General features: G+C 38.7%; 1 long non-coding RNA gene across 1 annotated transcript; it reads left to right on the top strand.

Annotated features, from left to right (window-relative positions):
* Nucleotides 1-23,835: 23,835 nt before the first annotated feature.
* LOC122802040 lies at nucleotides 23,836-71,299 on the top strand. Its single transcript, XR_006364852.1, has 3 exons — nucleotides 23,836-23,943; nucleotides 70,102-70,253; nucleotides 71,217-71,299. It is a non-coding gene; the product is annotated as an uncharacterized LOC122802040 (long non-coding RNA).
* Nucleotides 71,300-72,089: the final 790 nt, after the last annotated feature.

Raw genomic sequence — 72,089 nt, 5'->3', positions numbered from 1 at the left:
ACTACCTTTACGTCTTATAGAAACCTGGCTAAAAAACATATGCCTGCTCCTTAATCCTAATAAAACAAAATTTTGCAACCAAAAGTAATCTTTCTAATTAAAAAAAATGAAAAAGTCAAATAAGATGCTGCTTCACAGGTAAACGCCCCTGCTCAGAAAAAATATAAAGAGAAGTATAAATGAAGAACTTGTACTGAGCAGGAGTGAAAGTGAGAAAATAACAAAAATTGATAAATCCAAGATATAAAATCCACGTATTTATTGCAGACAGAAACAAACGGATAAGCGCTTTCACTGTATTAGCTTCTTCAGATCCATGAAACAAACACCTAATGCAGACTTATATATTGAAAGCACACAGATACAATTAAACAATTAACCTATCAAAAGTTGATTCAATACAGGATTCTATTTAAAGGCATAGCAGATTGCAGAAAACTAAAGATACACACTACAGAAGTATAAATACATAAAATAACTGAAACATATCATACAATATATATAGAAAATATATATATAAAAAATAATGAATAGTGCATGTGGAAAATTCCATATATTAAAAACATAAAAACTCTGAGGCATAAGGGCATAAACATAGGCATACTCATATTAAAAATAAACTACATATAATCACTTGACATGCCGACGCTGCCTCAGCCTGGGTTTAATGGATGCCCTTTCATTTAAACCTAATTCCCTATCAGCCCTCAGTAGTGTTATCCAATCACTCTCTTTCCCTTCAGTGCAAGTCCTGATATCACCACCCCTCTGAGTTGGGGTGATAACACTCTCTAAACAGAAACTTATGGTCATGGCCATGCACGGCCACATGTTTAGCTAAAGCATTATGCAGCGTGCCTTTCCTGATGTGATAGTTGTGCTCCCTCATCCTATCTCTAAGTGGGTGGTTGGTCTTACCAAAGTAGAAAGAGGAACACAACTGACACACTGCTAAGTAAACAACATGTACAGTCATACAATTCGCCTCCACTTTAGTATAGAAAACTCTTCGCAAATCAGGATGAAAGAACTCCACATTGCTGTCTATAAAAGAGCAAAAATTGCAGTGACCACAAGGTCTAGTATATCCTGCCTTCATAAGATGTTTATCCGGTCTGGGATAACACAACATCCTTTTCAAATTGTTCTTATTCCTAAAAAGGAAACGTGGAGCTTCACCTACAATCTGCCTAAGGTCATCATCGACCTGCAGGACTCCCCAGAACTTACTAACTATCTCCTTAATTTCAAATTGATCAGACGAAAAAGTAGTAGAAAACTTAACACAGTGATCAGTCTTTTTATCCCCAGTGACACTGGGATAAGTAGGTTCAAAGTAAGGGCTGGCTACAGTTAAACGTAGATTGTGTACTTCATCTAGGTGTTGATTGAACTCGTTCACATTATACCTCCTATCTATCAACCTCCTAGTCAAGCTGTCTAATTCATCAATGAACCCTGTATCCATAGGGTTTAACCTGGAGGCTCTAATTGCTTGTCCTCTCATAATATTCCTAAATATGAATGGTGGATGCATGCTTGTTCTCATGAGTAATGAATTACAGTGACAGGCCTTGCGAAATACCCCTGTATTAATGATGTCATTAGGTAACCTTTCAATAAACAGATCCAAAAACTCAATTTTATGCTCAGAGAAATGCATTGTAAACTTGAGGAAAGTAGTTCAACTATTCATCATTGTAAACATAGATTGTAATTGTGCTAATATCCCTTTCCATAAAATGAAGAGGTCATCCACAAATCGCCGATAAAATACTACATGCTCCATAAACAATGTTTTACTAAACAACACATGTTCCTCCCAATGGGCTAAAAATATATATGAGGAAACAAGGTGTGCCCATAGCCACGCCATCACACTGCCTGTAAATAACATCTTTGAACAAGAATAAATTATTTTCAAGGACTAATTCTAAAAAGTGTGTTATCAAGTCAATCTTAACATCTAAGTAGCCACTATGTTCCCTTAAATATTCTGAAACATAGGTAAGTCCTATTCCATTCGGTATAACTGTGAAAAGTGACTGCACATCGAAAGTTACAAATATACAGTCGGCAATTCGCTTCCCTGTTGTTTAATACATTCATAGAGGTCATAGACTGACAACTAATAAATAGTACTATCCCAACAGAATCCATCCATTAACTTGTATAACTTTACTCAAATAATTTAATCTCCCACTAGAATAGGGAAAAACTTCAGCCATCGGTCAACCTGAGATTGGGTGCTCACCAATAAACCAGGCAAAACAATTGTAGCTGGATGCCTACCTGACACCATAAGTGATTATCTGCCAACATATGCCATTAGAAGCTATAATAGACAGAGCAAAAAAATGATATACAACCAAGTATGAAATTCAACCAAGTTTAACAAAGATGCCTTTATTAAAATGCTATCTCAGTATACTTAGAATATACAAAAATATATGCCTGTACACTTTACAGTCTCCCATTTCAATGGCATTTCCCTAAAACTCCTTAATGACTTATCCCTAGTCCATAATAAAAGTGTCAAATCTGACTATACACTATGGCTAACTAAGGAAACAAAGCAACTAAAGTTAGAATGTGACAAAGCATGGAAAGAAAGTCATAAACATAAGACTCAAAACTCAATACAGGCATTTAGATACCTAAGAAACCTTAATAAACCCCATATCAAAGTAGATAAACAAACCTACTATAATAACCTTCAACACAAACATCAAAAACGTCTAAACCTTTCTGGTTGTCACTAAATCCAGCCAAGCTACCATCTCTTCCCCAACAACCAGTACCTGCACTGAATCAATCTCCACCCAGTTCAACAACTATTTTATACAGACCATGATGTCCTTGTTAACACTGACCCTGCCACATCTATCTCTCTCTTGTCAACAAATCCAAACACTTCCCATCATTTCAACCATGCCTCCATATCTATCTCTACTATAAAAAAAATCTACTTAAATTAAAACCAGCTACCTTGGCTGTTGACAAACTTCCATAAGAATATCTAAAAATAGCTGCTGATGCCATTATTTTTCCCATATCTATACTGCTAAATAGGTCTATATCTGAACATTATGTTCCCACCATCTGGAAACATTCATATTTTATTCCATTACACAGAGGGTTACATCAACTGACAATTCCACAGCTATCCTCTCCCCATTTTCAAAAATTATTAATAAGTGTATTCAAATGCAACTCACACAATATCTCATCTCCAATGACTTACTTTCCAAAATACAACATGGTTTCAGAACCCTATCACAATACAATCAATGCCTTACTGCATTTTGCTAACATTATAATTCAACTTATAAATAATGGCAAACTTGTTTAACAATATTTAGACTTATCTACTGTAAAGCATTTAACACAATATCAAATCAGCATTTAATCTCTGAATTTGCTGCCATTGGACTTTATCAATATTCATTTAAGTGGTTCCTTAGCTAACTGTCTGAAAGAAAAGCAATCAAATGGCAGGATTATTCCCCATTTCAACTTGTTAGGACAGGAGTCCCACAAGGCTCAATCCTAAGAAAACAAAATTTTGCAACCAAAAGTAATCTTTCTAATTAGATCAACAACCAACACTAAAATAGAAACAGTTACACACAGTAACTTCTAGAAGTTCACTGGTGAAAATCTCAAATCTGACTACCATATCTTACAAACCATAAAAAGACTAATCAGAAAATAGGCTCTATCTATGCAGCCAAACAATGCCTTACAGACACAGCACAGCAAATATTAGCCTCAGCTTACTTACACCCAGTACTCCTTTATGAATCACCTATCCCAACTAACCTAAAGTAGTGTCTTGTTTTTAATAAAATTGCTAAATCTGCCACTAACTCAACACATAGAACCCAACACAGCCCAGCCTTGAGACAACTTAACTGGCTCAAATTAAGCAATGTCCTAAAATATTCTTAATTAGTATCTTCATATAAACTTATTTAATACCCAGATAAATTCTCCACAATATAAAAATTATCTTGCTGCCTCAGGTCCCTTTAAGTGCCATCTGATCTGCCGACAAGTTCTTATTAAAAGCAATCAAGTCTAATAACTCAGCTGGAGAGTCGCTTTACTCCCACTACATCTCAAAAAATGTGGACTTGTTCATAAACTACCACACTTTAAAACCCTGCTCAAACTACACCAAAATAAATCTTGGGTTCACGCTCAGCACCAGGCTGACTATATTCTAGCATTTAATCATATTTCTTCCTCATCTTAACCTATTCCCTTTCCAGTCATACACACTTCTTTCTCTCTCTCCCTGTTCTTACTTCACCTAAATATTTTCTAATGTCTTATCTCCACTACCACACTGTAAACTCTAAACTCTAGCTATGGTCTTGAAATGTCTGTACCTCCTTACACTTACTTAGATACATCCTACATTAACAATGTTTTTCCTTTTAAAGTATAAATTCATTTAGTTCCTGAAAGAATTTAGAGTTACCAGCACTATATGCACTTAATATGGATCTATATAATTTAATCAAATGCATATTCATTAAATATGTATTAATTGAACACTAAACAGCGAAAATCATTTCAGTGAACCTTGGACTTTTTCTCAGGGTTAGGGAGACCTTGGCCATCACCACAACTTTGCGGTTTTCCCCACTGTAATGCTATCTTAAAGTTGGTATATGTGGTTGGGGTGGTCCAGCCACCGACTTGGGTGGGTTTGATTTAGTGTGGTGTGTGTTTCAGAGTGCTAGTGGGCAAGTGGTTCCTAACCCTGGAATAAAGTCTGAGGTTCGCTGAAATGATTTTTGCTGTTTAGTGTTTGGTGAATACATATTCGATGAATACACATTTCAATAAGTGACATAGACTCATTTAATACATATTGATTGATATAGCCATGGTGGTGCAGCGGTAGCATTGTTACCTCACAGCAAGAGGTTCTCCCATTTGATTCCCAGCTGGAGTGCGGGGAGTGCCTTCTGTGTAGAGTTTGCATGTTCTCCCCGTGGATCGAGTGGCATTCCGAAAGACATGCGTGAATGGGCGTGCCTTCGTTGAAGGTTGGATGTTGAGCTGGCAACTCGGCACCGTGAAAATCTACTGCCAATCATTAGCGGACCGGAGTTCCGCTGTGGCGACCCCTTACCGGGAAAAGCCGAAAGACAACAACACTGTATATAGCTGTCTTCTAACTATGTTTTTTTCTGCAAAATGTAACTTTTTTTTGAGAACTGTCTAAATTCACTTGTTAATATAAATGTACAGTGATGGAATTTTTCTCTCTAAATCTCCTCTAAAATGGGCTTTGCCCAATTTGACTTTCCCAGTGAATGAAAAATAAATAAAATAAAATAATTAAATAACATGTTCTTTTTGACAAATCATTTTCTTTTTTAAAATCAGATATTTCACTTTCAAGAAAATGTATCTTGTTTGTCTTGTAACCTTAGTCTACAATTCACTTAGTCATTCAGGTATTTGTTTAACTGAATTGATCACTAAATATAAACTATTTTATTAATTAAAGTGAGTGCCCAAGGGGGAGGTTGAAGGTGGTTATCAATCTCCCATCTGTTATTGCGTTTAATATTCCTTTAAACAGCTATTACATTTCCATCTAAGTTTGATAGGAAAGAAATAAAGTTCATATATTCCACTGAGTTATTTGAAGCCACCTTTTCATTCTTTGCATGATACATCTTCTGAATGAACTGCAACACTCACCCTAGTGGATAATATTTCACTTAGATAATGAGCAATCTGTTAAAGTGTTTTGTATTTGTTTTATTATATCTTTCAACTTTTGCTGTAAAATATTTTGCCTAATGTTTAAAGATGTTGTAGGATATGGAATTGCTATTGGAGGAAGTATTTTTTCATACAAAATATAAGTTATCTAAGTATTTAACAATTTCTACTCAAACATACACACATGCACACATATGTATATATGGATAGATAGATGCACATATACAAACAAAAACAGAAGCATGTGAAGTCGGAGACACAGTGTCTCATACATGCACATAAACTTAGGTAGACAAACGAAAGTCGCACACTCCACATCACACACAGAAACACACACATACATACATATACACACACACACACACACACACACACACACACACACACACACACACACACACACACACACAGAAACAGAAAGATGTGGAGTCAGAGACACAGTGTCTCACGCATACACATAAACTCAGGTAGACAAACGAAAGTCGCACACTCCACATCGCACACAAAAACACACACATACAAACACACACACACACACATACAGAAACAGAAAGATGTGGAGTCAGAGACACAGTGAATCATGCATACACATAAACTCAGGTAGACAAACGAAAGTTGCACACTCCACATCGCGCACAAAAACACACACACACATACAAACACACACACACACACACACACACACAGAAACAGAAAGATGTGGAGTCAGAGACACAGTGTCTCACGCATACACATAAACTCAGGTAGACAAACGAAAGTCGCACACTCCACATCACACACAAAAACACACACATACAAACACACACACACACACACACACACACACACACACATACAGAAACAGAAAGATGTGGAGTCAGAGACACAGTGTCTCACGCATACACATAAACTCAGGTAGACAAACGAAAGTTGCACACTCCACAACACACACAAAAACACTCACACACATACAAACACACACACACACACACATACAGAAACAGAAAAATGTGGAGTCAGAGACACAGTGTCTCACACATACACATAAACTCAGGTGGACAAACGAAAGTCACACACTCCAAATCGCATACAGAAACACACATACACACACACACACACACACACACACACACACACACACACACACACACACACACACACACACACACACACAGAAAGATGTGGAGTCAGAGACACAGCATCTCACACATACACATACACTTAGGTAGACAGGCACACAGAAAGTTACACACTCCACATCACAAACAGAAACACACACATACACACACATATTGACACACGTGCACATACACACACACACACACACATGAATACAGAAACAGAAGGATGTGGAGTCAGAGATATAGTATCACACACACACACACACACACACACACACACACACACACACACACACACAAACTTAGGTCAGACACTCCACATCACATACAGAAACACGCACATACATACATACATACATACATACACACGTACTCACACGCATGCATTTTTTTTTGTTCTTTTTGTGAGCAAAGCATTAGAACTCCCCCTACTTCCCACACAAAGACACACATGCAGACACACACACACACACACGCACAGACACATGCACACACACACGCACGGATTGATGGAAACACACACAAATTCACCTACATGTAAGCAGACATACAAATACACATATGCATTAAATGTACCTAGAATGTTGACTGTACACTTTTCATTTATTTAGGTCATTTTTTGGTCAGCAAAGCATTTGTACTCCCCCATGTCCCACACACATACATAGATACACTGCTTGTGAGTGTGAGCAAGCAGTTGAAAGGGAGAATGTTATTACATACCTCTCAACGTCTTTGTTCAAGAATTCAGTTAAAAAAAAAGAATTTTGGTCAGAAATAGAGCAAGAGACTATGCATCATCTGCACAATAAGAAGTAAATAATCAATTAATAAATAAAATAATGCCTGACTTTATTCATTGACTGCATTCCTCAGCGGTTTACCAGAAAATAAAAAGTTCTCATGGGACAGAGCATGAATATGAAGCAAATTCAGGGATATGATACAAAAACAGGGACAATTGAAAGACATTGGGGGTTTACAGTGCCAACCTCTGCATGATTTTTTTATAATTTAATTGATCAGAGTGAGCTACACGAGACACTGTATGTGTGTGCGTGTGTGTGCGTGTGTGTTTGGGTGTGTGTGTGAACGTATGTGTCCTGACATTTAAAATTCTTACATAGCTTATATTCTGGATGTGAAGTGCTTCCTCCTACAGCAATTACATAGGTTACAGTAATTCTGAAATCTTAGGCAGAGAAACTTCTTTACACCATTTAAAAAGAAATACATATACTAAATCAAAATATATATATATATATATATATATATATATATATATATATATATATATGAAACAATTTAACAAATAGCCCATTATCTAAGTGCAATAATACCCCCCAATGTCAGCATTATAGAAAAAATAAGGGACCTTTCATGGGTGTAGAGGTCCTCCAGCAGGTGGTCCATTATTTCCTAAATACTTTCCAGCCTGTCAGGTATCATTGCTTGCATATTTAACATCAGTAACTTAATAACTCCCAACAGAGATATGCTGTTAGACCAAAAGTCAAATCATGTAGAACCTATGCAGATCAATAAAAGCTACCGTATCACTTCTGTGCTCCACTGTTTTTGTGATTTCTCTTAGTGGAACAGCATGGCTTCTCTCAATTTTTTCAACTATGATAATGTAGAGGTTTAATGAAAATATGCCAATTTTGTACTATTTAATGTTGTTTCTTTTTTCCATTTGCCTTTAATGCAAATTAGTAATGAAAGAATCTTGATAATTCTCAGAAACCTGGTAACATTTGAGGTGTATGAATTCATTTTTAGGGGAAATATAGATAGAACATCCTGTGCTATTTTATTTCTGCCACAACAGCTAACATTATTATCCGTTATGATAGAATGCACGTGTCTTATAATGTTACTATTTGCTACTTGTGTTTTCTCATGTACGTGTCAGTACAATCTATTTATATATATATATATATATATATATATATATATATATATATATATATATATATATATATATATTTGACGGAACGTGTAACTGGACTGGCTTAACCTGTTAATGTCTGCCTTTAATTGTATTTCTTTTACTGCTTGTGTTTTGTATGATAGATTTCAGTTTACTATTTGCGTTCTATATAACCGTGTACTTTCATACAAACTGCCTTTGTGGAGCTTTTCTCCTCGGGTCTCAACTGAAAATGGGCTCTTCTTGGCCCAGTGGATTTTCCCAGTAAACAAATGCCAATAAATAAATAAATCAATAATAAATATTAGAAGGAACCATGGTTTACCATGGTTTAATTTCTTATCTGAATGACACAGTCCACCAGTACAGTTTCCACCAGTATGGTAACCCAGTTTTAGTTCGGAAGTGGATGTTCTACCTTTCTCCTTAACAAAGATATCTTCACCTAATCTAGTTCTCACACAGTGACTTTCTCTTATTATTTTTGTACTATTTGTGAGTTAGTTATTATTATCTTAGTTTGCTTTTGTGGGACAGGGTCATTGTCAGGAGGTCCCTGAGGAGAAAGCACCAGTAAAACATGGAAATGTATAGTAATCACGCTTATAAATACATGCAATGAATATGTTACATTATCCAACCACAAAAGGGAATTATGATACTTATTGCAAACAATTATGATCACCTATAGGTAAGTCTTTACAGGTGCTAATGATACTTAAGATGAAAGACCTAATATGGTACATAGAATTTTTGTAATACTGTAAACTGTAAACATATAAGATAGACAGGACTACTAATTCTTTACTTATAAATATATAAATTTGCTAAAACTGTAGTGCATCGCACATGTCTAATGCTTACTTAATGGATCAACTACAGGTGTTCTCCTGCTATTAATTGCAACAAACTTGCTGCTACTTGCTAGTGCTTGAACTTCCATTAGCCTGCTCTCCCATTTCTACCCAGCTCTGACAACACTTGACCCTATAAAGCTGTGTAGCCTTACCAGAACCTTAACTCTAACCGTAAAACTCCCTCTTGTTCTTAATGAGAATCCTTGTTCCCTTACCTAAAACTCCACTCTCTTTTCCTAACCCTAAAGTCCCTGATCGCTTGCTAAAGGTAAGACTCCAACCCCCCCCCCTCCCAAACCTAAATTCTCTGATTGCTCTCTACATACCTCTCAACTGTACAGATTTTTGCAGAATGCCCAGATTTTTGCATCATATTTTTGGTCTGTTTTTCATAAAATTGTGGTTTTCTGTCAAATTAATGGCAAATCATAAGTTAGAAAATAATGACAAACTTTTGAGTTTCAGACTTCATGCCCTTCAGAAAATTCATGCTAATGCAAAATAAGTTATTTTATCAGCTTTCTAAGTTTGTAAGAGCAATATTTAAAAATTGTCTCTATTTTTGGGCCTTCAACCTACTTTTATGTATAGCTTTGTACAGACTTCTTGCTCTAAGAGATTGAGAGGTACTAAGGTTACTAAGACAAAAACTCCCCTCCTGCTTCCTTACCCTAAAATCCCCCTCCCACTCCTTCCCCATGCCTGCCACACTTACCTTGCTTGAACTCAAATAATGTGTTCAAGTAAGATGTGACAACCTCTCCTTGAACTCGTATTTGAGTTTGAGCATGAGTGGCAGCCTGCATGAGCTACGAGATGCTCAAGTCTCTGACTTTGAAACAGTGTTTTTGAGTGTTTGGTACTTGAATGCTTGTAGTAGTCCTTAACCCATAGAGATATAAGTACTTCTATAACTAGTTGAGAGTTTCACATTTGCAACATTAAAAGAAAATTATACTACTGCCAGTCTTTTAGCATTTGAGCTGCTTAGACAAGTCAGTTTGTAATTCAGAGAAACAATTTTATTAGTAAACAAAAATAAGAAATGTGTAATTATCCATTGTGATTTAATCAGGTGAGATATGCCGCAGTGTTTACCTTGTCAAACTTTAAATGGCTGTGTTAATTACAATGCTTAAAATGGTGGTACACTGTGTGAAGTTATATTTGTAGACCCTGGGCAAAAAGAACTTAACATGTGGACTATGAAGTAAGATTGGGTACTGATAAGATTTATAATAAGGTTTATATTACTATGGCATTTAGTTTTAAATTTTTAACTTTAATCTATGTCTGAGACATATGTACTTGACAAGTATAGGCAAGCAAATGGGGTTAGGTTATTAAGCTTTAGTGGCATTACTAAACACTGTTGAATTGCTTGATTCTGAATTTGAATTGTTTTGAACTGAATCAGAAGGCTGTCCCATAGATGTTGGAATTGATATTTAATTTGAAGCTCTGACAAGGGTGAAAGTGCTCTTCTCTTGTTTTAACTTAATAAAACATGGTCTGCAGCTTGGATTTTTTTTCTTATTTTTAATAAAAATGCAAAGTGATCTTTGACACGAATCTTACATAAGAAGTTTTGATGACAACAAGGATGCAGTACTCAGCTTCAGTGCAGAGGAGATAAGAAGAAAGTTAAGGAGAGTGAACCCTAGGAAGGCTGTTGGCCCAGACAACATACTGGGCAAGGTGTTAAAAGGCTGTGCTGATCAACTATGCACAGTGCTCAAGGAAATATTTAACTCCTCTCTTGCCATGGCAAAAGTACCCTCATGCTACAAGGAAACTAACATCATCCCACTATCTAAGAAAATCACTCCCTCCAGCCCTAACAACTACAGACCAGTCACTGACATCCACTGTTATGAAATGTTTTGAGCAGCTGATCAAAAAGCATCTTTCATCATGCCTACCTCCTGATTTTGACCCTCTGCAGCAGTTTACATACAGAGCTAACCAATCCACAGCTGATGCCATATCAGTAGCACTACACATCTCCCTTGAACATTTAGAGACCAAAGACAACCTTGTGAGGATGCTGTTCATAGACTTCAGCTCTGCATTAAATACAGTGGTACAAATGCAGCTGACAGAAAAACTGGCATATTTATGAATCCATAAACATCTCTGTAACTGGATCTTAGACTTCCTGATTGAGAGACCACAGAGGGTGTGTTCGGGTAAGAACACATCAAAGTGCTTCAGGATTAACATTGGGGATCTACAGGGATGTGTTCTCAGCCCACTGTTACTCACCATCCTGACCCATGACTGCTATCATATCATCAAGTTTTCTGATGACACCACAGTCATGAGGCTTAGCACAAAGGAGGATGAAAGGGTGTACAGAGAGGAGGTGGCAACTCTGATCAGTTGAAGCGAAGGGAAAAACCTTGACCTGAATGCAAGCAAGACTAAAGAGATTATCATCGATTTCAGGAAAAGGAGAACAAACCACCCAGTGCTCAGGATCAATGGTGAGAGTGTGGAGAGTGTTAGGAGTATAAAATTTCTGGGTGTACACATATCAGAGGATCTCTCGTGGTCAGGAAACACCAGCCAACTGGTCAAGAAAGTGCACCGATGCCTCCACTTTTTAAGAAGGCTGAAAAAAGCTAAGCTTCCTCCTCATATTCTCTCCACCTTCTATAGAAGTGCAACAGAGAGCATCCTCACCTGCAACTTCACAGTGTGGTTTGGAAGCTGCATAGTTAGAGAAAGGAAGGCGCTACATTGAGTGGCGAGGGTTGCAGAGAAGGTAACAGGTTCCAGTCTTCCATTGATACAACATCATTATTCTCCAAGAAGCATCCAAAAGGCCACCAAAATAATACAGGACAAGATACATCCTGTGCATGGAATGTTTAAGCATCTGGCATTGGGCAGGAGATATTGCAGCATCCGCTGCAGGACTACAAGATTCAGTAACAGTTTCTACCCTACAGTGATTAGACTTCTGAACTCAGGCACCAGTCCCAGGGGTATAGGACACATAACAAGTCAATGTTTATTTATTTGTGCAATATATAGTTACGTATATTCCAAGTAAGTAAAATATTTATTATATCCATAGTCAGTATTATTTAACCGACTCAAGTGCAACATTAGGTTCATAGGTTCATAGGTTCATACTAGGCTATCTGCCCTGGGGCAATTATAAGCCTAGCCCGATTCTGTATGACTTACGCCACCCCTTGATTTGAGTATACTGTGCCCTTTTTAAGGTTTAGTTTACTGTGCCTCTGTCTAATAGTGACACGGGAGTAATCCCTGGGACAAACCTACGATCCTCCATCCACCTATCGAGATTCTTCTTGAAGAGATTCAGTGAGGTGCTCTGCCTCACATGAACTGGAATTCTATTCCAGAGCGAAGGGAGCCTCTGGGTTATGAACATGTCCCTCCAGCAAGTTCTATTTATTTCTGTGCTGAGGTTCAAGTCCCTCGAGTGTGTGGCTCTAAGGGATTTAGATTTACTGAGGTGGAGCATGTCCATTAATTCTGGATTTGACATAGCTTTGTATGTCAGGCATAGATCGCCTCAAAGTAGGCGGTATGCAACTGAGTAGAGCTGGAGTTTTTTTAACCGAGCAGCATATGGCATCTGTTTGAGACCCTTGATCCTCTTGGTGAGATACTTTTGGGGTCTCTCTAATATGCTGCAGGTGTCGGGTAAGGTACATCCCAAAAGGGGCATTGTATTCTATAATGGGCCTGATGAGGGATGAATAAAGGGGCACAATTACCTCTCTTGATCTAGATGTGAAACCCTTCATGATGAGGTGGGCTATGTAGAAGGTCTTTCTAACCACTTTGGCAATGTGGTTTTCAAAGGAGAGATTGCTATCAACTTGGGTCCCCAGGTCCCTAATAACTTTCTCTGTACTTAATGGGTTTCCGCCTATGTGGTAATTTGTGGGCACATTGTTTTTGCCAAAGGGTATGACTATACATTTTTTGGCATTTAGCTTTAAACCATGGTGCTGGCACCAGTTATCTGTCTCTGTGAAACCTTTTTGAAGGATGTTTGTGTCAGCTGGAGAGTCGATTATGGCGCCCAGTTTGCAGTCGTCTGCAAACTTGGTGAGCCATAGTCCTCCCTCATTTGCCTGTACCTCAGAAAAGTATATACCGAACAAGAGTGGTCCCAGGACAGAACCCTGTGGGACACCACTTGTGACCGGTTTTGAGTCTGACATGGCTCCAGCAACTCTCACTCTGTGGGTTCTGTCTTTGAGCCAGTTTGCGACCCATCTTGTGACATAGGGGTTTATATTTAAGCTGGATAGCTTATCTATGATGCCCGAGTGGGGTATTGTGTCAAATGCCTTTGCAAGGTCCAGATAGGCTGTGCGGACTACCTTCCCTTCATCTATGGCTTTGGTGACTGCTTTGAAGAAGTCAACCAGGTTCAAAAGGCAGGATCTGCCCTTGACAAAGCCGAACTGGGTAGGATCTAGTGTCTGTAGGTCCCCAATGTCTTTGTTTATGAGCTCCATGATGATCCTCTCCATAGCCTTGCAGACTAAGCTAGTCAGGCTTATGGGGCGATAGTTTCCAGGGTCCGTAGAGGCTCCACCTTTGTGGAGTGGGACCACTGTTGCTGTACGCCATTCTGTGGGCACATATCCTGTAGTGAGGCTGAGATTGTATAGCTGTTTTATTTGAGGGATTAGTTCCTCTTGGAGTTCATGTAGGACGCAACCTGGGATGCCATCTGGTCCCATGGAAGCAGTGTTTTTTGCTTTGGAGAGGGCAACCTTCACCTGAGCATCAGAGATGTTAGGGAGGCAGCCTTCTGCCGGGATAGATACTTGCTCTTTTGCGGGGGGGGGGAGAAGTTTGCACTGAACCTGTCTGCCAGGATATTGGCGATGTCTGTGGGTTCAGTGTATTTTTTGTCGTTTAGAATCAACTCAGAACAAGTCTGGGAGTTGCATCCCAGGTTCCTAACATAACTGAAAAAAGCCTTATGATTGTCTTTGGTGTCCTGTGCAATTTTTCTCTCGAAGCTGGCCTTGGAGGATTTTATGAGGGATCGTAATTTTTTGCTAGTACTGATCAGAGATGCCTTCCCTATTAGGGATTTTGCTCTATCATGTAGTAGCTTCCTCCTTCTGTTGTACAGTTTATTTATGGCAGGGTCCACCAGACTGGACGCCTGCCTTTGGATGATTGGGTCTTGGTTTTGTTTGGGATAGCATGATCCATGCATTCCTGGAGATGTCCGTAGCATGCGTTTATATAGGATTCTGCAGTTTGGGCCATAGTTTCCACTGGCCCTGGGGCCTTGAAGGATTCCACTTCAGTTTTGAGAAGTGAGAAGTTCGCTTTTGAGAAGTTTTTCACTGTGGTTTTTTCGGCTGGGGTTGGGGTCGGGATGTGGACATCCAGTGAAATTAATTTATGGTCTGATCTTACCAATGAGGGATATATTTCTGGTGTGGAGCATAGAGTCCCCATGTTGGTAATGATCAGGTCAAGTATGTTGTCCCCTCTTGTGGGAGTGGTGACTAGTTATTCCATAGCATATGAGTTTATAATTTCCAGGAACCTTTGGGCTAAGGTGCTAGGGCTTGAGTAGTGCTCCCAGTCAATGTTTGGGTAGTTGAAGTCACCCAATATAATGGTGTTCGGAGAGATCTTCATGTTATCCAATGTTTTCAGGAAAGCCGAGTGGGATTCCTGACTTTGAGAGGGTGGTCTGTAGGATGCTATAAACTGAAAAGCAGTCTTGCCCACTGTTAGTTGCACATGGATGGTCTCCGATACTTCGTGCAATGCCACTAACCTGGAGGTGTGGATATCCTTGATAAATATGGAAACTCCGCCTCCTTTTGTGGTTTGGTCCGGGTTTGGGGACTGAAAAGCATGATATGAGGTATAGCCTGGTAGTGCTGGGGTGCTCTCTGGAGCCTTGAACCAGGTTTCTGTCACTGCACAGATATCGATGTTCTCCATACTGAGGAGAGCTTCGAGTGCATGCATCTTGAGGTTAAGACTTCTGGTGTTAAGCAGCATTACCCTTAGTTTCTTGTTCCTTGTGCTGTCTATGGGGGTGGGTTTGACTTTTGAGCCTTGCCTAAAAAAGGTACTATGGGGGTGGCAAGAGCCTTTGCCAATATCCGAAAGCCCAGTGGTGACAGGTGCAAGCCGTCCCTAGCGAAGCAACGTGGCTTGTCGAGCATGTCATCCCAGGCTGACAGACACTGGATCCCCTTTGAATGACACCAAAATTTTAGCCAAATGTTAAAATCGATCATTTTGTCTTTGTACTGTGGCATCATTCTAGGTGAGGGTAAGATACTGCTCAAGGTCAGGGTCATACCAGCCTGGGCTACATGATCAGAGAGCTCCTCTATGTCTCTTTTCATGTAGTCCAGGGAGGTATGTCTCAGGTCATTCACACCAGCATGTACAATGACTGAGTCATATTTGTATTTGCTTTGGAGTGACCTGAGTGCTTGCGTTATGTGGCGGATCCTAGCACCCGACAGGCAGCTCACCATGACCTTCTCTTTATTCAGCCTGGTGAGCGGGACGTCAGTGTGTCTGACAATAGAGTCACCTATTACAAGAGTATCAGGTGTGTTATTCAGCCTTAAGGGCTGTGGCTGCTTGGCACACTGACTTTGTGGGCTATGTGTTGTGCGTGTTTTGTTTTGAGGTAGCGTTTTCTTGGATGTCTGCTTTGGAGGTCTCTGTTGCTTAGGTAGATTTTTATTTAGAGCCTCCGAGTATGTTTTTGTGTATTTATGTGTTTGGTTCGCTGATGTGGTGGCACTATGTGATACTGGAATTGTGTTGTGTGAGGTTACCTTCTCCTCCTGACTGGTTACACCAGTTTTGAGATGAGAGAGCTCAGCCTCCAGTTTGGCTAAATAGTTGCATCTCTCACATATATTTGAACCTGTTTGGAGGAGGAGAGGGTTGTCCGTGTACATGAGACAGTTGTAACATTGCCTCAAAATTCCCAGATTCACCAGCTGGACTGGAGAGGAAACCATTGACTGACCTTTGGACATGCTAGAGTAATATAGGGAAACTGAATTTAAGACGGACCAATAGAGGACAGGGTAATCGTAGAGAGTATAAGAGTAAGTAGTGCTTATGGTTTAATAGTGCTAACTTGTAGGATTACTTAATTGGACCAGTGAAGGGCCTTAGAATGAGAATATGGTGTTCATATTGAGAGATAGAGCAGTTCTAAGCGAAAAAGTGAAGAGCAGACTTTGTGGAGCCAGGAATAGTTTAAACCCAATTAGGCGGCGCTGCCCGCTGTTGCGCTATGCATAGGCATCGTTCAATCTGTTGTGTGTTTTGCATTAATTTAAATAGGGTAGTTAATTTAACTCAAGGGAGGGTATTCTTTTCATATATGAGTGTTGATAAATGTCTTTGCTGTTTCTTGCATGTATTAGGAGTAGTTTTGTATTTGTTAGTTATGTTTATTCCTCTATTTGTAGGTGTTGTTTCAATTTCCTTTGTAATCTCAAGAACTGAGCTGATGCATAAAATTTCATTTAGGTTATATCTGTGTTGTTCTAAATGACAAGAAAGTTTACTTTGACTTTGACTTTAGTAATTCATATGACAGTATCTAGAGCAGTTGTTCCTATATTACTAGTTTTCCGTTTGTTGTTGATTTGTTCTTCCAGGAAAAACTACACTTCCTCAGTACTAGGTTATGTTATATATATATATATATATATATATATATATATATATATGTGGATCAACTTAAATTTATCTAACATAATTTTTTTGACATCAAATTGACTGACACATTTTTATCTAAAGTTAATTTGATTAACAAGCATTTTTATTGACTGTTAATGTTATCTAAAATCTTTAAGACAGAGAAAATGCACCAAAAATATATATTTTTTTCAGGGGGACAAGCCCTTCCCAACATACCCAATTGGGGAGCTTCACCCCACACCCCCTTACTGAAATTTACTAACTCTACAGTCACACAACCACAGAGAAGTGAGAACACACTACACACAGTGAATTATTGCTGTCCATATTTAACTTTCTCTGTGGTTGATCGACTGTGTGTACACCATCCCTGCGCAAGTGAAAATTATTTAAAAACTTCCAAGCTATAAAATCCAGCTCAAACAATAATTTACCAAGTCCTGGTCATGCTCATGTTCATCACCAGATTGAGACCTCTAGTAAAAGGTCAAATTTCTTATTGCTTATCACTAACGTTTGCCCTCCTCTACTTGAATCATTATACCCCTAACAACTTTCCCTCCTGCACTTGAATTAATATATATTTTTTACCCCCCCAGCAACACTTCTCATCTTGCTCTTTTTCTAACTGCCCCCATCCAGTGCTCTACCCCTGTCATGCATCTCCTGTATACCCAAGTTATAAACCTTCTAGATATACCAGTTTGGTACAGGCAGCCTAAATAGAAACAATCCTATACCATGCTCTTTCAATTATATGCTTTTACCATACAAAATTAATATCTTTCATCCCCTCCTACTTAATTTTATAACTTACTTCAGTATATCTTTTGCACTCTTTATAAACATATACAATACTAAAATCACCCTTCCTACAAAATTTTATAACTAACTTCATTACATATCTTGCACTCTTTGCAAACCTTTCTTTACTGAAAGGAAAGAACACTAAAATACTTTACAATAATGTTTCCTTTTTGCAGTATCAATCCAGTTACTTCTGAAAGATTTTAGAGCTGGAACAACTGTACAGACTTATAATTGCTGATGTAAATACTTTACTATTTATATATCTCTGTCTTGTAATTATGTTTGTTTCATGAGAAATGTAACTGTTGTTTTTTCGCAGAACTGTCTGAAATTCAGTTGTTATTATAAATGTACTGTGGTGGACCTTTTTTCCCTGGGCCTCCTCTGAAAATGGGCTCTGCCCAGTCGGACTTTCCTAGTCAACAAAGACAAATAAATAAATATTTAAGTAAAGGGATATGGGGGTGAAGGGAGGCTTGCCTCCTGAAAAAAAATATTTTTGGTACATTTTCTCTGTCTTAAACATTTTAGATAAAATGAACTGTCAAAAATGCTTCTCAGTCAAATTAACTTTAGATAAAAATGTGTCAGTCAATATGGTGTTGATAAAAAGTTGGTCTTTTCGGCTTTTCCCTGTTAGGGGTCGCCATAGCGGAACTCCGGTCGGCTAATGATTGGCAGTCGATTTTTTTTATGGTGCCGAGTTGCCAGCCCGATGCCCAACCTTCAGCGAAGGCACGCCCATTTACACATGTCTTTCGAAGGCCACTTGACCGCAGGGAGGACATGCAGACTCCACACAGAAGGCACTCCAGCCATGAATTGAACAGGAGAACTTCTTGCTGTGAGGTAACAACGCTACCACTGTACCACCGCGGCTGCTTGGTGTTGATAAAAAGTGTGTGTCGATAAAAAGTGCATTACATAAATTTAAGTAGATCCATGTATATATCAGCTTGGTATATAGAGGTCTGAAGTGAGAGAACTGAAGCAATGGAGGCTACTGTAGGGCAGTTAGGGTAAATTAGAGATTCACTACACCTCAAGCAACACATAGCCCTTCTAAACTCACACCACCAACACCCACACATAGCAACACTAAATCCACATATGCAGAGACCCTTAACTGTAACCTGCTCAAGCAACAAGGACCTCCGAAGCTGAAATGCAAACAAACACCAATCACAACCAAAGAGTCACATAGCTCACAACACCAGTGTGCCACCCAGCAACAGCCCCTAAGGCAAAACAATGTACCTAACACTTTAGTCATAGGTGACTCTATAGTCAGGCACACTGATGTCCCACTCACCAGACTGAACAAGAAGAAAATTACAGTGAGCTGCCTGTCAGGTGCCAGGATCTACCACATAACTCATGCACTCAAGTCACTCCACAACAAGTACAAATATGACTCTGTCATTGTCCATGTTGGAGTGAATGACTTGAGATGTACCTCCCTGGACTACATGAAAAGAGACATGGAAGAGCTCTCGGATCATGTGGCCCAGGCAGGTATGACCCTAGCCCTGAGTAGCATCCTGCCTTCGCCCAGAATGATACCACAATATAAGGACAAAATGATTGACTTCAACAATTGGCTAAGCTTCTGGTGTCATTCAAAGGGGATCCAGTATCTGTCTGCTTGGGACGACATGATCGACAGACCACGATGCTTTGCCAGAGATGGTCTGCACCTGTCGCCCCTGGGATTCAGGTTACTGGCAAAGGCTCTTGCCACCCCTATAGTGCCTTTTTTAGGCAAAGTTCAAAGGACAAAACCACAACCGTAACAGGTCCAAGCATGCAAAATCTGAAGGTAATGCTACTCAATGGTAGAAGTCTAAACCTCAAAATGCACTCTCTCGAGTCACTCCTAAAAATGGAGAACATCGATATCTGTGCAGTAACTGAGACCTGGTTCAAGGCTCCAGAGAGCACCCCTGCAATACCAGGCTACAACTCTTACCACACTTTTCAGCCCCCAAACCAGGATCGAAACACTAAAGGTGGAGAAGTGCTCATATTCACGAAGGATATTCACACCACCAGGTTAGTTGCCCAACAAAATGCTTCTGAAATTCTCCAAGTGCAACTAACACTATGTAAGACTGCAATGCAAATTGTAGCTTGCTACAGATCCCCCACCATGCCCCAAGATTCTCACTACACCTTTCTAAACATACTGGAAAATATTAATATACAACCAAACACCCTAATACTGGGTGATTTCAACTACCCTGCCATTAACTGGGAAAACTACTCGTGTATCAACAACTTTGCCCAACGGTTCTTGGAATTCATAAATTCCAACGCCCTGGATCAACTAATCCATAGTCCCACCAGGGGCTCCAATATCCTAGGCCTGGTCATTACCAACATGGGAAATCGATGCTCCACACCTATGGTCAGCCCCTCATTGGTCAAGTCAGACCATAAGCTAATCACCCTTAACATCCACATCCCACCCCCACCCCCAAGTAAGGAAACCTCCATAAAAAACTTCTCCAAAGCCAACTTCATGCTACTCAAGTCAGAAGTTACAAACTTCATGACACCCATGCAGACAGGAACTGAAAATTCGACTGCTGAGTCCTACACTAAGGCACTGTACGAGCACATCCACTCATGCATTAATTGTGCATCCCAAATAGAACCAAGATGCTCTCCTCCAAAAAAGGGAAACCAATCTGGTGGTTCCCTGCCATAAACAAACTTTACAACAAAAGGAAGAAACTGTTGCAGAAAAGAGGAAAATCCCAGGATGCAAAAAACTCCCTTACCAGCCTCAGTAAGAAGCTGAGATCCCTCATAAAATCCTCCAAAGCTAGTTACGAAAATAAAATTGCCAAAGATTCCAAAGACAACCACAAGGCATTATATAACTATGTCAAGAATCTAAATGGCAATGCTCAGATCTGCTCTGAGCTACAACAGAATGGCATTAAATATACTGATCTCAAGGATATTGCCAATATCCTGGCAGATCGATTCAGTGCCAACTTCAGCCCCCAGTCACCCCCTAAATGGCCCATCTCAATACCGGAAAACTGCCAAATTCCAGTAATAATGACCACACAGGTAAAAAACACACTCTCCAAAGCTAAGAATACAGCATCCATGGGACCAGATGACATCCTGGGCTGTGTACTACATGAACTACAAAATGAACTGGTACCTCACCTAAGTGTCATGTTTAATAATACCCTCACCTCAGGCTTCATGCCCACTGAGTGGCGCACAGCTACAGTTATCCCACTCCACAAGGGGGGATCCACCTTGGATCCCAGGAACTACCGCCCCATCAGTCTGACGAGCCTGATCTGCAAGGCCATGGAACGTATTATCATGGAACTTATAAACAAAAACATTGGCAACCTTAAAACACTGGACCCCACCTAGTTTGGGTTTGTGAAGGGCCGATCTTGTCTTCTGAACCTGATTGACTTCTTCGAATCAGTCTCCAGAGCCATGGACGAGGGTAAGGCAATCCACACAGCCTATCTGGACCTCGCCAAGACCTTTGACACCATCCCCCACTCTGGAATCATAAATAAACTTACAAAGCTCTGCATTAATCCCTACATCACTCAATGGGTTGCCAACTGGCTTACTGACAGAACCCACACTGTAAAAGTAGCTGACTCCAAATCCATCTCCAGACAAGTGACAAGTGGAGTACCTCAGGGTTCAGTCCTTGGACCTCTCTTGTTTGGCATCTACTTCTCTGAAGTACAGGCCAACACTAAGGGACTTTGGTTAACAAAGTTTGCAGATGACTGCAAACTGGGAGCCATTATTGAATCCCCAAATTATGTCGATACTCTACAAAAGGGCCTTACAGAAACAGATGCTTGGTGCCAGAGCCATGGGCTCAAGCTCAATGCCAAGAAATGTATAGTTATCCCCTTTGGGAAAAAACATGTACCCGTGAATTACCACATAGGTGGCAGCACACTAAACACCGAAAGTGTGATAAGAGACTTAGGGACACAGGTGGACAGTGGTCTCACCTTCAATAACCACATCACCACAACAGTCAAGAAATCCTTCTATGTGGCACACCTCATCACTAAGGGCTTTTCATCCAGAAAAAAGGAGGTCATTGTCTCACTGTACTCATCCCTCATTAGACCCATTATAGAATACAACGCTCCATTTGGTATGTACCTCTCAAGACATCTGCAACAACTGGAAAGGCTGCAGAAATACCTCACTAAAAGAATCACAGGCCTAAAGGAGATGCCCTATGCTGCCCGCCTTAAAAAACTCCAGCTATATTCTGTTGCATATCGTCTACTCCGAGGTGATCTCTGCTTAACATACAAGGCCATGTCAAACCCAGAGCTGTTGGACATGCTACACTTAAAGAAATCCCAATGCCTCAGTGCCACGTGCTCCAGGGATCTAAACCTTGTCATCACAATAAACAAAACATGCTGGAGGGATAGGTTCCTGACCCAGAGACTCCCCTGACTCTGGAATAGACTGCCCATACATGTCAAGCAGAGCACCTCTTTGGCCCTCTTCAAAAGGAACCTTGATGACTGGATGGGAGAAAGGAAATTCACCCCAGGGATCACGTCAGTCAGCCTGCTAGACAGGGGTCAAGGGAAATAAATAGTGTGGGAAGAAACAGCCAGGGAATTGTTATGGCTAGGCTAGTATAGGCCCTAGGGTCGATAGCCTAGTACCAACCTATGAACCTATGAATCTATATTAATTAATTTAGGTTATGTGTCCTGTCGGGTTGCAGGAACAATTAGCTTGATTAAATAGATGAGATTTTAACAGTTCATGGAACTTGAGGTAAGATGAAGTGTCTTGTTGGGATGGATGGGCTCCCATAGTTTGCGCCCAAGAACTGAGAATGCATGGTCAGAGGCATGGGTTTTAGAAAGTGGGATATTTATTAAAGATCAGTATGATTCAGTTTTCTGCGGTTGTGTGTGGGGACTTGTCTTATTAGTTTATAGGTTAAAGGAGGGAAAGTCCACTCATGTAGGAGCTTGAAGAGTTGTGCACCTAGAAGTAGGTCTGCTCTTTGCTAATGAACAAGCAATTCCAGTTATTAGAATTACAGAATATTTGATGATGTTTGCTATTACTTTGGTAATGTTTTCAGACTATGTCTGAGTTCATTAACACCACTATGCAAATTTATTTTTAATTGCAGTGGAGTATTAAGGTAGTTTTGTCCCCTGCAGTAACCAAAGAAAGAGTTCTGTAGCACTTAAAGATTCCAACTTCTGACATATCTTTTGCAATTCTTAAATGTAACAGTTTCAGTTCTATATTTTTCTTTTCATCTTGCTTTTTGGTAGTCTCAAACAAATATTAAGAAGCCACCTCCATTTTTGTGTAGTCTGCCAAAAACAAAACTGATGAACCCTTCAAATTTGGTATTGACATTTCAAAGTATGTTTCAGTTATTGTATACACATTTATGTTCACATCACTAAGAAAGGTTTCAAGATTGCCCACATTTTAAGCTTCATGTGCTTATCAAATCTAAATTCAGCTCAGAACTTTAATGAGTCATATTTCTGAGATAATATTTTTCATGTATAAAGGTCTAAACATGACAATGTAGAAATACACTGTTCCTATTCAGTAATGGTACTTCCTGTAATAGGTTCAAAATATTTCTGCTTACCAGGCAATTGGTCACATTTCCCAAACCACGCTGACAGGCACTGAATCTTCTGCTTGTGGCAATAGGTCATTAGCCACAAATTGAAGGTCATAATGTTGTTTCTAAATTCAGGTGCCATTAAAGGAAAAGGTAGGATCTCACTACATAAATAAGTTTTTTTTTCTTGGTCAGTGAGAATACTGGCTAATGCCATTACGTCTTTGTGCATGTTAAGGAGAACAGACCTCCTTAGATGGTTGACTTCTACATATTATTTTGGATTCTGTTTAATCTGATAACAATGCCCTAATAATCAGGAAACAGTTACATGTACCTTACTGAGAAGTGAGACGTTTGCGGCCATCTTAGATTACTGAGAAAAGGATATTGTTGGAATTGTCTTGTTTTGTAAGTTCCTAACTGGTTTTGAAACCAAGCTGGATTTAACACAACAATCGCAACGTTTATACATTCCTGACTATACATAATGTCTCAATACTGGGGCTCTGTAATGGTGTGACAGTAGGGCTTGTTGCTTATGTTTTGATGTTTTGGACTGCAAATTGGAGAGCTCTTTACAACTTCAACATATGACCTGTGTGTGTCTGTGTATGAGACAGAGAGAAAAAGTGAGAGAGAAGAGCAGAGAAATGTGTGTGTGTGTGTGTGTGTGTGTGTGTGTGTGTGTGTGTGTGTGTGTGTGTGTGTGTGTGTGTGTGTGTGTGTGTGTGTGTGTGTGTGTGTGTGTGTGTGTGTGTGTGTGGTGAGAGAGAGGGACAGAGATATATTTCACTGAATGTATTCAAGTGTTGATATATTTGTGTGGTGCATGTGTGTGTGTGTGTGTGTGTGTGTGTGTGTGTGTGTGTGTGTGTGTGTGTGTGTGTGTGTGTGTGTGTGTGTGTATGGTGAGAGAAAGGGACAGAGATATATTTCACTGAATGTATTCAAGTGTTGATATATTTGTGTGGTGCATGTGTGTGTGTGTGTGTGTGTGTGTGTGTGTGTGTGTGTGTGTGTGTGTGTGTGTGTGTATGAGTGTGTGGTGTGTTCTTAGCATTCATACACTTCCTCTTTTGAGACTTCATCATATTGCACGGCATTGCGTAAAATTAATACTTGCTGAGGAGGTGGGAAGACAGACATAAATGGGGATGTGGTTATGGGGATGGCACATGACTAAGCATATTGCAAAAACACTGATCATACCTCTGAAAGGTTACACTGTATATTTATAAACGGTTACATTGAAATCAGTACAGTATATTGTCAGCTGTACAGCAAAATGCATTGCTAAAATTAAATGCATTACACTATAAAAAGCAGATAGTAACCAGATTTTTGCAGTATAGCAAATTTTAGAAATCTTTTTTCATGATTTTAAAAATTATGTAAAAGCTAGACTTGCATGCATAAGCATGAAAGGTGCATATTTTTTCTACATGCACAAAATAAACAAATAAGAGTTAAAACAAATAATCAAAATGGACTGTCTTTTAGACTGACACCATACATGTTTTCTTATTCTTATTAAAGGATATGATGCTGCATATTATAAACATTAGTACATGCGAGAAGCAATCAATGCACACTACCAGACTTTACTCGATTTGTTAGTATTCAAAGGGATTTCTCAGAGCAATGTCTAAATAATCTACCCATATATTGTGGCTTCAAAAACAACATATAAAGTTATAACCCTGATTTAATTGCTAGTCTTTGTTTCAGTAAATATTTTTTACTTTCCATAAGTGAGCCACAGGGATGCAGCTTAGTTGCTTATAATGCCTATTTATTCCCTTTAGGTGTAAGAACAGGATGGTTGGCTCGGAACTATTCTAGTGCATGATGCTTTTATTGAGTACAGGACAATTCCCCCAACCCCATCCCCCATTAAAGTTTGTAAATCAGACATCCATAGGGTATGACCATGCATGCCCTTCTATAAGCTCACACTACTCACGCATACCCAGTTACCCAAATATGTCCACTGAGGCAGCAACTCTGGAATTAAGATGAACTTGCACAGTGGTCTGCCTGTGACAGTCTCCTTACATTTTTCAGCCATTTTCTTCCTACCGACCATCACTGTTACATCACACCAATAAGTGAGCCTGAATTGATTACACCACTGATGCAAGCTTTGCCTCTGTACAATATGGATGACCTAGTTGATCTTCTTTTTAATGTTTAATGAAGTTCTCCTCCATCAACAAAATAGCAACACACCATGCAAGTTGATCTCTCTCACATCTAGAACTTTGCCAACATATAGCAGACTGTACCTTGATGGGTAAATATATCGTAGACTGGATCTGAGTGAATAAATTCAAACATATTGAACAATTCCTGCTTATATTAGATATTGGGCAGAATCTGAAGAATTTATTTTGAGAGGTAACTCATCCTTATTCATACAACCTTTTAGTGAAAAAGCTCACCATCTTACTCTTTTGAGTTGGAGGTTGGCATAATGATTAAAGTGTTTACCTCACAGACAAAAGGTACAGGGTTTGATTCTTACAGTTGAACAGAAATTGGCTATGGCTTAAAATGGCCTGCAAGGGCAGCTAGCCTACTACTTACATATAAAATGGCAGAGACTATAGCAATAAAGAGAAAGGTAGAGCATTTTTTTTGCATAGGAACATAAATAGAAGACAATGGTAGATAGTGCAGGTCTCCTGATAAAAGCACACAAAGAGTAAGTAGCTGTTTTTACCAAGCATGACTGTTGCTGCATTCATTTTATCTGTCTTGCATTGTTTTTTTGATGGTGGTTTATCCTATGTGAGACATATCTGTAGCTCCTTCACTTAGTTTCTCCCAGCCTATTAACACCAAGTTTTTAGCACTTTCTTTCTCTGAAAACCAAGGTTCATAAACTCACCATCACTTCTCCAAGGGTTCTGCAAAACTTAGTTTACTGTTGGCTGCACTTGTATTTGTTGTGTCTCGGTTTCAATATGTTAGCTTTACTACACAAATTATCTTTATTTTATTATGTTAAAAGGACTTCTTGAGTAATGTGGGTTAACATTTGTCTCTCATCAGCCTCAAGGCCAATGCTCTCAGTGGTACACCTGACTGTTTCCTGTAATGCTGTTGAAAAGGCCGTAGTTTGGAAACATGTAGCCTTTTGTCTGATGCTAAGGTTGTGGCATCTATGTACATTAACCACTTTCCCCTGTCTTCATTCATAAGCTAGCAGACCTGCAAACATGCTGCTTTCTGGAATTAATACTATGTGAAAGATTTACAGTGAATCCTCCTGGCCACAGCAATAAGGCTATGCCTTTGAGGAGGCTCAGGGTGTGGTGTGTATTAGTACAAAAGGCTTCCCATGATGTGCAGGAGATAATAAATCTCAACATAAAGCAGAGTTAACAAAAAAAAAATACCGATAATTTTCATTTCTAAAGGTGAAGGATTTCAGCACCAAAATATTGGGTGTCTAGCTTCAGAATGGAATGTGATTATTTAAAAGGAGCTTTGTACTACAGCGTGGGTGATAAAACAGCCCAATGTCAATCATGAAGCTCAGTTCCAAAGCAAAGGCAAATTTAGTAAAATGTCTTGTGAAAACTCTGCTGGACTCAGATCACATGGCTACTATCCCTGAACCTTCCACACCACCAGCACCAGCAGCAGATGCTATCACAAGTAACTCCAAGATCTTGTCATACTCGCAGCCAGTATTAATACTGTATTAATATCCTGGAATGTCTTATGAGTAACTTTAGTCCTCTGTTCATGTGTAACTGTCAGATATTAAGGAAGTCTTCAATGACAATAAAATAGAGGGCTCTGATTGGGCCTCCATTCATAATCACATTATTATGTGTTTGAGACATGGATGTCAAGAAATTCACCTTGAGAGCAAAGCTTGGGAGGTGAATCTTCACATCCATTTCAAGAACACATAATAACAGGGTATATCAATGAGACCCGATCATAACTCTTTGTAGTGCATGGAGTTTTTTCTACTCCATGGGCTACCTGTTACAAAAAAAAAAAAAAAAAAGCTAAAGTGTTTTACTGGCTTTGAAAACCAGTTAAGTACTTAGTGAGTGCTGCTGCTGCTGCATAGACAGCAAGTAACAAAAAAATATCAGAGACAGTTTTTAAATACTGCCCTATTTAAATAAGCTGCTTACATGGACATAGGAAGAAAGATATTCCAGGACTGTTGAGAGTGAAGGAACATCCTTTCACTTATACCCAACCATTGCAGTGCTTTGTTACACACCTTTGAAAGTGCTGTTAGAGTCAGGCGTTGCACTTTAGTTATGTGTAATTGGTTTATCTTTTTTCTGATTTTGGAGCATAATCACAGCGCATCATGCTCTGTATACAGGATTATGATTGGGTCTCCGATTGTAACTTACTTATTATTTGTTTGAGACGTGGATGCCAAATAAATTTACCTCAAGAGCGAAGCTCAAGAGATGAATCTTGGCATACATGTCAAGAACACATAGTATGTAGTTAAGATCAGATATCTATCATAATTCTTTAGAATGCATGAAGATTTATCTTTCCTGTGTAGTACAAATTAGTGAAAAGTAATATGTAAAAAAAAAAGTGATGTGTTGCGTTGGCTTTGAAACCAATAAAGCAGTGGGCAAGTGGTTGACATCCTTACGTATTCCCTGTGTAAGGGAAGCTTTTTAATTCAAAATGTCTTGTGTAGTTCATCAGACAGCACATAGAAACAGGAAAGTTATACTTCGGCTAACTCTTATAGCTAGGTTAGAAAACAATAAAGCAATGAGCAAGTGGTTGACATCCTTACATATTTCCTGTGTAAGGGAAGCCTTTTAATTCAAAATGTCTTGTGTAGTTCATCAAATAGCTGGTAGAAACATGAAAGTTATACTTTGGCCAGTTTTTACAGCTAGGTCATAAAACAGAGTTCACTATATGGCATAAGAACATGTGCCATAAGGTGAAGAACATGATATTTGCTGATGATGAGAATCTTCTGGTAAAGGTGAGTGAGGAATGAGGCAGGGATATATGATGCTATTATTTTATACACTAGCCTATATGCAAATGTTTAGATCTTAAACTTTTTTTTAATTAAATAGATGCCAACCCTCCACTATAAGCAGTTAGATATTTGGCAGCATGGCAACATCAAAAGAAATAAATGTATTGAGGAGAACTTGAAAACAAAGGAGTATAATTTATCTAAGTAAACAGCTATATGACTGAAGTGAAAGTTATTTTTTTAACTCTATGTTTCACGTTCATGACAAGATGAAGAAAAGGCAATTAGTGCAGAAAGACCAGCTTTGGTCGTATCTCTACCTACGTGGAGCACATACATCTGGAAGTTCCTTCCTATAACATTTGTAACCCCATGCTAGATTGAATGACATGCTGCCCACATCCTTTTCCAGTTTTTCAAGATGTCAAGATCAAACAAAGAGGACATGTGAACCCATATTAATATTTATGTTGAGAACTATGTATATGCAATAGGAGGTCAGTCTGTATAGATGGGATCTATATTATATCATCAAAGTCTTAAAACTTTGAATGTTATAATATTGACCCCAATTCAGTGAACACTTGAAATAGCGAAGCTGCAGAACACCGAATATTTTCCTAGGGAAAGTATTCAGTGGGCCATTTCTGCGGCTTTGCTATTTCCTCGACTGTAGCAAGAAGGTGATTGACCGGGTTAAGGTAAGTGTGCGAATGGACCGAAGTAAGGTGATTGTGTGATAGTTAGGGACCTTATGGATAGGGATTGGGTAAGTTGAGTATGCGATAGTTAGGGACCTTAGGGTTAGGGATCGGGTAAGGTGCATGTGCGATAGTTAGGGACCTTAGGGTTAAGGAGCGTGTAAGGTGAGTGTGCGATAGTTAGGGACCTTAGGGTTAGGGAGTGAGTAAGGTGAGTGTGCATTAGTAAGGGACTTTAGGGTTAGGGACCGGGTAAGGTGAATGTGCGTTAGTTAGGGACCTTAGGGTTAGGGATGGGTTAAGGTAAGTGGATAGCTGGTAGTGTATGTACGGTTTAGTGTAGGGTTCTGTGAAGTGTGTATGTGTGGATTATGTATTTTGGTGTGCTTGTGCTGTGTGTGTGTGTATTCTTGAAACAGCAATTTTTTTCCCTTGGAAAAAATTCACTATTCTGAGCATTCGAGTATATCACATTTCGAGATTCCAAGGTCAAGCTTATGGTGTTCGACATTTTGGAATTTTGATAATGTGATATAGACCCTTAGAGATGCTGGCTTATATGGGAAGACTCATGTAGGTTAACTACATCAATAATTCTGCTGAGATCATGCTTGTGAGTGTAGATGAGAATAGTAGCTTTAAGTCTGCTACTCGTAACAACGAGAGCAGAAAGAAGAGCGACGACAAGATGAATGAAACCCTGCACTCTTCTCACCTAACATTGGCGGCATGTCATTTATGATGTTTATATGAAAGAAAATGAGCTTACTTAGCTTGTGCTCTCTCCCTAAACAATGACTTATATGTGGGCATTTTGTCTGGAAATAAAATATAAGGGCTAAGATTAAGAACAATTTGCCGCATTGTAGTGAGTAAACTAACTTGACATGTGGCCATATGCATGGTGTGTGTGATTCAGAGAGGAAACGTTGCTAATGGCCATATAATGGCATGGTAATGAGCAGCATTATTAAAATGAGTGGAATGGTGTGGCAAGAAGGTGGAGCAGTTCATAAACATATAAAAAAACATACTACGGCACTGCAAACGCTGTATAAATGAACTCAAATGAATGTTTGCACTCATGTGAAGGGAATTGCTAAATAACATTATGGGTTGCTGCTGCATTAGTAAATATGTGTCTGTAAGAAGTTATAAATGCTGCTACATTCTACAACAGTGGACAGAGGTGTCATGTTATCTGACCACACTTAACATTTTATGTACTATGACACAGACATTATGGATTGGTACCATATAGAGGATCTGCTTTGGAAGCTCAAACTTTCAAAATTGTGAACTTCATATCATTAAGACCATAACATCAAAGTTTTGAAAGTTCAAAACTTCAATAAAAGAAAAAATAAAAACAATTGTTTTCACATTTATTACTCCACTGCATCCCCTACCCCCTTCTAATTAAATATACCATCTCTGAGATCTCACTACAGTGAAGAGAATGGCAAATTTCTCATTCCGTGCTGTACGGCGATCTCCATTTAAACCGTTCAAAGTTTCAAAACTTTGATCTTATGATCTCAACCATACGAAGTTCAAAGTTTTGAAACTTTGAGCTTTCGAAGTAGACCCCATATAAATAGGGACATTATGCAAGCTGCAATGAAAATGTGTAAGCCTCAACTGCAGCCCAGTAAAATCGACTATTCTGGTGGTTACCAAGGTATGTGTGGTTTTACGTATACTAAATACAAGGACATGTTAGTGACCTGCTGGGGACACAGTGGGGGCATCTCAGACATCTGCTTTCAGAATACTCCATCAGTTTTTCAGTGCCATGCTTCATCATGTGTGAGAGCATATGTGGACATGCTTTATCATGTGAGGGAGTACACATGGTTCATTCGCATCACAGAAGAGAGGGGGAGCACCAAATAGGACTTCTATGATATAACCTATTTCCCCGATGTACTGGGAGCCATAGTCTGGGCCCACAATGAAATAAAGGCTTCACCTGGTAAACTGGGTAGGAGGTGTATAAACTGCAAAGTTTATCACTGCATCAACTGCCATCTGGTCTGTAATACACGGGGTATCACCCACAATATGTCTGAAGTCCACCTAGGCAGTTATCACATTTCACACATATGGCTTGCCTGTGACTTGTGCCTACATTTTGTAAGGCATGACTTTCCCAGGAAACATCTTATTTGCAATGCTGGATATGGCCTTGAATCCCGGCTGATGATATCCATCAGAAATCCACAAAATGAAACAAACCATGAGTACAATTATGCCTGTTCAAAATCAAAGAATATTACTGAGCTTGTGTTTGGGTTGTTGAAGGCATGCCTTGCTGTCTGGATTCATCTGGTGGTACCCTGCAGTATAGCCCTGGCATGTGTGCAAATATATATTCAGTATGTGCAACATTGCACAATATCATACTAAGGAAGTAGTTACAGCAGAGTGTCCAGCTGCAGGAGCTGCAGTCCCCAGCACACCAGACAGTGGAGGCTGAGTCAGACAAGGAGTCAGTAGAGGAACCAGCAGCACTGGACGATCATGCCAAATGGAGGTGGGCACAGTATGCTGTGGCACTAGCAAAGAAGTATAAGGTTACACATACTTTTGGCCCATAGTAAAGCAAAGTAAAGCAGATACACTACATTAAAAGTGATGCATGCAGTAACAGTACTGGGCTGTGCTTACCCATGCACATCACTATGTGCATCATATACAGGCAATCCAAGTTAACAATACACAAAGGGCAATGCACATCATCATTTGCACGGGTTGGGGAGGAAACAATTGTGTGGATATCCTTCAAAGAGGAAGGTGTCGAGTGCAGAGGACAATGAAAACAAATAGTGCTGCTGTGTGTATAGGCTTTTGGCTAGGGTTTAACATAAAAGGCTTCATAAAGGATCACTGTAAGTGCACGCAAGTGTGTGATATGTACTGTCAGCTGTGGTGGTATGTGTCTGTGTGTGTGTCTGCTGGGACACAGCCTTAGCAGTAGCTGCCACTGTGGTTTGATGTACTGGACTTGTCCAAGGCATGCATAGTGGAGGTCTGAGCATCACATACATACAACCACCTAGAAGTGTTGGCTTTACAAAAAGTTGCACTGGCTGTACCATGGCCCTGGCTAAATACTGGCATGTTGTGTGCTCAGTGACAATGTCCGCTATGATATGTGCCACTGCCACAGCTGACACATCCACATGGATATCCTCTCATGGGTGTAGACACCCCCAACAGATGTAGCCATGGAAGTGTTAATATTGTAAGGGAATATTCTAGGTCATCAATGCCTATGATGGATACCATCTGTAAAGGTAGCAGTGGATGGTGCCTCATGCCTGACAGGGGTCTATCAAAACAATCACACATACAGGACATGCAGCCCCTTGAGTCATCTTACACAACCTACATCACCCTTAGTAACTCTGCCAAGACTGTAGTGGTACTAGCATGTTCCCCCATGATGGCGCTACAGATAAGCTGGGTTGTGGCCATCGACACACCAACCACAGGAAGAGGGTGGTAACTATATCTCCAATGAGCACTATTGTCTGACTGTGTGTTCCTCCCCACCCATGGGTGCCTGTGGTAGATCCTGACATTTGTCCACTGGAGGTACCAAATTTCCCAGACTGTTAGTCTCCCCAGTAACCTGTCTTTCCTGTGTGGTGTAAGGTGTGTGTGTGTGTGTGTGTGTGTGTGTGTGTGTGTGTGTGTGTGTGTGTGTGTGTGTGTGTGTGTGTGTGTGTGTGTGTGTGTGTGTGTGTGTGTGTGTGTGTGTGTGTGTGTGTGTGTGTGTGTGTGTGTGTGTGTCTTCTTGATGTCTGCAGGCATAGATGTTTTGTTCATGGTCTGTGTGGGGAATGTAAAGCTTGCATTCCCTATATCCAAAACACTCACACATGCACTGTACTCTCTGACTGTGTCAACTCATTCCTGCCATCATAATCAGAAGCTGCTGATCCAACATCAGATAATGCCAATTCCAAAGGGTTTTTTTCCAGATTAAGAATCCCTTGTGAATACATCAAAGGCCACTATCTTGTGTGGGAACAAGTTGGCACCAGACGAATACAAGAAAATGAGGTGTAAGAGTAGGACAATTATATACTTTCACTCTTTAATAAGTCAAAGAATGACTAAGGGGTCAAGATGACTTGCAAGAATCGCTAGACATAAACAGGCCTACATAGCAAGAGCATTTGTAGCAGATACTCTTGTTGGTCACTCAAGCTCTGCCCCAACCTGCAGCACCACACTCTGGTAACAAAGCAGTTTGGGGATCAGCCATTACCAACAGTTCAAAAGACAGACACTAGAAAATGAGATCTAGTGCACCAAGAAAAGAAGACAAAAGCAGCACTGAAGATTGAAATCACCCCACCCATGGGGCTACAGTGTCTTGTGTACAGGGAGACACAAAGTCATAAAATATCAGGATCTGCAAGCACAAACGAGAGCGATGTGCAGGAAAGATACCCAAATAGTTCCAATAGTAGTAGGAGCAACGCATCTTATAAAAAGAATCTACAGTCATATTTAGATATGCTACCAATCCATGTAACCCCATACAAATTGCAGAAGGAGTCATTACTGGGCACGTTGCGGGTGCTGCAAAGAGCACTTTTGGCTGGCATCAAAGACTGAAACAATACTAATTTCATGAACTTTAATCGTACTTTGTCTTAGGAATGGGGTCCATTCCCGTCATGATATTAGAAACCCAAAAGTCTTGAAGAAATTAAAAAAGGAAGGACCACATATACGGAACCTTCTATAGAATGCCCACAGGAAATTGAAAACAAGGGATGCACCCTCAGTTTGGAAGAAAATGAGCTAAGAGAAGAGTTGCTTGATTTAATAGACATAGACAGATATATCAAGATCAATGAAAGAAATAGACCCCAGAAGGTCAATAAAACCCAAAAAGTCAGAAGTCTGATAAAGCGAATGAGCACAGTAATTAGCACTGTTCATACACATCCATGCAATATAACAGAAGTAAACATGGTATATTACTGTGCAGCTAAATTAATAACTGACAAAGTTCTACCCCAAGAACACAGGGTACTAAGGGAAAGGAAGGGGAGAAATCAAATACCATCATGGAAATATCGAATAGAGAAAACTATAAAGCAGTTAAAACAAGAAGTGTCACTGTTAGAAGACTATAGAAGAGGGAACAGAGCAACAAAAATACTAAGAAGGATTGATGTCATAAAAGCAATGCATAGTATTAGAACAGACCAGGATCTATCATGCACTATCACAAATAATAAATTAAAAATTTGAGCACAGACAGAAAAACTTAGAAGGTACAAAGATAAATATAAAAGAAAAGTACAAAATAAGCAATTCATTGATGACCCAAAATGTTTTATAGAGAATTGGGAAACAAGGTAAAAGGAGTTGAAAGACATCCAAAAAAAGAAGAAATAGATACATTTTGGAGCAATATCTATGAAGATCCTGTGGAACATAACAAAGATGCTAAATGGACAGAAGAAGTTAAAGAAAGAATAAGAAGTTTAAAGGTGTAGGATATGAAATGTGATGAAGTAACAGATAAAGAGATTGAAATAAAGTTAAGAAAAGCCTCTAAATGGAAAACCCCAGGGCCCAGATGCAGTACATAACTTTTGGCTAAAAGTAATAACACCTTTGCATGAAGATTTAGCCATGAGTAAAAGGACCCTGAACAGACACCAACTTGACTAACAACAGGAAAAACAATGATCCTACCTCCAAGGTACCCTAAAAATTATAGACCAATAATTTGCCTTCTGACGATGTATAAACTATAGACAGCAATTGTTGCTGACAGAGTTTATAGTCGTTTAGAAGAAAGTTCAATTATGGCAGTAGAACAAAAGGGCAATAAAAGAAAGTCATATGGAACAAAGGATCATTTGCTGTTAAAGTCATAGTGGAGAACTTTAAAATGAGGAAGAATCTAAGTATGGCATGGATTGACTACAAAAAACATTTGATAATATCCAACATTCATGGATAAAAGTGCTTAAAAATGTATAAGATGCATTCTACACTGATTGGCTGCATTACAGTGACCATGAAACAGTGGCAGACCACTTTGCAATTAAACCATGATAAAGGACAAATTATTATCACAAGGATAAAATTCAAAGGGAGATATTCCAAGGTGACTATCACCTCTGTTATTCTGCCTTGCCCTTAACCCATTACGCTGTCTACTTAACTGCTTAGGTCATGGCTATAAGTTGGCTTCTAGAAAACAACAAAGTGTAAAGACTTCTCTTTTTCTCTTTGTCGATGATTTAAAACTATAAAGCTTATCAGATGAAGAACTGAAAGCAAAACTGCAAGTTGTCAAAACTTTTTCAGATGATATACGAATGTCTTTCAGTCCTGATAAATGTGCAAAAGCAACCTTTAAATCCCAAAAAGGGAAGGCATCTCTGATCAGTGTTAGCAAAAAACTACAGGCACTCATAAAATCGTCTAAGTCCAGCTTCGAGAGAAAAATTGCACAGGACACTAAGGATAATCACAGGGCTTTCTTTAGTTATGTTAGGAACCTGGGTGGGAATTCCCAGATATGCTCAGAATTAGTCCAAAATGACAAAAAATACACCGAACCCACAGACATTGCCAACATCCTAGCTGACAGGTTCAGAGCAAACCCCCCCCCCTCCACCAAAAGGGCAAATATCTATCCCAGCAGAGTGCTGCCCCCCTGACATCTCAGATGCTCAGGTAAGAGCCACCCTCTCCAAAGCAAAAAACACAGCATCAGTGGGACCAGACGGTGTCCCGGGCTGCGTCCGACATGAACTCCAAGAAGAGCTAAACCCAAACATAAAACTACTGTTCAATCTCAGCCTTACCAAAGGATATGTACCCAAAGAGTGGCGTATAGCAACAGTGGTCCCTCTCCACAAAGGTGGTGCCTCAACGGATCCTGGAAACTATTGCCCCATAAGCCTGACTAGCTTGGTCTGCAAAGCTATGGAAAGGATCATCATGGACCTCATAAAAAAAGATATCGGGGACCTACAGACACTGGATCCTACCCAGTTCAGCTTTGTTAAGGGCAGATCCTGCCTCCTAAACATGGTTGATTTCTTTGAAACAGTCACCAAGGCCATTGACAAGGGGAAGGTGGTCCACACAGCCTACCTGGACCTCGCAAAAGCCTTCGATACAATACCCCACTCAGGCATTATAGATAAGCTCACCAGCTTAAATATAAACCCCTATGTCACTAGATGGGTTGCAAACTGGTTCAAGGACAGAACCCACATGGTTAGAATTGCTGGAGCCATGTCAGACTCCAAACCAGTTACAAGTGGTGTCCCACAAGGCTCAGTCCTGGGACCTCTCCTGTTCAGTATATATTTCTCGAAGGTACAGGCCAACACGGAAGGACTGTGGCTGACCAAGTTCACAGATGACTGCAAACTGGGCACTATAATCGACTCTCCAGCCGACACAAGCATCCTCCAAAAGGGCCTCATAGAAACAGACGACTGGTGGCAGAGCCATGGCCTCAAGCTAAACGTCAAAAAGTGTACAGTCATCCCCTTTGGCAAAAACAAAGTGCCCACAAATTACCACATAGGTGGTAATCCAATAAGTACGGAAGAAGTAATTAGGGACCTGGGGACCCAAGTTGATAGCAATCTCTCATTTGACAACCACGTGGCCAAAGTGGTTAGAAAAACATTTTATATAGCCCACGTAATCATGAAGGGATTCACATCTAGATCAGGGGAGGTCATTGTGCCTCTTTACTCATCCCTCATCAGGCCCATAATTGAGTACAATGCCCCTTTTGGGATGTACCTTACCAGACACCTGCAGCAACTGGAAAGACCCCAAAAGTACCTCACCAAGAGGATCAAAGGGCTCAAACAGATGCCATATGCTGCCCGGTTAAAGAAACTCCAGCTCTACTCAGTGGCATACCGCCTGCTCAGAGGCAATCTGTGCCTGATGTATAAAGCCATGTCCAACCCGGAATTAATGGACATGCTGCACCTCAGAAAATCCAAATCCCATCGAGCTACTCGCTCGAGAGACTTGAACCTCAGTACTGAAATAAATAGGACATGCTGGAGGGACAGATTCCTAACCCAGAGGCTCCCTTCACTCTGGAATAAAATCCCAGTCCAGGTTAGGCAGAGTCCCTCATTGACTCTCTTCAAGAGGAATCTTGATGAGTGGATGGGGGATCGTAGGTTTACCCCGGGTATCACTTCTGTGTCACTGTTAGACAGAGGCACAGTATACTAACCTCGAAAAAGGGCATTGCAAAATTAATTTAAAATGGGTGGCGAAAGCCAAACACACTCTGGCTAGGCTTATAAATGTCCTAGGGCAGATAGCCTAGTATGAACCTATGAACCTATAAAGCAGGAAAACTGCAACAGCAGGAAAATGGTTTACTATCATATTTTTTAATTGAATTCCATTGACTGCACTTTTGTCGAACACGGAAATTCAAAAACGGTAATGTCGAACACCAAAAGCCAACCTAGGAATGGTTTTAACATGGGTCGAGATAGGTGTTCACTGCTATTGCCGAACTACAAACCTCGCCCCTATCTCGACCTATGTTAAAACCCGTTCCTAGGTTGGCTTTTGGTGTTCGACATTACCATTTTCAAATTTCCGTGTTTGACAAAAGTGCAGTCGACGGAGTTCAAATCGAAAATATGATAGTACACCAGGAAAACATTAGTTTGGGACAAGAATGTGATAAAAAAGAACATGAGCAAGAAGGAGTGTATAAATATTTGGGAACTTATTAAGGGTCAACAATAAAACATAAACAAATGGAAATAAAACTTAGGAAGGAATATTTCAGAAGACTTAAGTTAATCCTGAAAACAACACTGACATCTAGGAAAAATCCACGCTATAAACCAATTTACTCTTCCTGTCCCAACTTACAGTTTTGGAGTGATTGACTGGCCCCAAAACGCGTTGGATAGATTAGATAGGAAAACAAGAAGGATACGTCATGCTCACCAAATGATTTATAAAAATCAGTGCATACCAAGATAATATATTCCCCATTCTAAAGGAGGGATCGGCCTCCTTGAAACTGATTACATGTGTAGATCTGCAGCTGTGGAACTCCACACATATCTGCTGACCTTACAAGACCCAAACATAATGAAAGTTTTGAAACATGAGGAGAATAAATCTAAGATGATTTCTCTGCTTAATCTAGCAGAAGCATATTGGCATCAAGCAGGAATGGAAATCAAACCAGAATAGGTAAAAATCAGGCAGCAAAAGAATGTGCCAAAAAAATAAAAAGAAAGAATATAAGATGAAGGAAATGATGAAAAGGCAAGAAATGTGGAAAATGCAGAAATATATTTGCAAGTATAGAAAACTTCCGGAAGAACCTCGTGTTAATCAGGAATGAATGCAGGAATGGTAAAGGAGAGGTGAAGTCAAACCAAGATATGAAAGGTTAATATTGGTGGCACAAGATAGTGGGCTACGTACACGCTGGTTTACAAGGTCCATTGAACATGTGGGAGAAACAGACAAATGTAGGTTTTGCAAAACAGAATTAGAAACAGTTGCACAGCTCTTTGCTGGTTGCGACATCCGAAAGACTGTATACTGAAAGGCATGACAATGATGATGACATGACAATGGCACCCAACCTTACACAGAAGGCACACACATACACACACACACATAGAGCCAATTTACAGTGTCCACTACACCATGTCTTTGGGATGTGAGGAAACTGGAGACCAGGAGAAAACCCATGCGACCACAAGGAGGACATGCAGACTCCACACAGAAGGCACCCTAGCTGAGAATCAAACCATAGAGCATCTTGCTGTGAGGCAGCAACACTAACCGCTGCACCACCGTGGCCGGCCTAGTAAGCAAATTATTGAAAAATTATACAAAATGGTATTAGACACAGAAAAAGAAAAACAAAAAAGTTTTGAAAAGCATAATTGAAGTACTGGCATTAATGTATTTTGATCTGGGTTAAGTCATAGATGGTAATGACTGGGTCTCTGATCATAACCATATTACTACACGCTCGGGACACAGATGCCAAAAAATTCACCTTGAGAGCGAAGCTCAAGAGGTAAATCTTGGCATCCAGGCTGAGAGCACACAATAATTGGTTATGATCCTTGAGACCCAGTCATAAATCTTTGTAGTGCATGGAGGTTTATCGACTCAGTGTACTACCAGTTACAAAAATTAAAAAAGCAGTGAGTATATTACCAGCTTTTAAAGCCCGTAAAGCATTCAGTGAGTACTGTCTCATAAACAGCAAGTAAATATTATTAGAGAAAGAAGTCAAAGGCAGTTTCTAAATTCTGTTGTTAGTTAACTAAATTACTTACAGACTGACATCTAGAAACATCCACGGACAGAACAAAAATATGAACCTTGTACTTCAGGGACTGTTTAAGAGTGAAGTAACATCCTTTCTGTGAGACCAGACTCTAACAGCGCTTACAGGGTGTATAACAAATGTTACACACCTCTGGAAACATTGTTATGGTCAGGTCTCATTCTACAGAAGTGTGTAACAGGTTTAGCTTTTTATTTCAATTTTGAAGAGTAATCATGGCACTCCATGTACCACAGTCATACTGCAAGCAGATGTCAGCCAAAATGTAAGTGATAGCAAAATTATTTCGGAAGGTAAATCACTTCCCTTCAGATCAACAGCCTTCACAAAATGTCACAGAGGCTATGATCAGACAGAAAAAAAATATTAGCCATTGTATAATAAATTCTATGAATATATTTATGCAGAAAACTGTAACTGTACTGGTGTAAATAAGCCATACACCCCTGCAGAAGAAATAAACTACACGGACAAGGCTCACCAAAACTGCAGGCAATGTTTTGGAAACTACAAAAGTATGACTTGTGTGAAGTATACGTGAGGAAATATGTGGTAGATATGTTGAGCCATTTCTTCATACCAAAACAACAAAAGATTTGCTTATACAGAAGTACATAACTGAAAATATGTTTAGAGTTTTATCAGTATACTGAAAATGGTTTGGAGATTAAAATACATATAGGTATTTGAATGAAAGTCTGAATGCAACAGAAGCCTTTAACTAATATAACAACAAAAATGAAAGCTGCATCAGGCATTCCTTAGCACAGATATACTGCAGTTGGTAACGTTTTACAGATTTGAAAACATAACTGGTACATCTTTGCATAAGTATCCACAGTAACTTGCAAAATTCTACACAGGACCAAAAATGTTAAAACTATAGGAATGGTGCAAACATTCTGACTGATACTGTTTACATTGGTGGTCATTGGATGGACATCCGTCATCAAGAGGGGCCAATGGCTCTGAAGCACCCTCTTAATAGCACCAACATTGCTAGTATATGCCATTGGAACCTGACCCCTCTCATTAAAACTGCCAGACCTCCCAGCACCTTGTCCCACTCCAGCTGGATCCTGGGGTGATGAAAAATAGGGTATGGCTCGTCCTCCCCCTCATAGAATCAACGTCCACTATAATGGGACTCACCTAACTGTCTCTATAACCCCTATACTTCAAGGACTCCCTAAGAGTCTCACAGCCTTCCCTGAAATCTGTGTCAACCTTATGCAACCGAGAAACCCTCATGCTCTGGATGATGGATGATAAGATCAGTAAGGTTGTGAGGGAGACTCTGAGGTTTAGATTTAGAAACTGCAAGTTACTTAAGATGATGTTATGCTACCCAGATAGGGATGTTAAAGGTTGTGAGGTAGGTTATGGTACATATCCATATGGTTCCTGTAACTTCTGTGGTTTAATAGAGAGTGATGATGTGTTCCTACATCCTGACATTAATAAAAGGTTTAGATTCAATGTAAGGGCAACGTGTGCGATGAAACATTTGGTGTACTTGGCACAGTGTGGGTGCTGTAAAAGATTTTATGTCAGGAAGACAGATCATACACTTAAAGAGCACATGAGGGAGCACTCCTATAGTATACGAATGGGCAATACAATGAATTCCCTTGCCAGATATGTGGGAACCAGTGATTGGATTCCTCATTTTAGGTTTAGGGCCATAGATGTTCTGAATATAGGTGTTAGGTTAGGTAATGTTGAGAATAGAACTAGTGAGGTGGAACTTAGATGGATCTTTAAGCTGAGAGCCAATAAAGGATCCGGCATGGGCACCAGAACCATACAGTGAGGGGGTAGGGGAGCCCCTCCCCACACTTTTGCAGATCATCAATACCTCCCAACTGTCCCGAATTACTTCTTTATTTTTGAATTATTTTCGTTTTTCATCCTATAGCTGAGGTCATCGTGTGTGCGATGATGTCAGCTCATCAGGGCTACCAGCCTGTTGGAGTTGAGCTCGCAGTGCACGTATTTCCAGCTGGTTTTGAATGCTTTGTGAGAGGGAATGGACGATTTTATTTAGCTGCTGCTGGAGGATTTAATTTTGGAAGCTGCCTGGGTGAAAGCTGCTGCTTATTTACTCGGAGGACGGAGTCTGGACTGGCTGTTGGGATTTACTGGGAGACGTACCACAGAGACCTAGCCACCATCACTTGTGAATTTCTGACTCACATTTTTGTTCTGTTCCTCTGGTTTTCAGGAGTGGTAAAACAAAACCTTTTATTCTAGCAATTTTCTATGATTATAAAATCAGTATTTGAAATGAGTTCCTATTTTGGGGCTGTATTCCCCCATTATTGGCTTTGTTCTGTATTTTGTGCTAAGAGGTTGAGAGCTATGGTGAGAAGTGAGAACTGAATTCACTAAATGATATGATAGCCGTTTAAGTTTGTCTTCCTATCTTTCAAGAAACTGCTGGTTTAGCTTAGCAGTATGTTGCTCTGGCTGTAGTGCACAGGGTTCAAGACTTGGCAGTGAAATGCATGGTGGTAACACAACATTTTATGCAAGCAACTTTCCAAAATTATACAAGCAATGTTTAAAATGTGAACCTGGTTTTTGGCCTTTTGCCCCCCCCCCCCAATTGAAAATAAGTTCAAGAAGCTGTGCAACATGCCTATGGCTTACACTACTGTGATTCTGTATTTATATATTGTGTGTAGAAGTAGGCTGTTATCATGGAAATGTTCTGAATATGGCAGTTTTGTCATTATTGTTGCATGCATTTTGCTTCATTGCTTACTGGAAAATGTTCAAACAAATTTAAAATGCAGTTGTGTGTGGAAGTAGACTGTCATCATGGAAATGTTCTGAATAAGGCAGTTTTGTCATTATTGGTGCATGCATTTTGCTTCATTGGATACTGGAAAAATGTTCAAACAATAAATTTAAAATGCAATTGTTTGTGGAAGTAGACTGTTATCATGGAAATGTTCTGAATAGGGCAGCTTTGCATTATTGGTGCATGCATTTTGCTTCATTGCCTACTGGAAAATGTTCAAACAATAAATTTAAAATGCAGTTGTGTGTGGAAGTAGACCTTTATGATGGAAATGTACTGAATGGGGCAGTTTTGTCATTATTGGTTAATGCATTTTTGTTTCATTGTCTACTGGAAAAATGTTTAAACAATAAATTTAAAATGCTCTCTAACTTAAGTCTAACAAGTGTGCTGTATTATACAAGGAATATAATTTAATACAATCAGGAAGATGAATCAAGGAATGCATACATCTGTGCATGGCCCTAAAATGTGTTTGAAAACAGCCCAGAGGAAAGTGTGAAAGGCTCAAAATTATGGGCAAATTTTAAGCTTTACTCTGGTTACCAAAGCAATGGATGAAGGTAAAACAGTTCACACCACATTACCTTGACCTGGCCAAGCCTTTTGACACAATCCCCTACTCAGGTGTAGTACAAAAGATGAATATTGTAGGAGCAAACACTTACCTCACCAGCTGCAGGAGATTAAAACAGGGGAAGAGACCAGTCACCAATGGAGTCCCCCAGGGTTCAGTGCTGAGACGTTTTCTGTTTGGCATATACATCTCAAAAGTAAAAGGAAATACCAATGAGCTTTGGCAAGCTACGTCTGATATGATTGCAAGCTAGGAGAAGTTATTGAATCCCCAAATGATTTAACCATCATGCAGGAAGGTTTGTCCCAAATAATAAATGGTGTCAAAATCATGACAATGTCCTCTGAGAACTGATCCAATTGTTTGGCATTTGGGAACTTGTGTGTACAGTGACCTAACATTTGACCAACATGTGCCCAGAGTCATAAGAAAGCCTTTCTATATTGCACAGCGTATAAAAAAATTGATTGTGACTAGATCTAGAGATGTTGTTGTCCCCCTTTACAAAGCACTCATTACATCAATCATTTTGTATAATGCCCACTTTGGCATGTATCTGTCCAGCCCCATGCAACAATTGGAATACCTTCAGAGATACCTTACTAAAAGGATACTGGTCCTAAACAATAGGTCTTGCATGGACCACTTAAAGGATTTATTACTATACTCAGTATCCTACAGAGTGCTTAGAGGTGACATGTCTGGTATACAAAGCATCCTCCGACATAATACTGATGGACCTACTGAACATCAGCAAGTCAAATGGCATCAGAAATACTCAGTTCAGGTATATAAACTGAATGTTGTGGAGAGATGTATATATATCACAGAGATGGCCAATGTTCCGGAACAGACTATCCATAAAAATAAAGCAAAGCTCATCTATCCATATTCAAATGCAACTTGGATCTAAGGATAGGTAAGAGAAAATGTACTCCAGGATTTCCCCTCATGCCACTAATGGATAGAGGCAGTTCCTAAATGCTGCATCCCTTAGATGCCCCCCTCAAATTATCTATGGTATGATCGCAGTTGTTCTCACTAGGGCTAATATGCAATTATCAGCCATGGGGATAGCTAAGACCAATCAGAAAATGTTAATTCAAGCACCAAAAGGGAATTGGCTAAGCTTAAAATGTCCTCCAAGTGAACCTATGTTGTGGTAGCAAATAATTATAAAAAAAAAAAAAATACCCTTTTTAGTTCACTAAGTGCCCCTGTCACCCTCCGTCCACCTCCCCCAGTCTTTAACAGCTTCCGGCACCTATGGGATCTGGCCTGAATAGTACGGTCTCTATTAGACCGATACTTGATAAGAAGGGGATACCAAGGTAGGACATGCTTGCCAGTTGGTTTAGTTGAGTTTATTCATTGTATTTTGTTTTATTTAATGTTATTTTATTAAAGTCATATGTGTAGGGTTGTAAGTAAAAGGATTTGTTTATTCTATAAGTGATGACGTCACTAGGACTTACGTATTTGGCATATAAGATGGGGATTGTTGTGGGACATACTATTGGTGAATTTGAATTGCCTTAATTAATCATTTGATTATTTAATGGTGTATGTCTGTGTGTTTTACTATCAATACGGTCTGCTGAAGCCAATGTCTGTTTGGTGAAAGTGCTTACCGACTTGCAAATATTTTATTCAAAGTGTTAGTATGCGTACATTTTCTTCGTTGGATGTTTTTATGAGTGCTGTGCATCCTGCTGGCATTATTGATTGTGGTATTTTACTTGGTAATCCTTAAAGAAGCAGAAACAGTGTGCAAAAGGTGTACTTACACAATGAAGCCAGAAGTTAGACTCTCTCGTATAAGCACACATCAGGTCATCAAAACCATACACACAGCAGGTCTATATTACCAAATCGAAATGTCACTTACCCGAACACCTAATGATCGACACATAATCATCGAACTACAAAAACTATGAATGGCCACATCAGCAAATTTTCTTCCCAGGGGAAAAAATCGTTTGGCCAGCCAAAACCAAAACACACTGTCAAATCCTCCAAAAGTGGGGTCTTTGCCCTCCGCAGCCCCCTCTAACTAAACATACCAACTCCGAGATCACTCTACAGTGGAGAAAAGGGCAAGTTCCCGACTATGGCCAAGCAATTTATTCCCCTGGGAAAAAAATTCACTGAGGTGGAGTTCGTAGTTTTTGCAGTTCAATGATTATGTGTCAATCATTAGGTGTTCTGGTAAGTGCCGTTTAGAATTGCCAGTATAGACATACACATACAACACCCACCTCAGACAGTACACAATACATACATAGACTGATGCATGCTGCAGCACTTAAAAGCAATCTTCCTAAACAATAAGGATTGCCCACAACACCTGCTGTCAACACTATGCCTAAGTAAGCCCAAAGGCACACATAAAAAACAACAACTAACACCACACATCCTGTCACTCTCAGTGGAGCCCCAAATAATAATCCCCTAAGGCAAGCAAACATACTGGCCAGGGCTCTCATCATAGGGGACTCTATTATAAAATATACTGATGCCCCTCTAACCTGACAGAATATGGCAAAGATAACTGTTAGTTGCTATCAGGAGCCAGTATCTGTCAAATCACTCATGCACTCAAGTCACTATGCCACAGGTACCAGCATGATTCTATCATAGTCCATTCAGGTGTAAATAACCTGCAATGTACATCCCTTGATTATATGACGAGAGACATTATGGAGCTTTCAGACTATGTGTCTTAGGCTGGTTTGATCCTAGCATTGAGCAGCATATTATCATCATCGAGGATGATGCCACAATATGGCTGTCTTTCTGGTGTCGTCCTATGGGATCCAATATTTGCCAGCTTGGGAGGACATGGTTAACAGACCACATTGCTTTGCCAGAGATGGTCTGCATCTTTCCCATTTAGGCTTTCAAATCCTGGCTAAACTTTATCCACACCCATACTGCCTTTTTAAGCAATGCCAAATTGACAAACCTACTGACATAGCAAAATCAACTCAATTAAACCTCAAGGCGTTGCTGCTAAACACCAGGAGCCAAAATAAAGAACGTCACTTCCTCCAAGCCCTCCTCATACTCAGTAATATAGACATCTGTGCAGTCACTGAGACATGGCTTAAAGAGGCAGAGAGCACCCCAGCAGTGCAAGGTTTTAGTGCCTCCCACACTTTTAGACCAGTAGCTGCACAGACAATGGCTAAAGATGGGGGTGTCTCAATATACGTCAATAACAAGCATACCTCTAAGGTGGTCAAACGGGATGGCATGTGGAGTTCCTCCATGTTCAGTTCACCATAAACAAAATCCTGTACCATATCCTAGCCATCATAGGTCACCTTCCATGTCCTAAGAAGCTCACAGTGCATACATTCATCTATTGAAGACGCTTACCATCCAACTTAAAATCCTTCTCATGATAGAATGTAATTACCCCTCTATAGACTGGAAATTGTGATTACCCCACTATAGACTGGAAATCCTACATGGCCCCAAATTGACAGACACAAAGATTACTGGACTTCATAAATACAAACATATTTGACCTCATGCTCACAAATATAGAAGAATGTTGCACTCCCCCCTCCCCCCATGTCTCATCCTCCCTGGTAAGGTCTGATCATAAAGCTATCTCCCTTGAAATCAAAATCAACTCCATAATCCCATTAAAGCCAGTAACAGGAACTATTCCAAGGGAAATTGCCATTTATTAAGTGATGGGTTCTTAAAATTCAATGCCACTCCAAACCCTGAAAACACTGCAGCCTATGCGGAATTGCTCTCAGAAACTCTGTGCAACCATAAAAATGGCTGCATAGAAGCTACTGTACCTACCAAAAATAAGCCAAGGACTAGTCTCAGAAATTAATTACCCTGGTGGAATCCCAAATTAAATATACTATACAACAAAAAGAAAAAAAAATGATGGCAAAAATCAGGAACAGTAATTCATGTAAAAATAAAAAAAACTCTTTCATTAAACTAAGCAGGCAATTAAGAGGGATAATTAGGTCAAGAAAGTCAGCTTTGAGGTTAAGATACCTTCCCAGGTGAATGATAACAATAATACCTTCTTTAGCTATGACAGACATCTCAAGGGCAACACACAGCAATGTGATGAATTGGTGGTTAATGGTGCTGCATTCATTCAGCCTGGTGATATAACAAACCTATGTGAAAAAAAAGAATACCAGCAGCTACTAATAGTCAGACTTGATCAAACAAGTAGTAATCACAACAATGAACAGTCCAACAACTACTTTCCAAAGCATACACTTTAATAAAAGCAATAAGACAACAAAAATACACAGAGATAAGTGCTTTTGAGTAAAAACTCTTCTTCAGATCTGAAGAGGTCATCGTACCACTGTATTCAGCCCTTGTCAGACCCATTATAGAATATAATGCCCCCTTCGGTATGACACATCCATTAAATGGAATATCCACAAAGGTTCCACACAAAAGGAAGACGGGGTAAACACAATATGCAATGTTGACTGACTCAAAGCCCTGTCTCTTTACTTAGTATCACACAGACATCTGAGAGGTGATCTTTTCCTGGCATTCAAGACATCCCTGAACCTTGTCTTGATGAACCTTTTGTACATCCACAAAACAGCATCAGAATTACTAGATTAAAAGTCCTACATTTTGCATATGACATAAACAGGACATCCAAAAGAGTAAAAAACAACCGCACAGCTGGTATGAAGTTGTTACACCAGTACACAAAGAACAGAACCAGAATAAAAACTGGGTGACAACAAAGGCGGCTAAGTAAAATAAACCAAAAAGCTTTTATTATAACTTAGTAAGCCTTTTCACATTGTCCTCAATGCTTCATCAGACTTTAAAAATACACAAGTTAACATCACTATTTAAAATCCAAACCACAAATCAGAAACAGATTCCAGTTATGACATCATAAGCTGTCCAATCAGCTATAGAAATGCTGACAGCAGGTTAGACAGTACATGATCTGCCAATGTGTACTAAAAAAATAAATAAAACAAACTATAATTTCTAGTATGGCATAAGTATATAAAAAAACTACTTATCTACTAGTCACCTAGTTCTAACAGTAGGCATGTGCTTAGTCATGGTAAAATATACAAGTCCAAAACCATTAAATTGCTGTTCTATGAGACTCAGAAGCAAAAAAAAAAAAAAAAAAAAAAAAACAGACCAATTGATTGCCAGGATTACATGATAAAGGGAACATTTAATGTCTTGTGTATGCTTGCTTGATTTAGCTTTCTATGTAAAGAAAACATATAAAAGCTGTGGGTTCCTATCTGTTGCATTTAGAATTGCCAGATGTTTCCAACATTCAAAATTCTTAAGCATAGCACAACATTGCAGTAAAGTGTAAGAATTCCTAAATGCATTCCATGAAAACCAATTAAAAATAGACTGCTACCACAACAATATAAGTGAATTACCTGTCTAACAAGAAAAGATAAAACAATGAAGAATAAATACCTAGGTGCCTGCATTCAAGTAGATGAGCCATGACAGTTGATAAAAACAAAAAAAAAAGTTCAGTATAAAACAGTTGATAAAAACAAAAAAGTTCAGTATAAAACATTACTTCACAGTAAACATCTAAATTTATACATCTGTTTTGTCATCACAATTTGGACTTTGGTCGACAAATCAGATGGTTGATAGGTGTGTGAGATCGACCGTTCCCAGGGTTGGGGAATAAACCCATTCTCCAAGGATTGTGCAGTCTCTGCATTAGTATATTTAATTGGTAGGAGGACGTGCTTTCCTGCAAAAACAATATTTTTTTATTATATTTTTTAAGTACACACACACACACACACACATATATATATATATATATATATATATATATATTGAGAGAGAGAGATTTAGATATAGATATAGATATGACTCCTTTGTACTCAGTTGTCAAAACTGCATAACAAAAAGCAGCAAAGCATTTTGAACACAAACAGTATCTGAAGTGACATATGTACAGTAAAAAGCAGTTGCTCCTGTTACACTCCCCCAGTGTGGAAGCTGTTCCATCCACAACCTCACTACTTGCATATGCCAACTTCAAGATTGCACCATGTCAGGGAAAAGAGAAACTGAAACATTCATCTCTTATAAAAAAAGTTATTAGCTGCACACTAATGCTGTCTCATTCAAAAGTGGATCATTCTTGTTTCAAATGCAAACCAGCTCCCATATATCAGCATATGTAAGCTTATACAATAGCTGACCTTCACACTGTCGAACATAAGTATGTGATTACACATTAAATTGCAAACTCAGCTAAACAAAGCAATAATAATCATAAAGTGAATAGTGGTCTGATATTTTATTTCTTTCTAAAGTGTGAATTTTAAGAACTGATTGCAAATTTAACAGTAATCCCAATCAGAATTAGAACCACGCCATAGGAACAAAATATATATTCTCTTCTTATTTCAGTACTATTTGAAGAGACATCCAACCAATACAACTGCTTCCATGCATTCCAAAGCCATAATACATATTCATCAGCAACTGGAATAAAACATACCATTATTGTCATTTTGCTTAGTACCCACTGGTAGTGATTGTATGACCTTGTGGTACAGTTTAAGTAGTTGTTAGTAGTGTCAGAAATAATTACTTTGCCAATCGTATAGCACACAATAATGTGATTAAGGTGCGCTTGGTGGTTAAGCATGTTCACAGAGTCATTACATATCAGCTCACCCCAGCCTTCTGAAACGATTTACACCTACAGTAACACATGCACATCTGTGCAGTAATGTGAGTCATAGCACTTACACCTACAGTAACACATGCACATCTGTGTAGCAATGTGATCATAGCATTTACATACAGTAATACATGCACAAATGTGTAGCAATGTGATTATAGCATTTACATACAATAATACATGCACATCTTTGCAGCAATGTGATTCATAGAGCTCAGCATTGCTGAGCCTCATTTGCATAAGATATTCTTAAATAAGCTCAAACTTACACCATTTGTCCTCAGTCCACTATTTTAGGCTTTGTCAAGCTACACTTCACTCAAACAGTCTGGAAAAAGTGTGAATAGACTAACATAGCTTAAGAGTAGGGATGATATGACGTTTATTAGAAAAGAGAGTATTCAAATTATATCAATAAGATTTATTGCATGGTAGCCTCACATTTACTGGTATGACCAAAAACATGTTACTATTTTCATAGTGTAAGAATGACATGATTGTAAATTTGAGATATCGTGTTCAGTGTTGTCTATGTATGTCATGGGTTAATGCTGAATTATTTGTATCAATGAGGAAATGATAGGTTAATGGAAATTTAAGGTGACTTAAAGTAATGAATTACATGCACTAACCTTCTCCTTACCACACTTTCAAAGCCATCATACCCATCTATTTTTATCATTACTGTAGCAGAGGAAAATACAATGCAAGCAGCATGGATAGCAAAAATTCAGAATTACTAATACAAAGTATATTTCTATCCCCATCTCTCTACTTTTGTAAGACAGTGCCAATCATTGACAATATATACTGCAAGTGTTCTAGAAGGATGGCAGATGTCTCTTTGTCATTTTTGTCACAGCATGTGATTGCAAAGTACAACATGATGCAGTAGAATGGAACAAGATGAGCAACTTATCAGATTAAGGTACACCATTTCAGTTTGTGCATTAATAGTCACATCTTAGATGATTAACATGCAATTACTTAAAAATGTTACTGACTCTGAGCTACTTCTCCCAGTTTGTTCACATCGTGCAGTTATTTGAAATGTTTCTTACACTGATAAGAGGTGATTTCTTGCAGTACAGTAATTTCAAGAGTACTACAGTGCCCGAGAGACTTATTTCACAGAGTTTAGTTATACAGAGGGTTGTTGTGCATTGGGCAAAGTCACAAATACTTGCATAAATTTCTGGCATATGTGTATGTGTTCATGCTTATTTGCAAAAACCATTCACTGGTATGTGTTAATATGGCAGACAGATTTTGAAAGCCCACACCATCTGTATTTGATCAGCATAGTGCAGAGAATTGGGGAATATTTTAGCAAGAGTATGATATTTTTATACAAGCAGCTTATTCAGATAAAGATGCATGCACCAGGGCATTCATTTTGCTAAACTTAGCTGGGTCAGAGGCTATTGAAAGAGAGCATTCATTTGTGCATGCGCAAGCAATATATGAGGGAGAAGGTGAAAATCATCATATTGTTGTACAGGCTGAACCAAGCAAAGCCCCTACTGTTTGAAGCACAAATTCAGAGAAATATGTAACCCCCAGACAAATATTACATTAGAGAGGCCTTTGTTTTACACGAGAGATCAAAAACCAGGGGAAACCTTTGTAGCTTATATAACTGACCTATGAAACAAAGATAAAATGTGTTGGTTTGGTGACTTAAATAATGAGTTAATAAAGGTCAGGCTCATGTGTGGTATTAATAGTGCTGCTGTGAGAAAGATTTTGCTTCGTGACAGTGATTTAACATTGAGTAAATCCATTGAGATTTGTCAAATCCATGGAGATATAGAAAAACACACAAGTATGCTTGCAAGTGTCAAGTGCATGGTTTTAGCAGGCTCCAGAGTGAATGTAGATAGCATGCAACACATGGTAAACAGAAGTAGGCCTAAGCACATGGCAGCCACAACCCCTGCTGGCTCACCATGGAAACCACATAGTTTTCCAGCAAGTTCTAAGACCAGTTCAGTTAAAGGAGCATGCTCTGAACAGTATAAGGGTGAATCAACAAAATGCTAAGTGCAGTACAAACATGAAATAGCAAAACCCAAATCCATCTTTATTGTTAACTGTCGTAATTGTAGTGCCAATCATGAACCTAGAAGAGAGAAATGTTTAGAATTTGGTCAGCAATGTCACAAGTGTAAAAAATGGAACCATTTTCAAAAGTTTTGCAAATCAAGTAAACTCCACACAGTTGTAAAGAAAGGTCACACAAAAAAGCAAGTTGATCAAGTACAGCTGCAGCAGTCAACTTTTTATGTAGATGGTGTATCAGTAATTGATGAAAGAATTGTTGCAGTGAATTTATTGGCAAAGAATGAAGTGTTTTGTAAAGTCCGAATAAATGGTAGATCCACAGAGCTTAAAGTAGACACTGGTTCAAAGTGTAATGTTATGTCAGCGGATACATTGCTAAAGTGAAAACTAATGAGCAACTCAATGTGGTAAGTAGTGCAAAACTTGTTGTTATGGAAGTGAAGGAATTTAAACCGAAGGCTCAGTGATGCTTTTATGTTATTTGGCTAAGAACTGTTATAGCTTGTAATTCTATGTAGTCTGAAGACCAGTACAGTCATTATTGGGTCTCAAAGACAGTTTGAGAATGAATCTGCTTTCTTTTACCAAAGAAGTTCATCATATAAGTGCATATCCTAGTTCCAATTTTTCTGAAGCAATTTTCTCAGAGTATCCTGATGTTTTCGATGACAAGTTGGGCAAACTTCCAGTTGTGTACTCCATGAAGTTAGACCCAGAGGTCACTCTAGTAGTTAGACCAGCAAGAAATGTTCCAATAGCTATGCAAGATAAAGTCAAAGCTCAGTTGGACAAAATGGTGCAGCAAGGTGTAATTTGTCCAGTTACAGAACCAACTGAATGGTTGTCGTCTATGGGAGCAGTTTAAAAAAAAGGCTCAGATTTAATCAGAATATGTATTTACTCAAGAGAGCTGAGCAAAGTGTTGAAGACATCCAATGTGCACAGTTGAAGAGGTCAGAGCCCTAATACCAAATGCCACTGTTTTTTTCTGTCTTGGATGCAAAAAGTTCATTTTGGCAAGTGATGGTTGATCACAAATCCTCATTACTAACCACTTTTGGTACCCCATTTGGCAGATACAGATTCCTGAGGATGCTATTTGGAATAAATTCTGCAAATGAGGTTTTCCAGCATGCAACAGAACAAATTTTTTGGGGTTATCCTTGTGCCATAATAGTACGTGATTTATTGGTTGGAGGCAATGGTGAAGCAGAACATGACAGAAACCTAAAGAAAATTCTGGGCAGAGCACATGAAGTAAACTTAAAGCTCAATTGTCTGAAGTGTAAATTTAAACTACCAGACGTTACATATGTAAGTCATTTATTTACCAATACTGGCTTGAGACCAGACCCGACTAAGCAAGCAGCTATTCTCAAGATGTCAGCACCAGACAATATTCAAACTCTACAGAATTTCCTAGGCATGGTCAGCTATTTAGGTAAGTTTATACCAGACTTCAGTGAGTTGACAGTACCTTTAAGAGAGCTGACATGAAAAATCTTTACATGGTCGTGGTCAGAACAGCACCAGAAAGCATTTGAAGACCTTAAGTAGAAAATTGCCACCACACCTACCTTAAGATGTAAATAAAGCAATTACTCTTTCCTGTGATGCTTCAAAATTTGGTCTTGACACAGTTATTCTTCAAGAGGGCAGACCAGTAGACTATGCATCTAGAACACTTACCCAAACTGAGATACAGTATGCTCAAATTGAGAAAGAACTTTTATCAATAGTATTTGTATGTTCCAATTTCATGATTATATCTATGGCCGAGCTATACAGATTGAAACTGATCACCAATCTCTGGTTACTATTCTAAAGAAGTTTATGCATTCAGCTCCAGCAAGATTACAAAGAATGATGCTCAAATTGCAAAAGTACAACTTCAAAATGATCTCTACAAAAGGCAAACTACTTTATCTGGATGATACCTTATCCAGATGGTCCAGAAATACAGTGGAACAGCTGCATGCAGAAAATTTTGACTTTAGCATTATGGAAGTGTGTAATTTTTCTACCACAAGACTTGATGAGCTGAGAGATCATACAAAGACTGATCCAATTTAGCAGAAGCTCAATCACTACATTAATGTTGGATGGCCGGCAAAGCAATCTAGTGTAGCTCCCAAGTGCAAACCTATTTTCCTTACAGAGATGAAATATTGATGGAAGATGGCATTATTTTCAAAGTTCCTAAAATTATTGCTCCTGCTTCCTTGTAACAAGAATATATCCAGATTTTGCATTGTGGTCACCCAGGTTACACATCCACTAAGAGAAGAGCGAGAGAATTAGTATTTTGTCCTTTATTAGTGAAAGACATTGATAAAGTATTTTCTTCTTGTTCAGTATACAATAGTACTAAACTGCCTTTGCAAAGAGAACTACTTCTGCTAGGTCAAGTTCCTGAACTATCTTGGTCAACAGTAACCACTGATATCTTTGAGTGGAGCAATCAACACTACTTAGTATTGGTTGACTCTTTTTTGAGTTGGTTTGAGATTGACTTACTACCTAATTTAACATGCACTACTGTTATTACTAAGTTGAAATGCCATTTCTCAGTCCATGGTAGCCCACACAAAGTTGTTTCTGACAATGGTACTCAATTTACTGGTCAGTTATTTCAGGAATTTGCAAGATAATTGTACTTTGTACATGTTACTAGCAGTCCTGAATATCTACAGTCAAATGGGCTAGCTGAACATGCATTGCAGAGTGCAAAGAAATTACTTGAAAGGTCAAAGCATGACAATAAAGATGTCTTTTTGAATTTACTTAATCTCAGAAACATACTCCGTGATGATATACTTGGCTCACCTGCTCAAAGACTTTTATCCAGGCAAACCAGAATGATGCTACCTATTAGTTCCAGTTTATTGAGGCCTAAAGCTAAGAACAAAAGAACCATCAAGGCTCAATTTTTCAAGAAGCAGTCTATCCAGAACTCCAGTTATGATAAATCGAGCAGAGTTCTTTGTCCGTTGAGGAAGGAGAGACAATGAAGATACAAACGGCAAAAAGTTTCGACCAGATTGGTCAAGTTACAGGTATATGTACTGAGCCGAGATCCTACCTTGTAGAATCTGAGGGTTTGAAGTACAGAAGAAATCGCAAACATCTTCTTCCTGTACCAGAATCATCATCACAGCATTGTTCCTGTGATATAGACTCTAGATCTCAGAGCAAACCAAATGTTGTTCCAGTCCCAGAGTGTGTCTCAACCTTTACTTCCATTCCTGAAGATGTTCCAAATACTCCCAAGGTGGAACATTCTGTAGAGACATCTCCAGTTGCTAAACCTAATTCCCAGTTTTATGTCACATGATATGATCAAATTTCCAGGCCCAGTGTGAAATACACAACAACATGGACATAACTGTATGTACCTAGTCTGGTACATTTGCATGACAAAGAACTACTTGTATTATCTGCATGCCAAATAGATTCATAGCATTGCATGATCTATTTTTCAAAGAGGGAGGATGTAGATCAGAGTGTATGTGCTATATCTTTAAGAAACATATCAAGGATTGAACATGCATATATAAATACCGGGCACGTGCTATTCCCAGTGCTATTTGAGAGTGCAGGCAGAGAGTGAGCATGTATGATTGCAATAGTTAAGTTTGCATATAAGTTACTTAAGTTAAAGTCAGTAAACATCTATTGTGATATGTTTGTATATAATAAAGCTGCCTGAACAGAACCCATGAAGACTCTTATTGTGTCCAAAGTAGGAGAGCGACAGCTTTGAATTGATTTTAGTCAGTTCTGATTTTATTCAAACCCACCTTTTCCCTCTCTTCCTTAAATAAAACTATCATTAATATAGTCCCACATAAATCTACTTGGAATGATAATAGATGATCAATTAAAATTTGACTTCCATGTCCAACCATTCATTAAAAAAACAAACCAAAAACTGGGTCTCCTCTATACAAACAAAAAATTTCTAACTCTAGACTCCCCTTGGCTCAAGCTTACCTACTTCCAAGCCGTCTCTGTGCTGCCTCAGTCCTTACAAACCTCTAATCTTCCTTAATTACTAAGCTGGAACCAGCATACAATAATTTGCAAAATTTGGTGCAAACCTACCTCGTACCTCTCACCACTATATGGCACTAAAGAACCTAAAGTGTCTCAATTTTCCATATCAGCTTCAACTTCAAAACTCTACATAACTCTCTTCTTACTAAACAAGTCCACAGCCTGTCCCTTCCTAGCCAGTCTTGTATCTTTCTATACCCCTACGCGCCCACTCCATAGCACAGACCAACTCCATCTTCAAATATACAAACCGAATAAATGTATTGGGAAAGTATTATACAATTATTCACTATCTCATAATTGGAACAAACTCCCACTCAATGTAAGCAGCATTAAACACTTCAATAATTTCAAAAAGGAACTAAAAAATTGTCTAGCCAAATCTTGGATATGCCCTTGTCATGACCCCATATAAACCCATCTCTCTTCCTTTTACAACTTATTTTATCCCCTAATACGTCTACCTGCTAACACTTTTAGGAGCTTAAGGCTTAAACAGCTTTATCCCCTATTCCATATATAATAAGAACATGTATAAACATATTTCCCATGTCTTGGTGTATTGTATCTACCATAGTTATATTTATAATTTGTTTTGAATTTTCTCACACTGTTATATTATATTGCCATTGTTTTATTTTTGTACCTTTGTTTATTTTTACTTTGCTTATTTTCATAAAATTGTGCAAGTAACTGGAGTTTTTCTCCTCAGGCTTCCACTGAAAATGGGCTTTAGCTCAGTTGGACAAACCCAGTTAACAAATATCAAATAAATAAATAAATATTGAACTTCCTGTTGTCTGCGCATATGGTAAAATGTGTGAATTACATGCTGTTTCTAGCCTGTATATAAATCAGAATATATTACTGTGAATTATGAGTAAACAAGTCAATGAATGGTTCAAAAGTCAGAATGGCACATACAAGTACATAGTGAATTTGAAAAACAAAAACATGAATCTATTTCTGAACATACCAGACAATATTAATACTAAGACTCTTGGGTCAAGCAACCTTGAAAACAAATGATTTACAGTTTCCCCATAGAACTAAGTGATGCCTCTTCAACAAGGCCAAATATCTCTAGAGCTGTTGTATTCAAGTTAGCTGTGGTAAGAAGGGCTACAGTAGTCTACAAAAAAACACGTACGTTATATTCAAAATGTTGGTGCCAGGTTTAGTATACAGAGCTTTGAGTCCTCTGTGTTTTTCCAGTTTATTGTTCAGTACTTTGTGTTAATAGCAGTGTGTCAAATGTAAATTTTTCAAAGTATCTTACTCTATCTGTGCTGCATATTGTCAAACAACTCTTTTCAAATACCTACCCAGTTTTTTCTTGCCACTTCATATCTAAGGTGTCTTCTGGCTGTCTGCTACAGAAATAGAGAAAAGCAATGTCTGAAATATAGAAGAACAAAAAAAATAATAGTAATTATTTAGAGTAATTTTTGTATGTGCCAAGCCCCCCCCCCCCCTGCACCACTCAATGTAGTGGCAAGCCCCTACCCTCACCCCAAACTTATATTTACAACTTTATGGTCTCATCAATTTGAATAAGGAAAATTATCTCCAAAGAAGTAAATCATTACTGGTGCACTCTTAGAAATGTCACCAGCAATGATTTGCTATGGGGAAACAGCGATCAATATTCTGTTCCATGATTTTCTTCAGGCTACTGACAGTCAAGAAATTTCACTTTAATTATTTGTAATGGGGCCAAATCAATTCTATTTACATATATATAATAAATTTCCAATAAAATATTTGAAATGTGTGCAATAATTAGGTTATACAATGCCAAAACATGTTACATTTTCTTTAATATGTCTACAAGAACAGATGCCTAAAGTTGAACTCCTTCTTCCAGTGGCCTATTTGCAAGGTTGTTATCTACTGGTACATGTTATGTTTTTGTGCAGCCTGATATTTCCTGTAAATAGACAAATTTCATTTCATAAGTAAGAGTGTAATAAATAGGCTGAACACTACCAGCCTACCAGGATGGCTCTGGTTATAAATAAAATCATAGACTCAGTGTTGAAAAAAAGTATTTTAGTGGATTTGCAAGTCACTGGGATACTGTGCCCAGTGCAACATGGATTCATAACAGAAGGTCCTTCTAAGCAAACCCAAGAGTTTCATCATTAGGTAACCAGAGCATTAGGTCAGGATGTGGCTGTGGACATGGCCACTTTTGACTTCAGTAGTGCATTCATTGTGGTACTGCCACACAAAAAATTAATACTAAAATCACAAGGAGGCAGCATTTTAAACATCATGAGGGCATCAGGGCACAGAGGACCATATTAAATAGAATCCACTCAACTGAAAGAATTGTGGAAAGTGATAATCCACAGGGGTCAATACTTGTATCATTCCCTTTCAATGAGTTTGCAAGTAACATTGCAGAAGATAGAAGAAGTAGATTTTTTCTAATAACATGCAATTATGCAATAGAGTTACAGCAGATTAGTAAGTGAAGAAGACATGATATAAGAAATGAAAGTTTAAAGAACAAGATACATTTCCTCTTCCAAGTGTGCCCTCCATAAAATTTTTTCTATACTGCCACATATAAGTAAAATATGACAACTATTTCACGTTTTATCTGGCATTTTGACAACCCTCCGTTCCCTCTGTGCATACCATGTTAAATTTGTTGAAAAATTGCAATCATCTGTTTGGGAATCTTTCTCCCTAACTTAGATATCTATCAATTTTGTCCCAGGACATGCTTGCATAGCAAGGTGGTTATAGTACTGCCATCCTTGCCACCCAGTTTATCCATAATAAGTCTATTAAGTGTCTGCAGTCCCAGCCTTATTATGAAGAGATGACTAATTTCTGTTTTCACATGTTAACAAATCCTAACACATCTGCTTGATAACATAAGCAAAAGGTGCAGGATATTTTAGGAAGACGTCAACTCTTTCAGAGAAACAATGTATTTAATCATTCTTTGCAGTTAAAACAAAAATGTGCAATTTAAGTCTGTTCAGAAGACAACAAAGAATATGTTAAAGGAGTCACTGAATAAAAAAATCTGTAAAAAATGTCTATTGAAATGTTTAAATTAAGCAGCAGTTCTGATTTTAACAAAACGAATTAAACAACTTAATACAAAAGAAAAGGCAAAATAATCCTATCATTAGGCCACAGAGTACATTATAAGATAGAGAACCTTTAGCTGAAAAAAATCACATTAGCAGGGTAGCACTAACAAGCCATTTAGTGATACAACAAATTACAATATAATATTGCAGAGATATTAGTAATGCATAAATGAAAGTTGGCCACAGACAGATTTATCCAAGGGCACTTTGTGATGGGGGGAGGTTGTAAATGGGCAAGGAATGGGCTAGGTAGGAATTTGTAAAAGGAAAGGATTTAGCATCAGTTGGAGAAGTAAGGGTTATATTTTAAGGAATAGGTTGGGAGAAAGTGAGATCTTTAGGGGAAGAACTGAGTAGGCAAAAGCTGTTGTACTCAATCAGCTCAGTCTTTTGGCATGGGATTTTAGTTATTGAATTATTCCCCCATGCCTAAGGGACCAGCAGTTGGTAGGCCTGGTTTCAGTTACTTAAGAAAGATAAGAGATGAGCAGCATCTAAAGTAGTAAGATCCTATGTGTTTTTTTTTCTTTTTTTGTGCAGTGCACATGGCAAGCAGGGGTATCCTGCTGGTGTGGAATAGATAGCTGTGATGATGGGTACACTGTGGTGGGCTTTTGGTATAAAGGTTTATGATGCTGTTTGGTTGCTGAAAGGATAAGTGGGGATGTATGGGATGAGAATCTCTGGGGCTAGGTGTTGCAAGGGGTTCATTACGATTCATTACGTTGATTCTCAAACGTTACACAACTGAAGATAGTCTGATCAGAAGATAGCTGTCTTTTAATTTGTATTTTTTGCTGGAAGCATGGTTACAGAAATACTATACACAGTTGGCTGGGTCATAGTAAATAGCTTGATAAGCAAAGACAAGTAATTTAATGCTGAGATTTAACAGTATGAACTGCTGAATTAAGGTATACAATTTTGTTTATTAAAAAAGGGGGGGGGGTGCACGATGTGTCGCCCTGTACATGTGTCCATGGTTTTGTTGTTGTCCATGCCGGATGCTTCAAACTTCTGCATGGATGGTGGTAACCTTCTTGCACTTGCTTAGGATAGCACTTGTCAATCTGAGTTGGGTGCATGCATGGTGGGTATTTCTGGTAGTGCACCACGCAATATATATAAATATATACACGAAGAAGAAGAAAGTAAACCATCCAGATTTTCAAGAGGAGTACAGATTTTGCCTCATCTCTTGGTCCATTCCTCATGTGCTGGTGTTTTCTGTTGAGTCACAGAACTGGGATCACTGTAGGATGGTATTTGTTAGGGTTCTGTCTATGGCTCCATCAGGAATGTTGGCTAGCCTAGGACCTGTGGTGCTGGCAGTGTTTGAGGTTTAGGAGATCAATACTTTACTGATGTCCCTGTTTGGGCTGTTGTCCCCTCATTGTTTTGGGCTTTGCTGGATTTCTTTCACTGAGTTGTTGAGAAGTACTGAAATTTTGGGCAAGTAAGTTGCTGGGCTTTATACAAAATGTATAATCACCAGCCAAATAGTGCAGTCTGGTGTCCCCTGGAGAAATATTTGTGCTCTAGTAGAGGGCATAGTAGAGGGCACATAGTGTTAAAGCTGCTTCCTATAGTTTGTGTGGAGTTTTGTGCAGTCTTAAAGTACATCAGAGGTGAAAGATACCAGCTATGGTCCAACCATACCTCTCAGCCTGTTGTTGGGAAAAGTCTGGACACGGCCAGAAATGGTGGGGGGTGAAGGCCCAAAAATAGGGACAGATTTTGAATATTGCTCTTGCAAACATGGACAGTTGCTTGAATAGCAGAATTTGTGTTGGCACACATTTTATGTGGATGAGGGGTCTGAGACTCAGATGTAAGGCATTGTTTAGTGACTTTGATCCTCAGTTATTTGTCGGAGGACTGCATATGTTATGAGGGGTGGACTGGGAGTACGTGGCATGGGTCTGGACATTTTGGGAAGGTCTGGACAGATGAGAGTAATGGGTCTAATGTTAAGGCATACTTTAAATGGGAAAGGTTCTGCAGCTATTGATTGCTGGTAATGTGGTGCTATTTCCCAACTTTTATATATATAAAAATAGTAATAATAATACTAATAATAACAATAATCATGATAATAAATACAATAAAGAATTATTTCCAGTGGGCAGTCTTGTTAAGAGGTATAGGTGCATGAAAGGGGGAATAAGGTAGGAAGTGAAGGCACACGGCATGTCTTTGGTAGGTGGCAGGGTAGGATAAGGGGGAATTTTGTCTTGGAAGTGATTTTTACTTATGTTCATATTCTATGTTGCAGATGGTAGTGCCATTACTGAAGGAATGATGAGCTCAAATTGTAGCATAGGTAGAGGATTTGTTTAAGGAAGCCTAAGGTTCATCCAGTGCAAGGTCTTTAGCCCCCAGGGGGTGGCAGGCTGCTAGACCAGGGGATGAAGGAAGCAGAAGCAGATGGATCACCAGTCTGAGACAAGCAGAGGGAAACATGCCAGACAGAGGACAGTATCAGTGGTGGATGGAGTTCAACATATGGATCATCGGATGCCAGCAAGTAATGACGGTAATGTACAATCTATGTTGTTAGATAATGAATGTGGGGGTAGACCGGGTAGGTGACTTATCGGTGATATGAATGGGCAGAAGCATAATGGGTGATTTTCTGAGGTTTAAAGAACAGGTACAGGAGGTTAAGAGCCAGATAGATGTACCCAAGGCCACAGAACGTACAGCTGAACTAAACTAGTATTTAGTGAGGTTAGGTGCCAGGAGCCTTCAACAAGAACTGTAAGTGATGGTTTATGTTCTCTGCCAGGGGAATGACTTGTTACACAGTCTTTCTTGGCAGGAAGTTCTATGGTTTTTATAAAACCTCACATAACCCCATCAGTTAAGGAAAAGATTTGGAGAATGTCAATGTATTTAAGCTGATCGATGCAGATGGAGTACACAGGTTAAGAGATGTGGACATACCCGAGACAAAGGATTTGTTGACAGCATTTGTGGCATTAGGTAGGAAAAGGCAGGTAAGTTTAGGGTGCACACATGGGATGACTGGATCTTGGGTTGTGTGTATTATATAGCAGTTATATTGGAGAAGGGTAGTTTGCAGGCTTTACCATTACTGGTCTACTTTCAGATAACTAGGGAGGCACAATGCTTGTGGTCAGGTAATGCATGTTTGTGTCATGACCAGCATTTTCAGCAGAGGAAAGCAATAGATGAGACCTTGCAGTGGGATGTCAGGTATGCTGACATTTGGTTGGCACCACTGGCAGTCAGACGATGTTTGGGAAGGATGTAGGAGATAGGGCAGGGACTTGTTGATCTTTTAATTGGTGTAAGTGTGCATGGGCAGTATGTCATTTTGCACATATCTGTTCTACATGTGGGGAAAACACATTACCCAAAAATGTTGCTACAGGGAAGGTAGAGTGGTCCATTCCAATTGATTGGCTCATGATGTAAGCGGGCAGGCATATATGGGTCAACAGAATTTTAAGGAGAGAGGGAATTTTCAAGCCCAAATGTGTTCAGCTTCCTTTTGAGGATTTGTTCAGAGGGCAATGTTGGTACACCCCTATTAGGGTCTCAGTGCTACGTCAATTGCTGGAGGATTGTCCAAGCTCTGATGTGGTGAAAGAAGTCACACATGGTTTCTAATATGTATTTTCCATTAAATATGCAGTTAGAGGGAGCAATAAATTGCGTAAGAATTTACAATCCATTGAAGGGATGGCACATATATTACAGGTGCTGATTAACAAGGAAGTCACAATTGGGAGGATTTTAGATCCATCTGAGGAACCTACATTTGAGCTTTACAGAGTGTGCCCTTTGGGCTTGGTATCCATGAAGTGGCCAGGGGAATTTCAGGTGATTTATCATCATTCATTCTTGAGAGAGGATTTTGTTAATGATTACATTGGTTAGACAGATACACAGGTGCAATAGTCATCCTTTGATGAAGTGTTGAGGACTATAAGGGAGTCTGAAGACACATCCCTTGTCAAATTAAATATTGAAGCTGCCTTTTGTTTGTAGCCAGTGAGGCCAGCTGATTGGCTAAAGTTAGGCATGTTTGTGAATGGTAAATTTATTTCAGTAAGGCTATGCCAATGGATTGTGCTGGTGCTCAAGCTACTTTTGAGAAATGTAGCTATTTGTTACAATGGATATGGTAGCAGTCAGTGGGGGTCAGAAAGCAGTTCATTACTTGGATGAGTTTAGGTTAATTGGAGATGGTAAGGAAAGTGCCTGGGTAGCATTGTTTTTACTGTTATGAGTGATGAATTAGGGGTCTCTTTAGAACCTGAGGAGCAAGAGGGCCCTAGTAAAGCTTTGAAATTTTGGAGTTTGATGTTAGATGCTGAATGTGGTATATTTTGTTTTCCACAAGACAAGTTATTGAAGTTGTAGGATAAGCTTGCTTAGATTCAATTGAGGGATAAAAGTCGGGATTAAAGATGTGATGGAATTGTTAGCTTCATTAAACTTTGCAGGGCCATCAGTCCATTTAGAACATTTTGTAGGTTAATTTCCTAGTTATTAAAGGGCAGTAAGCAAAGCATCATTGGGTATGTGTTACAGAATTGGTCGAAGAAGACTTCAAATTGTGGACATTGTTTCTTGATTGTTTTAATGACATGTCATTTTGGGAGGAAAAGTGGGCCTCTCAAGAGAATTTAAGCTTATTCACTGATGCGGCAGTGATGAGTGACATGGGAGCCTTCTTTGGAGGAGAATTGTTTGCAGTTTGCTGGCCTAAAGGATGGGCAGATGAATGGAGGAAGGATGTAGTGTTTTTGAAGATTATGCAAACTTGGGTGGCAGCAGTTGTTTGGAAGAGTTAATTGGTAAACGGAAGGGTGATGTTTTATTTGGATAATAAGGCTGTAAGTACAGGTGTTGACTAGAAAAACAGCTGAATAAGGAAACTTGTGTTGCAGAACTTATTAATTAATTTTACCTTTTCAGGGAGGCATGCACCATGCTGGGTTAATCGGATAGTTGATAGCCTTTCTCTGTTTCAGTTTTTCAGGTTATGGGCACTGGTGCCAATCACAAGAATGAGGCCATTAGTCATTCCCAACAAATTGTGGAACATTGGAAATCTGCAGTGGAATGGACAATACTACAATCCTGGGCCAAGTCTACTTGGAAGACATATAACTCAGTTTTAGCTTCTAGTTCAATGTTTTTTAGTCAACTGCTGGTGCAGCATAGGAGGTGGTCACTGGAGTGTGTCATGCATTGCTTAGTGTACAGATGGTAACTAGGGAAGGCAGTGAAAACAATCAAAGTGCATTTGCCAGCTCTTAGTGTGCCAGCAAGGTTGGCTGGTATGGATAATGTCACGAAAGAGTGGCTGGTAGTGAAACTGCTGAAAGGATGGGAGTGGCTTTGAGAGAAGAATGAAGATGGATGTTTTCTGGTAACCAGACAGTTGCTTAAGATTTTGTTGAAGGGATTGTGGCTGTTGTTGAGTAGTTGTTGGAATATACTAGTTATCCAGCTGTGGTCATTATTATGTATATGGGATCATTTAGCATGAGAGAAATGTTAGTTTTATTGTGATGGAAGGATGTATGTATGTTGGATTCTGCACTGTTAATTTGGCTCAGGAGATTGATGACTGATCAGGCAAGGTGATGTAGGCCAGTGGTGTTGCTTTAGGAGGGAGAAAGTTTGTTATGCCTGGTAGGTTGGATAAAACAGTTAAGGAGAATTTTGGGGCAACAGGATGAGGTCTTGGTTTTTCGTACTGTCCAGAGCAGAGTGATGTCAGCATCATGGTTAGCATTAGATTAGATTAGATTAGATTAGATTAGATTAGATTAGATTAGATTAGATTAGATTCAAAAGGTGTGTGTAGAAACAGGTATTCTGCACATTCATTTTGGATTCGGAGAGTGTCTGACTTGACAGAGGAAGGGAAGTCAATAGAAGTCATTAAGAGAGCAAGACATTGGGCCTCCAAAGCTTATTTAGACTATGTAAGGTGATGAGTTGAGGAAGCAGGACTATTTGACCCCGGACTGTTTGCCCCCAGATGGTTCGACCCCAATGCATTTCTATACAATTTAATGTATAAATTTATATGTATTGTATATGTGATTTTTTAATGGACAGTTCTACCCTGGACTATTTCACCCCAGACTAATTGACCCCAAATATATTCTTTTAAGTACTTTATCATTAAGTTATTAATTAATCAATTATTCAATAATAACACTGTTAATTTTTCATTGTAAATATATTTTTATTAATATTTTTATTTTATTTAATTATTACATTGTTTAGTATAAATATAACATTTATATATTTAACATATAATAACTAGTGTTATGTTTTAACATATTATGACTACTGATACTTTATAACATACTTTATGACATATGTTTTCCATCAATTAAATATATATTTTTTTATTTTATATTATGTCGATATGTTAACTAATCTATTACCTACTATAAATAGTTTATTTAAAATGTAATGAAATCAATTTTTTAGTCAGGTTAATATGCCTTCTTCATCTTGAACATTTATACTACCACCAAAGCTCAAGAACCAACATGCAATTTTCACCATTTCCCACTGTCTACCATTAAAGCACATCAGAACCTCAGGAAAGTGGATATGGATGTATGAGTAAATGCAAACACTCTTGATTTCCAGCAACATTGATAGTGTGTAGTGCTGCAGAGGACTTGACTTGATTGCAGAGTGCAAAGACAAACATACACACAATACAGTCTAATCCATCTACAATGCACAAACATTCCTAAGTAAAACACTGTCTTTAAGGACTTAAGAATTTATTTGTAAAAAAGTATCAACAAGTAGTTCAAAGCTTAGAAGTGCAATTCTAGGGCCAAACATCCATTTCACTATCACAATGCCCAGTGCCTCTACAGCTTGCACCCACAGCCGATTAACCTCAGCAGGGAAACAAACAGAACATCAAAGCAGACATCTGTCAAAATGACTGCCCATTATGTTTTTATTTTTAAATATAATTTATTTTTAATCCTTACTTGTTGGTGGTACAGCGGTAGCATTGTTGCCTCACAGCAAGAGGTTCTCATGTTCAATTCTCGGCTGGAGTGCCTTCTGTGTGGAGTCTGTATGTCCTCCCCGCGGTCGAGTGGCCTCCGAAAGACATGCGTGAATGGGCGTGTCTTTACTGAAGGTTGGGCATCGGGCTGGCAACTCGGCACCATAAAAATCTACTGCCAATCATTAGCGGACCGGAGTTCCACTGTGGCGACCCCTAACTAGGAAAAGCCGACAAACAACAACTTGTTGTTTTATCATACATTTTCTTTATTTTTATGTAATAATGACATTATCGTTATATGGAAACTCCGGACAAGTTAATGCCATGAACTTCCCGATTAGTCAGCAAATGTTTTTTTTTTTGGCACTTACTGTTTTTGTGTATATAATTAAAGTTCCAATTTGCACTTAGTTTAAAGTAAGTGTAGTCGAAGCACATAAATAGAAAAGAAATACTTTCTAAACCAATTTTAAGAACGTTTAGACAGTCTTTCATTTCTATTTTTGCTTTGATGTGCTTCAGCTTCACTTACTTTACATTTTTTACTGGTGTCCAACCGTCTGGATCGAATCGGTTGGGGGGGCGAATCATTCGGGGGCGAATTGGCTGGGTCCAAACATCCTGTACCCATTGAGGAGTTGTTAATGTATTGATTTGTTTGTTTTTCAGATGACATGGTAATTATCCTGGGGTACTCCTTTGCATTCTGGGCAGTGAAGAGGTCAGTCATGAGGTTTGGAGGAAGTATGTTGGGGTTTTCAGAAGCAATGTGGAAGGTTGCATGGTGTAGATTTAGAGGTTTACCTTGTTTGTTATGTTTGAAATGATAAAAGCAATGTTGGGGGTCTCAAAGATTTTGATCCTTATGTAGATGGCAATAATTTAGGTTTGGTGCTTAAAAGTCAGTTATTGCTGTTAATTGATGGTGATTAAGTTAAGTTAAGAAAACGTCATTCACAAATGATGTTAGTGTGATCAGAGATTAGAGAGAGCTAGGCATTTCATTAATCACAGAGTTTCAAGAGCTTTGGGTGAGTTATGTGTGTTGGTGAGTAAGCATTAAGATTTCCATGACAGGGATCCAGTTTGGTATAGGAATGATGGAATATATCTAAATGAGATAGGTCTGCATTTGTTTAATATAAATATGGTATTGACTTTACAGGCTGTTGTCAGGCAGTTATGAAAGAGAAAGGGGGAACAACCTGTGTGCAGGCTGGTGGGTGGAGAAGAGAGGTTCTAGAAGAACCTCTCTTCTGTTCCCCCTTTCTTTCTTAGCTTGTGAGTGAATCAAGGTATGTTGTCTCACAATTTTGGAATTGAGTGACTTTAGGATTTAACACTGCTTGTTTTCTTTGAAGGTGAGCAGTCAATGCTGTCCGTAATGTTGCAATGTTCTACAGGTGTTTTTAACAAATGTAAAGAAATGTTAAATATGTAATGCATTTTTTTGAAATGTGACAGAAGTTCAAATATTTGTGCTTTAATATTCGCATGTGGTTTCTTAGTAAACTGGTCGAGATGTCATATGTGGTGTAATTCTTATCTCAAAGTACCTGGTCCTGGGCAAATGTGCAATTTCTGACCATGGTGGTCTTCTTATCTGAATACAAAAAAAGAAATGCATTATAATATGCCTGCAAAGCAATACCTGGGAAAGGACCGTGTAGTCTGATGGAAAAGACCAGCAAAGGCAAAAGGGAAAGCGAGTAATGTGAATCAGTGAGTTCTTATTTGTGAAATATTTTGAAGCAAAGAAAATGAAATTACTATAGTATACACAAACCATAAGGTACACAGATATGGTCAACATGAATGAGAGAAGAGGCATTAAACATTATGTGCATTTAACAAAATTTACTGAAATGTATAACATGGAGAAATATTACATGTTACACAAACTCAAGTACTGGTAGCACCATTTAACTATACAGCTACAGTACTATACCACACCCACCTTATTTTAAAAGAAAGACACAGTAAATATAAACAGTCTTATATTTAAATATATTGATTTGCAAATATATTTTATATACACTGTTCAAGAAAATAGATGCTTTAACAGTTACAGAGTACACATACATTATGTACAAACTCTACAATATATTAGTTTCTTAATCAATCTTCTAAACCGCTGATGAAGGTTGCTATTCCATCACAGTTCTGCTTTAAATAGCAGCTTGCTGTGAACTCATGGTAGTGACAGAAGCTTTCTGAACTACTTACTTACTGACAAGATCTTGGCATTCAGCTTTTAAGAGCACTCTGAGAAGCTCATCCAGACTATGAAAGTAGTAGTGCTTTTTTTGACTTGGTACTTTGTGGTAGCACTTTTGAAGTCAAGCACTTGAACAACTGTACTTCTTCTTTGGGCTGTTTAATTGTTTACTGTTATTTCTAATCATCTGCATATCTAAGCCTCATATATAATATGATCTTGGTTGTTCTGCTTCACAAATTCATGTGAATTATTGATTTCTTTTCTGCATGTAATTAAAAAAAACAAATGCTACTATCATAATGTCATTGTACATGCTATTATTTTCTATTTCCAATTGGCCCAGATTGTGCCTAAGAAGGTCTTTGGACAAATGCACTTATACGGTTAGAAAATGTATAAATAAATAAAGTTGTAACTAATGGATATAATATTATTACTTTTAGGTCATTTGATATAACAGAGCTAGACAAAACATATTAGCAAATTGATATGAAAGCTCCTGCTTATCGATCAAAATTGCCATCTATGTCATCTGTTGAAAATTTTAAATGCTGTGTTTATGAGGTAGCATCATTAAAATAATAATATTGAGTTTGTCGTATTTAAGCTATAACCCACGCCTGGGTGTGAGTAATGCTGGATTTACCCACGGTTGGTGTGGTTTGGTCATGAGGGCGAAGTCCGGGTGGCCAAACAAAGGTAACTGTGGGTAAATCTAGCATTATCCATACCCAGAAGTGGGTTATTGCTATTACACAATGACATTATTTAAGAAAACAAATACTTACTTTTCTTAAATAATGGCATTGTATAATGCCTCCGTGCTGCCCTTCCGCAGCTGTCTGGCATTCTGCGGCAATTCTGATGTACTGCACATGCTTATGCTTACACAGTACATCAGAGCTGTTTGTGGAAGCAATGGAGAAAGGAAGATCTCCGTTGTTTTTTAAAAGTGTCTCGCTATGTTAAAAGAGTTTAACATAATGAGATAGCTTTAAAAAAAACAACAGAGATCTTGCTTTCTCCTTTGCTTTTTTAAAGCTGTCTCGCTATGTTAAACCCATTTAACATAGCGAAACAGCTTTAAAAAAAGCAACGGAGAAAGGAAGATCTCCATTGCTTTTTTAAGCTATCGCGCTATGTTAAACCCGTTTAACATAGCGAGATTACAGCAACGGAGCTCTTCCTTTCTCCGTTGCTGTCTAAAAAAAAAAGACATACTAATGGAAAAAGTCTGGGCAACCAGACCTTTTTCCATTAGTATAAGTCTGATTTACAACTGGGATGCTGACCAATCAGCGTGCACGTTTTGGAATATTAATGGGGGGGGGGGTCTTGTATAATACTGCATTATTCATTTTGATCAAAGCAGTAGAAGGAATAAAAAAAGATTACATTTCTTGTTTCTACCACAAGATGGCAGCAGGGTCTACGATGTCAAGGATTTGTCAAATTTCATAAAGTTAGCTACTGAGAGCATTAAATGGTATTTTAATGAGGAAGCTAAAAAGCTGTTTCTGTCATTATTAATATGCAGCCTAAAAGTTACTCAAATTTTAATGTACGTGCTGGACTTCATACCAAAAAAAGTGCTCATTAATTATATATGTCATAAGCAATACAAAACTTTAAATTACTTTCTAATAGACACACCTTTCATTTTCAGCAATCATTTCTTCGTTTTGCTAGAGTGAACACAGACACAATGTCAGCATTTCATAAGAACATTTCATAAGCAGAAGACACCTGCTTTAAACTCTATAGTTCAACTATACATGGTAGCCACAGTAATGTGAGAACCTGACAACAACTCAGCAGGTAACTGACAATCATGAATTATGCATTCCTTCATCTTTGTTATAGATAGTAAGTATTCTACTATCATGCTGAACTGTACAGTGTCGTGTTTAAACTCAGTGCTGAAAAGATTTGTAATGTGTAGCAAATTTTGAAAATTAAATTACATGATCTTACATTTATAAATGAATATATGTGAGCAGCAGTGCACTTGTATGATGCAACAGCATTACTCCTGTTGAACAGCTCTTGTATATTAGGTTTTATGTTAAATTTTAAGCATCTTCTTTGACCGACAGACTTAAACATTCCAAACTATATTTACTCCTGGTTCCTGTTTGCATGATGTATTTCTGTGAAGCAATGCTTTAGTTACAGCTGCTTATACTGAGTGATATGACAGAAGGAATATAACAGAAATGTGTTTAATTATAATTTAATAAATTATATTGTAAGTGCATTTAAATAGAACACACACTATCTTACACTGAAATAAAATGCATTTTTTCATACTTATTCATGAGCTTCCTTGGGTAAGATCCATTAAAAAGGAATCTAAATAAATGACATGCCTCTACCAAAAACAAATATGCAAATACATTTTCATAAAATGCACAAATAAATTTATTTTATTTATTTTATTTTTATTTTACATTTGTTTACCAGCAGTGTATACATGTCATTTACCAGAGAAGCAATAAAGCAAATCAAGGAATTAGACAATGATGCTTGCACCACTTTATTGATATTTCTGTAAAAATACTGGGTTTATCCATACAGTGACAGAAACCATTCATTAAATGTGTTGATGCTGCTATATAGGTATTGGTTTTAACAGTACATTGACAGAAATCATTCAATAAAATTACTGATGTTTACAAATGAATTTCACTGCACATTGTTCAAAACCATTCACGCAATTCACATGTACTTTTCTGCATATGATCTGCAGTTAATCAGCTAGTGTTTGTTTCTTGGTGACAGAAACCAGTGACCACTAATGCAGACACAATGAGAACATGTTAATCCCAAGCAGACAGTGAACAGAGATGAAGACCAAATCCCAGACAGAGGTGTTACCACTCATCATGCTCCATTATTAACTCTCTGTTGTAGATACTATGTTTAACAAAGCATTTCATGCATACTTCCATGTAAATAAAAAGTCATGGTGAACAGTTCTGTTTTTCTGGTTTGGTTTCATAAAACCACCCACAGTGACATTGTACATTATCTCAATCTCTAATTCCACTTCATCACAGGATGTATCGGTGACATGCATTATATTAAATGCACTGCTTCTCTTTCTAAAACAATTGCTTACTAAACCAAATTGTTAAAAGTAGAATCAAAATAAAGGGTTGCAGAAATAAATCTCATTGCAAAAACTGAAATGAACATAAAATATTTTGATCAAGCCTCCAGTCATAGCCACCTTGTTATGTGTTTGAGAAATGGTTGGCAAGAAACTTTCCTTGACAGCAAAGTCTGAGAGGTGAATTATGACACCAATTTCAAGAAATCATAAAACATTAGTTATGATCAAAGAAATCCTATAATTCTTTAAAACCCATTGAGCATTAGTAGCCCCAAATGTACTACTAGTTTCAGACAAAAAGTATAGGAGCACAAAGTGCATTACTGCAAAACTGTAAAAAGGTTCACAAAAAACTGGGGCGACTTTATCGTAACAAGCAATTTCTCTCCAAGCGATCCAAAACCACAATAGCCAGGACGCATCTACTATCCACCCTCCTCTATGCATCCCCAGTATTTACCAACTTCCATAAAACAGAACTACACAAACTAGAAACCTGTTATAATAAGATAGCTAAATTTGCAACTGAATCAGCATAT

Source organism: Protopterus annectens, chromosome 5.part0 (assembly GCF_019279795.1).
Source record: "Protopterus annectens isolate FY-2018-M chromosome 5.part0, PAN1.0, whole genome shotgun sequence".
Lineage (NCBI taxonomy): Eukaryota > Metazoa > Chordata > Ceratodontiformes > Protopteridae > Protopterus > Protopterus annectens.
This window is presented reverse-complemented; position numbering and strand designations above follow the sequence as displayed.